This window comes from Aotus nancymaae, unplaced genomic scaffold (assembly GCF_030222135.1).
Source record: "Aotus nancymaae isolate 86718 unplaced genomic scaffold, 86718_ANA_hifiasm-v0.15.2.pri h1tg000057l, whole genome shotgun sequence".
Taxonomy (NCBI): Eukaryota; Metazoa; Chordata; class Mammalia; order Primates; family Aotidae; genus Aotus; species Aotus nancymaae.
The window spans coordinates 15,247,754-15,319,842 of NW_026988471.1; the positions used below are offsets into that span (position 1 = coordinate 15,247,754).

At 41.6% G+C, this 72,089-nt stretch overlaps 2 pseudogenes; one reads left to right on the plus strand and one right to left on the minus strand.

Annotated features, from left to right (window-relative positions):
* Positions 1–4,532: 4,532 nt before the first annotated feature.
* Positions 4,533–5,821, minus strand: LOC105707746 (keratin, type I cytoskeletal 18-like; annotated as a pseudogene).
* Positions 5,822–28,875: 23,054 nt separating this feature from the next.
* On the plus strand, positions 28,876–47,488 carry LOC135269629 (histone-lysine N-methyltransferase SETMAR-like; annotated as a pseudogene).
* Positions 47,489–72,089: the final 24,601 nt, after the last annotated feature.

The window sequence follows — 72,089 nt, forward strand, 5'->3', positions numbered from 1 at the left end:
GAATGAATACTTTGAGTGCGGGGATTCTGACTTACTCATCTCTTTGCTACCAACATCCAGCATGTTTAGTATCTGTGGAATGAATGACTGGCTCAATCGTTATGTGACTTTTCACATACCTACCTGAAACTCTCCCACTGGCATGGCGCCCTCTAGGAATGTGACTTTTCACACCTATGCCTATGACTCTCCCACTGCCCACTAGCATAGTGCCCTCTTAGGGGGCAGGTACCCACTTCATTATTCTGTGTCCATACACAGTACCTGAAGGCTCATCTCACCTAGAAGATCCCTAGCACCTGTGATGTGTTAGCAGGTTGGCTAACAGTCAGGGAGAGGTCCTGGGGTGGGCTCTTCCTCCAGGGTGGGGATGCTCCACATGCCCAAAGAGCTGCTGATTATAAACAAGCCGTTGAAATAAGTGGCGGCTTCATCTGAAAGTCGGTTTTGGTTGCAGAAATGTGCTGACCGTCCTTTAATACTGAGACAGGAAGGAGGCACTGCAATCAAACATAATTGGAAGATTACAGGAGCTCAAAATTACCCTATAGCAGAAAATTATTTTTCATGCTAGGCAGAGAAACCCAGGCATTGATTTCCCCCCACCTTTTTATGCGAAGAAGCCTCTTGAAGATAATCAGATTTCACTGAGAAGATACAATGGTAGATTTTCCCATTAAACTAATACCTCAATGGATGTTCAGAAAGCTCCTCTGCCATGGTGTCAGAAATAACATAGAAACCCATCATTTGGGTAATTTAGATTTGTATAAAGCTGAGTTGGCAAGACTGCCATGCTGAACTCCATTTACTCTTGGAATTTTTTCCCTGCTGTTCAGGTACAAGGCTTCCAGGTGTGTAGTCACGACTGGGCCATAATATCCCATAATAGGCCATTAGTCTTTCTAAAGGCACGGACAACTGAGAAATATGCATTCCTCCGTTTATCCAAGTGATTATATATTCTTTAAAATATTATATCCTCAGTATTCTCATATGCTACTAGGGGAACTATAAATTGCTGCAGGCTTTATAGCAATGGAAAGCAATTTGACAATACATTTTAAATGCCTTGGAAACACTCATACCCAGTAATTTTATTTCTGGGTGCATATTGTTTATTTTTTAAAAATCCTGTCATTATGGGAAATTTCAAACCAATACAAGAATAGAAGAGAATAATAAACTTCCATGTACCCAACCTCTAGCATCTATAATTCTTAATTTATGTCTAACCTTATTTTAATGTACCTAGCCATCTCTCCCCAACTGGATTATTTTGAAGCAAATCCAAGACATCATATCATTCATATCATTTCTTCTCTAAATATTTCAGCACATATCCTTAAAAGACATGGAATTTTCTGCAAGCTGGAGACCCTGAAAAAGAATATAAAAAGACATGGAATTAAAAAAAACCACCATCTTATTATTTTTCATCTAAGAAAAATCACAACTCCTTGATATCATCAGGTATCCTGTCACTGTTCAAAATTCTCTGATTATTTCTTTTTTTTTTTTTTTTTGAGATGGAGTTTCGCTCTTGTTACCCAGGCTGGAGTGCAATGGCGCGATCTCGGCTCACTGCAACCTCCGCCTCCTGGGTTCAGACAATTCTCCTGCCTCAGCCTCCTGAGTAGCTGGGATTACAGGCACGCGCCACCGTGCCCAGCTATTTTTTTGTATTTTTAGTAGAGACGGGGTTTCACCATGTTGACCAGGATGGTCTCGATCTCTTGACCTTGTGATCCACCCACCTCGGCCTCCCAAAGTGAATTCTCTGATTATTTCTAAATACTTTTAATGCCAGGTTTGTTCAGCAAAGATTCAAACAAGTTCCATGCATTGGATTAGGTTGATATGCCTCTTAAATGTCTTAATTTTTTGTTCCTTTTCCTCATTTCTTCTTGCAATCTATTTGTTGGAGGAACTGGGTTGTTTGTACTGTAGTTTTCCCACATTGTATATTTTGCTGCTTTCCTGTGTTTGTTACAGACTGGTGGTTAGCACTAGGGGCCGTTTCATACCCAGGTTTGAGTTTTTGGTAAGAAAACCTCAGAAGTACTGTTGTATACTTCCATAGGAGGTGTATGATACCTGGTTGCCTCTCCTTTTGTGGTGTTAAAATTGGTTAGTGCAGCTAGTGAGCCAATTAATATAAAGTTTACCGAGAGCTTTCCATCAGATGCTTTCAGCAGTCATTGATGACCATTATTAGATGTATTACTTCATTAGTGTTGCATAATGGTGATATTCTGATCTTCCCTCTGCTCACAACTTATTAGCTAGGCTATTTGTTTAAAAAGAAACTTTCTTTGATTTGACAACTCTGAGGTACAGTTTGTCGAGAAAAAGGCAGGATAAGTACTTCATTCTTTTATTTACTAATTTTCAGAAAGATGAGTTGATTCCCTAGCGGCCTAGAATGATGATCATGGTTGCCAGAATAATAGACCCCGATGTGCACAACTTAATCCCCAGAAATGATGTTACCTTACATGGCAAAGGGACTTCGCAGAAATGATCAAGTCAAGGGTCTGGAGATGAGGAGATGATTTGGATTCTCCTGCTGGTCCAGTGTTATCACAAGGAGCAGCTGAAGAGGGAGGCAAATGGGTTGAAGTCATAAAGGATGTGAGGACAGAGCAGAAGTCTCGGTGATGCGAGCCATGAGCCAAGGAATGTGGGCAGCCTCTAGAAGCTGGAAAAGGCAAAGACACGAATTGTCCCCTAGATCCTCTGGAAGGAACAACGCTAGGCACACCCATTTTGGAGTTCTGACCTCCAGAACTGTACAAAAACAAATTAGTGGTTTGTTAAACCACCAAGTTTGTGATAATTTGTGATAATAGCAATAAGAAGCTAACACAATGACCCCATGTTTTTGAATATCGATGTTTCTATCCATATTATTTTAGAAGCTCAAATTACTTGATTGACTCCTGTGTCTTCTAGCCAGAATTGTAGGGATAATTGCTTGCACTTTATGTATAACATGATATTCCAGGTTTATCTTGTACTTTTGTAGGATGAGGCATTTTTTCAAAGAATCCTGGTCTCTCTCATTGAGAAATGCTATTCAGAGACCACAGTTTGAGTGAGAGGATGTTCATTGCTACTGGGCTGGTCATTTTTCTCCAGACCTTTTTAGTGTACAGAGCTAGGAAATATAACGTGAATTCATACTAGTATTTCAAATTCAAATGTAGAATTACTGGATTGTTAATTTTTAGATATTATATTTCTTATGCTGAAAACCTTGGCTCTCAACAATTTTACATAATTTCTTATTTAAATTCTATATGTATATATATGTGAGTTATTTATATATAGCTCTAAACACCCTTTTATCTTTTGCTGGGTCAAAGGGTATATGTACACATAATTTTATTTTTTAATTTCATTTTTATTTTCATTTTTTGAGACAGAGTCTCACTGTGTCACCTGAACTGGAGTGCAGTGGCACAATCTTGGCTCACTGCAGTCTCTACCTCCTGCGTTTAAGCAATTCTCCTGCCTCAGCCTCCTGAGTAGTTAGGATTACAGGTGCCCACCACCATGCCCAGCTATTTTTTTTGTATTTCTTGGTAGAGATGGGATTTCATCATGTTAGCCAGGCTGGTCTTGAACTCCGACCTCAAGTGATCTGCCTGCCTTAGCCTCCCAAAGTGCTGGGATTACAGGCTTGCGCCATACCACCTGGCCTATACACACAATTTTGAAAGTCTGCCATTTTGTTTTCCAAAGGGATTCTTTACCATCAGCAATTCATGGCACTGTCTCTTCCCTGTAGATTTAATAATAGATTATGTGATCAAATTTTAGAATTTGGGGGTTGGTGTCTCAATGCATTTTTTATTTACATTTTTCTACTTCTCAGCCAGGCTGAACATCTTAAGAGCAATATGCATTCTGCTCTTTGGGAACTCTTTTTTCATATTTCTAGTGAATTTTTCCATATGGCTGATGACCTTTTTCTTCTCTATTTTTACAGAATTTTATATGTTAGGAATATGATCCTTTTACCTGTGGTATAAGTTTCAAATAATCTTTTATAGTTTGACATGTGTTTTTTTCTCTGATGTTGTTGTTTTTGCTATACAGTAAGTTTTTTTACATTGTAAAAGTGTTTATGAAGTCAAATGTATCTAGCTTTTTTCTCTTATTACTTCCAGATTTGAGGATATAGTTAGGAATTCCTTTTCCACTTTGAAGTTATAGAGAAATTATCCATGATTCCTTCTGATGTTTGTGTCATTTCATTTTTATTTATTTATTTAAATTTTATTTAGTTTTTTACATTTCAATACATTGGTGTACAGTATGAAGAGTGGATCTTATTTTATCTATTTTCATATGACTATTCACATATTCCAACAACACTTATGTCTATCTTTCCCCACAGATTTGAAATGTTGCCTTTATCATATTTAAGTTTTTATATGCAGTGGTCTATTTCTGGATTTCTTTTTTTTACTTCTGAACTTTTTATTGGCCTCCTGTTCCCCAAAGGGTGCCCTGCTTCTGTTGGCTTAATGTCTCAGAACGTTGGTGTCATTGGTCTCAGATAACACTTTGCCATCCACTACCCGGCAGGTGGTAGTCTTTTGGGTGGTTTGCATGGAGTTGCTGCTCTCCAGGGCATCACCAAGATTGAAGTCCTCGCCATCTTCCAGCAGGCAGTGGTAGGTAGTGATCTCAGCCTCCAGCTTGACCTTGATGTTCAGCAGGACCTCCTACTCTTGGGCCTGGCACTGCCCCGCTGCCCGGCTCTGACTCCAGGTGCAGCAGGACCCTGTTGAGCTGCTCCATCTGCAGAGCGTACTGGGCCTCCACCTCCCTCAGGCTGTTCTCCAAACTGATCTTCATATTTCTCCTGGATTCCAGGTTTAATCTCCAAGAACTTGACTGTAGTCTCAGTTCTGTGAGAGTCATCTCAGCAGCTCCAACCTCAGAGGATTGTGTGGTGACTACTGTGGTGCTCTCCTCAGTCTGCTGAGACCAGTACTTGTCCAGTTCCTCTCGGTTCTTCCGAGCCAGCTCATGATATTGGGCCCAGATGTCTGCCATGATCTTGGCGAAGTCCTGAGATTTGGGGGCATCTACCTCCACGCTCAATCCAGAGCTGGAATTCTGAGCTTATAGGCCTTTTACTTCCTCTTCGTGGTTCTTCTTCATGAAGAGCAGCTCCTCCTTGACAGCATCGATCTCTGTCTCCAGCTACAGCCAAGTGACATTGGTGTCATCGATGACCTTGCAGAGCCCATGGATGTTGCTCTCCACAGACTGACACATGGCCAGCTCTGTCTCATACTTAACTCTAAAGTCATCAGCAGCAAGACTGGCATTGTCTATCTGCAGAATGGTGCAGGCATTGTCCAAAGTATTTGTGAAGATCTGAGCCCTCAGGTCCTCGATGGTCTTGAAGTAATGGGTCCAGTCTCTGACCTGGCGTCCCTTCTTCTCCAGGTGCTCCCGGTTTGTTCTCCAGCTTCCAGTTGTCGGTCTCCAGGCTCCTCACTGTCTAGGTAGAAGGCCAGGTGGTTGTTCAGGCTTTGCATGGTCTCCTTCTCATTCTGGATGCCTCCCATTCCTGCCAGACCCCCAGCCATCCCCGCGGCCAGGACCCCAGGCCCCATGCCACCTGGGAAGCTGGCAGGGCACTGGGCACCTGGACAGAGCCCGGGGATCGGTAGTTGGTGGAGAAGGTGGAGTGAGTGGTGAAGCTCATGCTGCCTGCAGAGGAAAGTGATAGGACAGGGGAGCAAGAGGACAGGCTTTGCCGACGACCTATTATTTCTGGATTTCTGCTCCGTTCCATTGATCTGCCTGTCCTGGCATGTTCCATACCACACTGGTTTTGTTATAGCCAGTCTAGTGGTGCATTTAATATATTGCTCTTCCTTTGTAGGATTTCTTGCTGTTATTGTTTATTTGTCCTTTCAAATAAACTTTATGATCAACTTAGTTATGTCCAGGAAAAAAAATGCAAATTGGACATATTTTGTTTAATCATATTGAATTTCAAAATTGATTTGTTCATGTCTAAGAATATGTCATTTCATTTGTTCAAGTCTACTTCTATATCTCTCAAAAGAAGCTTGTGCCTATGTAACATATTTCTCTTTTACTGTGTCTTTTAACTGTCTTTGTATTTAATATATAAAGCCTATTAATTTGCATATATTGAGTTGTCAATTATTAAATTCTTATAGTTCACAGTAGTTTTGAATTGACTCTTTTGGTTCTCAATGTAATTGATAAAGTCTTGTTTTTATTATTCAATTCTTAAACTCTAGTTTCATTACTATTGTCTATTTACATTGGTTAATTACTGAAACAATGATAAAAACTAGTAGAGATGGTAGATATCATGTGTTGTTTCTAAGTTTAGGGATAAAGCTTCTAGTATATCTTATTTCATCATTAAGTAGGATGCTGGCTTTAGAGTTGACATTTATGTATGTGTGTGTGTAATGATAATGTAATCATGCAGAATTAACTGTCAGCTTTTATTTTGTGGAATAATTTTTACATAGACGGCTGGTGAATTTGAGATATAGTTAGTACATTTTTACATAGATGACTGGTGAATTTGAGATGTAGTTAGCACATTTTTTCTGCTTCTTAGCTGTATGATGGGTTCTATTAAGAGATTTCCTAGTGTTGTACCATCTTTGCATTCCTAGATGCAACATGCCAGGGAAACCACTGTTGCTCATTGTTTTTTAATTGTTTATTTGTTTATGTTGACAGATTTTGTTTGCTAATGCTTTATTTTATATATAGATATATTTATTTAAAGATATGAGGTCTCATTATGTTTTCCAGACTGGAGGGCAGTGCCTACTTCCAGGTACGTTTACAGCACACTACTCCTGGGCTCAAGTGATCCTCTCACATCAGCCTCCTGAGCAGATGGGACTACAGGTAGCAGCCACTGAACCTGGCACTCTTTGGTATTCTTTAGTGAAATATATCTGTTTCCTTTTTAAAATGTAGTTAATGTTTGGCTCTAATGCCGCATTATTTACAGAAAAGAACTGGAGAATTTTCTTTGCTTTTCCGTGCTGTGAAATAGTTTCAGGAACAGTTGGGAGTCTTGATTTTTGCAAATGCGATAGAATTCCTGTGTAAAAATATTCAGAGTTGGTGCTTTTATTGTTGGGGAGTTCTTCAGCATTCATTATTTTCTCTAAAAAAAATAGCTAATCTCTTTTATTTCTTTTTGACAACCTTTTTTTGTGAGCATCTATTCTAAAGAATAATTTAAAAAAATCAGAAGGAGAATTGGCTAATAATAATTCACATGGCAATGAAGATTATGATAACAAAACAACCAGAAAAAGCATGAGTGGCAGGAGAAACATAAATATCTAACAGTAGGGGTATAGCTAATAGATTACGGTATGTACACATGAAACAATATTCTGTATAAAAAGAGTATACAGAATGTATAATGTCATAGGAAAAATATTTTGAGCCAATGTTAAATTTAAAAGGATATAAAATTATCCATGGAACACAATCTTAATAAGAAAATAAAATGTCTACAAAAGAGATTGGGAGAAATACATCAGATCATTAAAAATAGACATGCATATATAATACCTTCAGCATCCAAAGGTCATTATGGCGACACAAAGCATCATTATGCCATGGGCTGGGTCTTTGGAATAAGGAGGGTTGTATGCAGTCTACCTTCCTGCCTACGATCTCCCTCATTCATACTGACTGGGAAAGCAGAAGAGAATATGATATACCTTTGAATGCTGAAGCAGAGGCACAATGATACCCCTAGGCACTACCAAAAAGTCTTGTTTTGTGAAATGAGCTCCTTCCCTTGTTTTCTTCTCTTTCTTCCTTTCTCTTTTCCTTTGTATCTTCCTTCCTGGAGCATTTCCCCTACAATCAGGAGAAATTAGAAAGTCCTCAAAGGTCAAAAAGTCAAAATAATTAATGGATTTTGTTAATTCATTCAACAAATACTTAGGAAGTCTCCAGCATTGTCCCAGTGTGGAAACAACAGAGCTGAAGTTCCTGCCCTCAGGGAGAGTACGGGCTTGCAGGGAACACAGGCTCCAGGGAGATGAGTTGTCTATTCATGTGATGAGTGCTTCTTGAGCAGTGTGGTCCCTGGATCAGAGCAGCATCCTTTGGGGAGTTTGCAAATTCTTGGCCCACTTCAGAGCTGCTGGGTTAGAAATTCTGAGGGTGGATCCAACAAACTGGGTTTTAATCAGTTTCCAGGTGATTCTGAGAACCACTGCCAAGAGAAGAGGTTAACAAACTTCCAAAAAAGGGTCAGATTGTAAACACATTTCAGGTTTTTCAGATGGTATGGCTTCTGTCACAAGTACTCAACTCTGAATTGTAATGCAAAGCTGCCATAAACGACATGTAAGCAAACGGGTGTAGATGTATTTTCAGAAAACATTACTTATGGACACTGAAATTTGAATTCCATGTACTTTTTATGTGCCGTAAAATATTCTTTCTTTGCTTTTTCCCAACCATTACAAAATATTAAAACCATTTCTAGCTCTCTAGACCAAAAAAAAAAAAGGTGGCAGGGCAGACTGGCTGGCTGACTGTAGTTTTCAGCCCCTGCGTTGGGCAGCTCTGATCATTAAGACAAGTCCTCCTATATTAAGCTGATATCTTCACCATGTAATTTACTCCCATCAACCTTCTGGGGCTACACAGGGTGCCTGCCTTGTTTTTCACATGATTGGTTTTCTTTAAAAGTCCTTAAGCTTTTTGAGGGAACCAATTATGTTTTCTAAGTGGTCTTTTCTCTGGGATAAACACTCTCACTTCTTCATTTTCTCTGTGGTGCATGTCCTCACAGGACAGTTTCCTTCCAGTCCTAGTCAGCCCTCTCAACAACCCCGGGTGGTTATTGTTCCTCTCCAGGCTCAGGGAAACAGAATGTGACAGAGCAAGCAGGACAGAGCATCACCTCCCCTGTTCGAGACGCTATGCCTCCACTGATGCTGCCTGGCAAGTACCAGCTGCCTTAAGGGAGCACATCACGCTTCATGTAGAAATTCCAAAACTTTTCCACATGTATCACTGCGTGTAAATTACCCTGCACATGCACACCAACTCTTTCCACGCGGCTACCTCTGCGTGATGGACACAGGAAACTGCTTGCTTGCAGCGCCTGGGGAATCTTGTGTGTTTCCAACTGGCGAGGCCAGGCACGTTTTGTCCCTCACAGGTGACTTCTCCCCCTTTCTGAACCCCTCTTCCCTCCTGGCTTCCCCGTCAGCTCCTCCAGTTTGGGCTTTCTTCCATCTCATTTGCTTTCGTTGTCAGCTCCTTGCTGGGCTCTTCGTCTTTCCTCTGTAACTTTTTTCTGCCTCAGGGTTGCAGCTGGGCCCTGTTCTCTCCTCTGCTCCACTGGCTTATTTGTCCTCTATCATTACAGCCAGGACAGGCTATCCACGTTCTGGTGATTCCTGATCCAATGTGATTCTTCAGCTCAGGCTTCACTGTGCTCCAGCCTCATCCATCTGACTGCATGCTTTTATCTTTCCTTGGTTGTCTCACTGCCATCTCAAATTAGCACGTCAGTGGGATGATTGATTCAACATCCCCCAAACCACTGCAGAAATGGAACCCTGACGCCTACATCTGCATGTTGGCCATTCCAGGATTATGAAAGTCATCTTCGAATCTTCTCACCACCCCTTCTGCACACCATATCCAATCCAGCAAGAAACCTGCAAGTTTAGGCTCCAAAATGTATCTTAGATCTTCACATTTCTAGTCCAAGTCTATATCATCTAGTCCAAGCCTATGTCATCTCTCACCAAAACGTTTCCTGTAGCATCCTAGCGGTGTCCCCTGCAGCCTTCTAATCTATTCACCGTGAGGCAATAGTAGTGATTAGGCCACCAGCCTGCCTAACACCTTTCATAGACCCCTCTCGGCCCCTAGAATGATTACAGGTGCCCTACTGTGGCCCACGGGAGGCAGCATGAGCTGTTCCCTTTTCTCGTTACCCTCCATACATCTTGACCTTTTGTTTCCTTTTCAATTCCTAGGACATGCTGAGCCATTTTTCGAATGAGGGACGTTGCTGATTTTGCTATTCCCTCTACAGAGCCTGCTCTTCTCTTTTTATGCATATTTAGCAACTACTCATCCTTTAAGACTCAGCCTAAACGTACAGACCTTCTCAAGGAGGCCTTCCCTAAGCATCCAGTCTAAAGCAACCCCTCCTCCATTATTCTCTGGCTGCTTTTGGTTTTCATGACACAGATCACAACTAGTATTTATTACTTTTTTGTTTGCTTTTTAAAATCTCTCTCCCTTACTAAAGTGTTGGTTCCATGAGGTCAGATAACAGGTTTATCATAATTGGCATTGTATTCCAGAGACTAGGGTCCTAATAGAAACATAATTGGTTCCCAATAATTATTTTATACAAAAATAAATTAGCATTTGCCATTTTAGTGTGATAGGAACTCTTTCAGGTCAGAAATTTTGGCTTGTTCGTCTTTGTATCTACAATACCTGGAAAACATTAGGGGCTTAGTAAATGTTAAGTAGACAGGTGGACCAATGGTTGCATGAGTATGAGAATAAACGTAGCTTATACAGATGAATGAATGAATAAGGAAGTGAGTGAATGAAGGTAAGCAGCATATTCTGTTTTTTTTTTTCACTTAATTTATTTAAATTGGTCTCAACCTAGCTCTGAAAGCTTGGCAGAATTTCATGGCAGAACTGCTGAAACCTTCTCTGTTTCATAGAACAACAGCAGAAAGAGGGAGCGAGCTTGGAATGTTTGATCCCCAAGGATGTAAAACCCAGACATTGCTTTTCTCTGAGCCTTGGTCGTGTTTCGAATCTTGCTGTCTTGGAGTCAGGGTTTCTGGGAGCAGTGCACATGAGTTGGGGTATGGATTAGGGAACTTGACAAGCAATGGCATCAGCTCTCTTTAAACTCAAAATAATAAGCCTTTGTGGAAGCTTTACTCCAGACCCTTTATAGGGTTGTTGAGTGGTTGGGTTTCTGAACGCAGTAAACCAGGTAAATGTTTTGTTGAAATCAAAGTTCAAATACTCACCTGCTATCTCAGCGCCTTTCCTGCTCTGCCACACCCTCCCCTGTTATCTTTGTGGAGGTGCATGCTCCCTAGTTTTCATAGGGTGACACTGATGATCACAGCAAGTTCTTTGACCACCTGTGTTGTGCCAGGTACTTTACATATGCTACATATTAGAAACAAAGAAACAAACAAAACAATATAAAGCAACCCCTCCTGATCCTGTATCTTGCAGAGTGTTGGAGACTCTTCCTCCCTCTTCTCAGTGCTCTCCTGCCTGACGTTTCTCTAGGCTCCTCCTATCCTTTGCAATAGCTTCTCAAGGTCTCCACTTGGGTCAACAAAAGGCTTCAAGTTATAAGCAGCAAAGAGGCCGAAAGTGGAGGCAGAAATCATGGTATTCTGCATAAAGATGTGATTTGGGGGAGTGGAGAGGAGAAGAAAAGAGCAAACCCATTAAGCACGAATTTTGCTGTAGTTAGAATGAAGTCTCCCTGTTGATTTCCTGAATTTTGATGATTATATTTTTATTTTCAGGGTATATAATATTGCCTCCATTTTCAGAGGGAAAACTAAGGGTAAGGCAGGTTATGGCCTTGTCCAGTGACTAAGTAGGAGAGCAGGGACTCTAGTTCAGGCCACAAATTCTAAACGTGGAATTATTTTATTTTTCCATGCCACTTCCTTACCCCAAATAGGAAACAGAATCATATTTGATTTTGATAATGTTAGAATCCTTCTGGAACCCCAGTCCTAGTGGTAGGGGTTGAAGAACAGAGGGAGTGGATTTCAGCCATTTCTATGAGCAGGAAAGGAATTGTCACCAAGATAGATAGCAGAGTTAATGTTAAAAACATGGTGGTTATTCAGAGGAGGCCAGGAAGAATTTAGAGATATCTGCGTCCCTAATGATCTGATTTTGACTTTTTGAGTTCTTAAAAAATCCTCTCACCCTTCTCCCTCTTATCCTTCTGATGAACACCAATAGCATTGGAATTGAAGGCCAAAGGAAGAAAAATCAACGGCAGTTTCAACACAATAAAACTTCCAGAGCAGATAGTCCGCCAAAACCAGATGTGAGGTGTGTCTCTGATAATGAGCTTATACAGATTCCATGAAGACAGAAGCTGGAAGTCCAGACCATTACTACAGGTAGTCATGTACCCATCCATCCATTTATCTATCTATTTACTCATAACTTATTTATTCTTCCTTTCAAAGGAAGATTTAATGAATGTCTACTGTGGTCTAGACATGGTGCAATGTAAAAATATCAAATATAAAAATGCGTAAGACTCTTGGAGTCTATGGTCAGTGAAAAAGGAAAGAATCAGATGGTTTATCACAAAACAATGAAAGAGGAGTTGTAATCGAAGCTGTATAAAGGATTGTGAGAACACATTGGAAGAAAAAAATTTTCTTGTGGATAGATTTGACAGTTTTCACAAAGGAGGGAGCATTTGATTTTGGTCTCTGAGGATAAGTAGGTGTTTGCTAGGCAGATACAATTGCAAAGGGTATGTATGCTTGGCAATGAATAAAGAACAGTAGGCACAAAAAACACAGAAATAATAATGGACTTCAGTGGCTGGTGGCCAGATCAAAAATTGTGTGTGTGTGTCTTTGTGTGTGTTAGGGGAGTGGGTGAAGAGTTGGGTCTTGGGTCTTGGGTGGGGAGGGAAGAAAACTAGATTAGATTGTTGGAACCATGCTATGAATGATCATAAATGATAAATGCCAGGCCAAAAAATTTACCTGGGATCCTGTAGACAATGGAGAGACACTGAAGTTCTGCTCAGATGCCAGTTTGTACATCAGCATCGTTTAATAAGCTCACCAGTTCTGATTATGATTTCTCTGGAGCTTGTTCTTTAAATCTGCCAGCTTCCAAATCTGCCATATACATTAGTGAATATCAGTGAAAAGAGAGCAGAGATTATATTTTGAAAGTATGAACCTTTTATAAATTATATAGACAACATCTTGCCAATAAATATAGGCAATTTATCAGAATTGATCATCCCACCCCAATTCCATCAAAACACCCTGACTGGTCTGAGGGACAATTGAACTTATTATCTCCTGTGATACAAATCAGAGGCCAGTTTCACTCTTGGGACACACTGACTGAAATTAGTCATTTGGGCTCCAAAGACTAGTACAGGAAAGACTTATAAATATACCTTTGTATATGTTATTATAATGTAATCCTGATATCATCCTACGATAGATATCAGCTGTTTTTATCTTCATTATTCATGGGAAGAAAAATTGAGGCTAAGGGCCATACAGTGCCTTGTTTGAAGTCACACAGGTCAAAAGTGGTAAGTCTGAGGTTTAAGTTCATGTCTGTCTGCTTTCAGAACTGGTGTGGTGACGAGATAGAGAATTCTCTTACTCCATTCTTATGAAAGAGGTTCACATTGAATTGATTTTTGTCATTTTCTGGATTCAAGACTCTACTTGGTGCATTTTATTGAGCATCTCATAATGGAGCACATATTCTGATGTGTCTGACAGATAACAGATGAATGAACCAATATAAATGAAGAAAATAAATTAGGGTCAAGGTAATGGAGATTGCCTGGGGGAAGGAGAGTATAGGACGGAGTGGAACATAAATATTGGGTCAAGAGACAAAAATTCTTTCAAAATTTTTTCATAGTGGTAAAATATACACAACATAAAATATACCATCATTACCAACATTACATTCACATTGTCTTGCAACCAATCTCTAGAACTCTTTTCATCTTGCAAAGCTGAAACTCTGTACTCATTAAACAACAATTCCCCATTTTTCCTCTTCCCCTGGCCCCTGGCAATCACCATTCTGCTTTCTGTGTTTATGGATTTGACTATTCTAGGTACCTCATATAACTAGAATAATATAGCATTTGGCCCTTTGACTGTCACTTAGTATGATGTTTTAAAGGTTGATCTAAGTTGTAGCATATATCAGAACTTACTTCTTTTTAAAGGCTAAATAATATTTCATTGTGTGTCTATTTCACATTTTGTTATTCATTCACCATCTATAGACATTTGGGTTATTTGTATCTTTTGGTTATTGTGAATAACGCTGCTATGACCATAGGCGTACGAATATCACTTTGAGATCCTACTGTCAGTTATTTTGAGTGTGTTGCTGCAAGTAGAATTGCTGGATCATATGCTAATTCTATTTTTAATATTTTGAGGAACTGACATACTGTTTTTCATAGTGGTTGCACCATTGCACATTTACACTAGTGGTGCACAAGAGTTTAATTTGTTTTTCCATCCTTACCAACACTTGTTAATTTCTTTTCTTTCTTTTTTTTTTTAAAGCAGCCATCCTAATTGGTTTTAGATGGTACAAAAAAGTATCTTTTTTTTTGTTTTTGAGACAGAGTCTTGCTCTATTGCCCAGGTTGGAGTGTCGTGATTCGGCTCACTGCAACTTCTGCCTCCTGGGTTCAAGCAATTCTCTATCCTCAACCTCCTGAGTAGCTGAGATTATAGGCGCCCTCCACCACGCTTGGCTAATTTTTGTATTTTTAGTAGAGACAGGGTTTCGCCATGTTGGCCAGGCTGGTCTCGAACTCCTGACCTCAAGTGGTCCACCTGCCTTGGCCTCCCAAAGTGCTGGGATTATAGGCATAAGCCACCGCACCCAGCCTGATTTTATCAACATTTTAAAAAAACATAATATTTTCTTCAAAGGACACAGTTAAATTAAAACATGAACCACGGAGAAAATATTTGCAAGTCCACTTTTGACAAAAGACTTGAATGAAGAATATACAAAAAACTAATAGAACTTCAAAACAAGACAATTTAAAAAGAGACAACAGGCTTGAAAAGACACTTCACAAAAGAGAAGACACTTAATGAAAAAGCACATGGCAAAATGTTCAACCTCATTAGCTACCAGAAAATGACAAATTTTAAAATATGAGATATAGTCATAAACTGTCTAGATTGGCTAAAGTGAAAAAGACTGACAATAACAAGCGTTGGCAAGGATGGATCTGAAGTTATCTGGAATTCTCATCTACTGCTAAGTCATATTCTTGTTTTGGAAAACAGCAGTTTTTATAAAAGGTAAACAAACACCATAATATCTACTACAAGTTGTCTACCCAAAATATATAAAAGCATATGTCTACAAAAAGAGGGAGTCAAATATTCAAAACAGCTTTGTTTGCAATAGTGGAAAATGAGAAACAGTGCAAATGTTGACCAGTGAGTGAATGAGGAGCTCCATACAGTGGAACACTTACGGCAATAACAAAAAGAAATAATCTATTGATAAACATGACAACCTGGATGACTCTCAAAACAATTCCACAGAGTAAAAAAAGTCAAGCAAATACTGACAGCATATGGTCTATGATGCTATTTATATAAAATGATAAAATAGTACATTAATGTATAGTGAAAAAAAAGCCAGCCAGTGGTTTTCTGGGGCCAGGGGTGAAGGGAGAGATGGATTGCCAAGGGGCAAGAGGAGATTTTGGGGGAGTGGCTCATGTCCTGTTTCTTGATTGTAGGAGGTGTAAGGCCAAAGTCATTGAACACTCAAAGTAATTAAACTATACACGTTGCAAAGTGCAATTGTATTGCATCTAAATTATTCTCAGTAAAGTAGATTGAAATGAAGTAGAGAGGTAGGCATGGAGGTCGGGGAGATGGATGGGTGGACAGGGAGGTGATCCCACTCCACCACGGTGAGGGGCTAAAAGATCAGAGGAGGGTCATATTCACCACCCAGGTTCTGCCTGGGTGCCTGGTCAACCTGGGGTCAAAAGACTTAGGCATCTTTTAGAAGCGTCACTGTGTCCTAGATCTGACAGTTATCAACAGCAGAAAACAGAGACTATCACTAAAGGGAAGAAATCTTGGACTAGGAGAAAACAGACAGGGGCTCTTTTAGAGCTTTTTGTGACACTGAGTAATGATCCTCCCCTCTCTGTGCCTTGCAGTTCAAATCTCCAGAATGAGGAAGTTGACTTAGAGCCCAAGATGATCAGAAAAGCGCTTTATAACCCTAATATTTGAAAAGAAAAGTTAAGCTTCCTTTAAAAAAAATAAAGTTACTTTTTCTTTCCTCGGTTTAGGCATGTGTTTTTCCAAGGTGAGAGTCAAACGTCTTTACTTGGAGCCTAACATGCTTCAGAACTGGGTCCAAGCTCCCTCCTGCTTATCTCTGGTTTCCTTTGTACATATTGTACCCTGTGCTCCAGGGACCTAGGACGTTGTCTCATTTCCCAGACACTCCAGGCTCTTTTTACCTTCCTCACTGTCTCTGAAAAACTCCAATTAATCTTTGACTCTTGCCTCAGACACACACGTACTCTCTCTCTCTCTGCAGCATCTCCTGACTCACTTGGGCAGTTAGTTGCTTCCTTCTCTGAGACTCCTTCAGTGCCCTTTTTGGAATATCACTACAGATCCAGCTCACTGTACTATAATGATTTTTGTTTGGTGGTTCCCTCTTTTTTTTTTTTTTTGAGATGGAGTTTTGCTCTTTCGCCCAGGCTGGAGCGTAATGGCACGATCTCGGTTCACTGAAACCTCTGCCTTCCGGTTTCAAGTGATTCTCCTGCCTCAGCCTCCCGAGTAGCTGGGATTACAGATGCCCGCCACTGCGCCCAGCTGATTTTTATATTTTTAGTAGAGATGGGGTTTTACCATGTTGGCCAGGCTGGTCTTGAACTCCTGACCTCATGATCCACCCTCCTCAGCCTCCCAAAGTGCTGGGATTACAGGCATGAGCCACCGTGCCCAGCCTGGGTGGCTTCCTCTTTACTGCAGATTATGAATTTGGTTGTTTTGTTTGTTGAACTATTTATCCAGACTCCATCTACATGCAGGGATTATATCCAATAAAATGGTAAAATACAAATAAGAAGTAAAACATTGGGAGTAGAAAATGTGTAAATTATCACCGTAGAGATGAAGCAAGGGAAAGTGAGTCATGGGTGTTCATGCTTTTTTTTTTTTTTTTTTTGAGATGGAGTTTCGCTCTTGTTACCCAGGCTGGAGTGCAATGGTGCGATCTTGGCTCACTGCAACCTCTGCCTCCTGAGTTCAAGCAATTCTCCTACCTCAGCCTCCCGAGTAGCTGGGACTACAGGCATGTGCCACCATGCCCAGCTAATTTTTGTATTTTTAGTAGAGACGGGGTTTCACATTGTTGACCAGGATGGTCTCCATCTCTTGACCTCATGATCCACCCGCCTCAGCCTCCCAAAGTGCTGGGATTATAGGCGTGAGCCACTGCATCCGGCCTGGGTGTTCATTCATAAGGACCTCCTCGGTTGCTAAAAGTTGGGCATCTTGGAGGCTAAACAAAAACTGTGAATTACATGGTTCTCCCTATGCCCAAAGAAAAAACACAGAGGCTCACCAGCAAAGCCAAGCTTTTGCTAGTTCTCTGATTTAAAATAAGTGTTTTGTTGTGTGATGTCACAGTGGGGACACAAAAAGAAGGGGTGACTCAAGACCTGGGTGGCGTCTGGAGAGCAAGGGCAAGAGCTGATCTCACAAGGCTTTTGGGCCCCTCTGTGAAAGCTGAAGGCAGGACACCAAAGAGACCCTGTCCAGCCATTCTGGGAATTACGGTGTGATGTTGGGAAACCCCATTGCACTTGCGGTTACTCTTGTCCCTGTTCTATCAGTCGCTGAGGCTGGAGAGGTTGACCGATGTGTACGTGATCTTGCAGATGGCAAGAGACATCCATTCAGCAGACATATTTTAAGTGCCTAGTATGTGCCAGGCGCTTTCTTGCACTGGGAAGACAACAGCAAAGAAAGCAAATTTCTTATCCTTATAGTTCTTTCATTCTGTTGGGAAGAGACATAAACAAGCAGACTAACAATGACTACATTTTATATTAACTGGTGATGCACACCATGGTGGATATGGCACGTGAGGAAGGGGTGTCTTATTGACACCAGGCTATGGGGGAGGCCTCTGCTTTTCTACAGAGACAGAGGGAAGCAAGGGAGTGAGCCATGGGTATCCCAGAAAAGCTCTTGTGGATAGAGAGAATGAATTGCAAAGTCTCGTAGGTGGGGACTGGGGTTGTCAAGATGCATCAGTGAGGACAGTGTTGCTGGGGCAGACGTATGAGAGGGAGCGAGGAGGGAGATACAGCCATAGGGAGAGTGTGCGGCAGCGCACGCAAGGCCCTGTGGGCCATGACATGGAATTCAGATTTTACTGAAAATGACATGAAATAACACTAGAGGATTAAGAACAGAAAATGAATGTGATCTGACTTATGAAGTCTATGTGTTAGTTTCCTTGGGCTGCCAAATCTTGGTGGCTTAAAGCAACAGAAAGTAATTTTTTCACAGTTCTGGAGGCCAGAAGTCTGAAATTCACGTGTTGGCAGGGCTGGGCTCCCTCCAGATGCTGTAGGGGTGAATCCTTCCTTGTCTCTTGCAATTGATTGAGGCTCTAGGAATCTTTTGGCTTCTGGCTGCATAACTCCAGTCTCTTCCTCCAGCTTTACATCAGCTTCTCTTCTGTGTGTTTGTCTTCTTTTCTGTCTGTTCTAAAAACATTTGTCCTTGGATCTAGGGCCCACCCAGAAAATCTGGGATAATCTCATCTCAGAGTATTTTATTTAATTACATCGACAAAGACCTTTTTTTTAAAGAAGGTCACCTTCACCAGGTCCAGGTATTTGGATGTGGCCATATTATCTTCAGACAACCATTTAACCTGCTATACAAAGTGAAGGAATCACACTTTTTGGTTTAAATCACTGTCTGTGAGGATCTGTTGGAGGTTTAGGGCAGAGGAGGAAGACCAGTTAAGAGGCTCATACAATCATCCAGGGAGAGATGCTGTGGCTTGGGCCAGGGTGGGGAAGTGGAGAAGCACAGATTCCAAACATAAAGCTAAATTGGAATAAAACTTGTGAGAAGAGAGGTGACAAAGATTCCTCCAAATATGGAAGGAAATTAACACTAACAGACATGAAGATGACTGTGGGAGGAGCGTGGTTGAGGCAGTGGGAGGCGATCTAGGTACATAAACCTATTGTTTTCTGTTAGACATAAAATGATGATGTTAAGTAAGTATTTGGCTATATCAGTCTGGAGTTCAGAAGAGAGGTTGGTGCTTCAGCTATAAATCACTAAGTCGTTGGTGGGACAGGGATGTTGGTGAGGTTCCCTAGGGATTGAGTGTAGGTGGAAAATAGAAGGTCAGAAGATGGGGCCCTGGATTCTCTAGCATTGAGCAACCAGGAAAAAGAACGAGCAATCAGCAAAAGAAAGAGAAGGAGCAGCCAGTGGTGGCAGAAACAAGGGTTGGGATTTGGATGGAAATCTGAACCCAATCTCCTTTTTCAACACCATATTGTGGGGAAGCACTGTAGATTATAAATCTATGTCTCTCCACAGGTTACCACAGAGCCTGGCATAAAGCAGATGCCAGCCATGTATCTGCTTTGTCAGACAGGGCACCTGGTAGACTAGAGCCTCTACATTAGGAACACCCAATGGGACCAGCTGGAGCAGGTGGACATGGGGCAGCAAACCAGGGAGGTCCTTGATTTTCCTCCAGCAGCTGAAGTGACCCTCTGCCTCTGGTTGGCATTTCGGGAAGCTCTCAGCCACCCAAAGTGTTCTAGATAGAGAGGCTTAGAAAGAAAACCAGTTAGAGTGGGAAGCTCTCTGGTGCACAGAGTGGGAATAACTGAAAGAAAAGATGGGAAGAAAGGGTTGAAGGTGTGGCCTTAGTGAAGAGAAGGCAGGACTTAGTGGAGGAGGCCTGGGGTGGACGGAGCTGCCTCAGATGACATGGGGATGCTGGGCTTTTGCTCTAGTCGAGGTTCTACATGTCTTTGGACTTTAGATTTCTCACCCATAAGTGGGATTGGACCCGCTGCCCTCATAATCTTGTGGTGAGCATCAAGTGAGAAAATGCAGGTGAAAGTACAGTGTAAATGAAGAGCACAGCGACCAGGAAGGGGGTTCGTTTTGAAGAAAGAATCCGCAGCAGCAGCTTGGAAAATGATAACCTGCAATGACAAGAATGCTAGTGCTTACTTACCACAGAGACTGGCATCAGCAGGTGCCTGTCATATGTCTGTTTTGTGGTAAAAAGGATCCCAGACGGGGCACCTGGTAGACTAGAGCCTCTACATTAGGAACACCCAATGGGACCAGCTGGAGCAGGTGGACATGGGGCAGCAAACCAGGGAAGTCCTTGACTTTCCTCCACCAGCTGAAGTGACCCAGTCTAATTTTGTACAGAAGGCATATAGGAAACTCCTGATCTGTGTCAAGCCCTGTGTCCAGCTTTGGAGGACTAAAGAAATAGACAAGATTCTGACTCTCCAGTGCTCCTGGTGGAGGGTTGGTGGTGGGTGAAACCCACTCAGCTCACCCGTTGTTAGTATCTTTCATCCTCCTGATATCATCGAGTGCTTCCCATGTCAGCCATTACATCGTGGTAGGCGCTAAGATAGAGCATTGAATAAGTGTTATCCCAGGCAGAGGGAGAATGTCTTTAGAGCTGAAGGAACTGAGGTCTGGAAGACTGGCACCTTGAGCATTACCTAGGAGTTTATAAAAGTGCAAAATCTTTGGGACCTTCCTGGGCTGACCGTATCAGAATCTGTAATTTAGCACAATCTCCAGGCGACCCATGTTAAAATTGACTGCATATTAAAATTGCAGAAGCATAGACACTATTGATATTCAGCCTCAATAATTCTTTATTTTGAGCGGATGTCCTGTGCATTGTCGAGGGTTTAGCAGTATCCCTGGCCTCTACCCACTAGATGCCAGGAGCATCCCCGCCCTGCTTATGGAAACAGACATCCCCCAGATGTCCCCTGGGAGGCAAAACCGCTCTACCATTGAGAACTTCTGGATTAGAGGAGGGCTGCTCGAAAACTGGTCCCAGCCTGACTGCCTCAGCAGCACCTGGGAACTTGTAGAGAAGGCAGATTCTAAGGCTCCACGCCAGACAGATTGAAGCAGAAACTGTGAGTGAGTGGCTGAGCAGCTGAGCTTTAATAAGCACTGCAGGTGATTCAATGGATGAAGTCTAAAGTGCACTGGAGCAGTGGTCTTGTCCCGGATGCACATTACAATCACCTGGGAAGCTTTCCAAGCTCTATCATCTCCACTCCCCACTGCAAACCAGTTGAATCAGATCCCTGGCAGTAAGTGACCCAGGCAATTCAAATGCAGAGCTTGGGCTGAGAACCAGTCAAGACAAATGCAGAGGGATTCATCTAAGCTCATTCAGGTTGCCAAGAAGAGGAGACCAGAACTCAAGTCTCCCAACTGTCTGTCCCAGGAAGCCTTTCCTCACTAGGGAGAAGACATGGTGACAAACAGCCTCTCAAATGGCGCCCGAGGAATTGCACACCCACAGGGCATGCTTAGGTACATCTTTGATCAGGAGTCTTGGTGCGTGCAAAATGCTCTCATCTCTGAGACGTTCTGTGACATAAACTGCCCAGCGGGCTTTGCAGATATGTTAGAAGGAATTCACTGTGTTTATAGTTTTCTGGACACTAACAAGGAATTCTAGGCCCAGATCTTCCTCTGCCTGTGTCCACTGTCTTCTCCCCCAGCACTCTGAGGTCAGAGCATTTGCTGACTTTTTCTCACAGGGCTCCGTAGGTGATGTGGTCCTATCAGGAAACACCAGAATTGTCAGCACTCATATAAAAGTGTTTGTCACAGGTGATAACCCACATAGTCACTCAAGCACCACAGGACAAAAATAGGCAGAAGGAGCTTTTGAAATTCTTTAGGGGCAGATAGGCGGTAAGTGGGCTTCGCACTCCTTTCTCAGCATCCTCACACTCTGTTAAGAACCAGCTCTGAACATGGCGCCTGGTGAAGCCAGACATTATCTGTTACGGGCCCTCAAGTTCCTTCCCGATCCAGATCCAAGCAGCAGACACTCACGCACATCCATTATCTTAGTATCGTTGTGATAATTCTGTGGAGGGTGATTTCTCTCTACTTTGCAGCTTGGAAACTGAGGCTCAGAAACATCTGATTCCCCCTATTCAATTGGCCAATCTACATTGACTGAGTGCTGACAGTCGAGGCTTTGAGCCAAGCATGGAGATAGGCCATGGTTTTGGACAACCTTCATAGAGCCCGTAGTGAGACACAAAGGTCAATAGATACATACCATGCGGTGTGGGCTGTGCCAGTCATTGACTTGTGTCTTTCAGCCAAGCCCGTTCCATAGTCTGAGATGACGGGGCTGGGAGTCTGAGAACCACATTTCCCATAATCCCTTGCTAGTAAGTTAAAACCCCAGGTGGGATCAAGGGGACACTCTTCCCATTCTTCCATCTCTCCAAAGAGCAGTGCAAAGTTCCAGCCCCTCAGGGTTTGTGACAACCTGGACACAGCCGTGCCCTACCCTGCACTCTTAGCAGCAGCTGTCCAGGTGTGGGGATGCCCCCTGAGGAGCCAGTACTCCCTTTGAAGGTGCCCCCCGGCCTCTCAAAGGTTCAAACACTGACTGCGCAGGACCCTCAAGGAGGCTCTGGCCACAGACACATGGCAGCTGCTTGGCGGTCAGAGCACCTGCCCCACACTCCCCTTCTCTGAATGTCTAGGTCTTGATAACCCTACCTCTTCCCTTCTTTTCCCCCAACCCTAGGGCTAGTAATGGCTTTCTTAAGTCACGAATCTCTGAGTAAACGCAGCGCTGATTTTTAAAAACCTTTCCAGCCTTTCCACACCTGTAGCACACATCTTCTGTATTAAATCCCCTCTGGCTGGAATAACCTATCATAGCTCCTGGGTCCTCTCTGAACTCCACCTGATTCAGGTGAGCTCAACCTGGGGAAGGCCTTCTTGGGAAAGTGCCGAAGCTGAGAAATAGAGAGTGAACAGGAGGCAGCCAGGCGAAGAGAGGAAGAAAGAGTGTGGCAGGAAGAAGGAAAAGGACGTGCAAAGGCCCTGAGGTTTGAACACACTTCTGCCATTACGGGAACCGTGAGAAGACCTCTGCAGCTGGAGTGAGAGGGGCATGGCACCTGATGAGGCTGGAGGGGTGTGTGAGGGGTTCTCACAGGCAGGACCTAGCCATGGCTGCATGTGGTGTACCCTGTCTTTCCTAGGGTGGTGCCATGGCATGAATGACCTCTCTGAAGGTGGGTTTCATGCAGTGCCCTTGCCTGTGAGTCACAGGAAACATTGGATCTAATCTCAAGAGTAGTGGAGAATCATCAAGGATTTTGAATGGGAGAGGGTGTGATCTGAATTTGTAAAGGGCTACTTTACCTGCTGTGTAGAGAACACATTGCAGCGAGGCTAAGTGGAACTGGAAGTGGCTGTAGCAGTTTGTGCAGGAAGAGATAGGGAGGAATAGGGGTGGAGCCGCGTAGGGCTCCCTGGCTCTCTGACCTGGAGGCAGTCACTTCCTCTTTCTGTTTAACCAGCTATAAAAGGAGGAGGCTGGGCCAGGGCAAGGATTTTTTCAGCTGGAGTCTGAGCTCCCTGAGGAGGTCTACGGATGGAGGTCAAAGGGTGGAAGAGACTCTGAGATTGTACACAAATGGTTGGACCTATGTCCACAGATGCTTTTGTCCCACAGGGAAAAGGGTTCTCAGCTCTCACCGCATTCTCTGTGAGGTTAACAGCCCCAGAGTTTTAAGCCACTTATCTGACAATCTGGAAAGGCACTTGCAGCTCAAATTGCCAATGGCTTGTGATCCTAGACCTTCCCAGTGAGTCATGCATTCCTCAAGTGTTCCTGCTGGCTGTGAAAGTATGTGAGGAAGGGGAGGGGACCCTGACACTATCTGTAGGCAGGCTGGTGTTCCCCTGGAGCTTCTCCAAGCACAGGTACAGGGATAATCCACTCACGGTGGCCTTTCTGAGCAGCAGGCTGGAGGCACCATTTCACTTGATTGTGGACACAACCCACAGAGGCAGCAGTCATTGACACCCACTTTGCTGCCTGTGCAAAGGCTCCCTGAGGCATCGCGCCACCCTGCTGTCTCACCCCAGAGCCAGGGCCACCTTTTGGAACGCCCCACGTTTGCCTTCCACCGACCCCACCTGCAGCGCTCCTCGCCCCTGACCAGTGCTGTCTCTGACACCTCTCTCCATTTCCCCACTCTTGAGAAACAACTGAATTCTCTGGAAAAACAAAATCTAAAATCAGACTCATTCTCAGTCCCATGAATTGAGGTCACTGGGTCCAATATCCAAAGGGAAATGTTAGCTTCATGCTGCAGTGAAACTAGAAATGCCATTCTTTTCTGAAAAAGTGGGTCAGGCACCAGGACATGTTATAGGGACTGGGATCTTTTCATGGCTCCCCTGAAATCCCTGAAGGCAGGGCTGCAGCTAGCTCCCGTGTGTGTGCCCACCCTATTCTGCGTGCCCACCCTACCCTGCCGGCCCAGCCTGCGGGCTCCATCCCTTAACCGGGGTCGAGGCAGAAAACCGGATGCCTTTCCTATAACTCTAGCATGCCCCATCTTGCTAGGATTTTTCAAATTTTTCTGTGGAAGTTCTTTATGGTCTGTGACCCTGGCCACTTCAGAGCCAAAAAGACAACAGATTTATGGCAGGCCTGGAGAGCAACAGTCTGCGGATGCGTTTTCCTTGCTTTCAGTCGGTAATTTATTTTTAAATGATCTTTCTGTTATTTATGGGTCTCGCCGACTCTGATGGCCAGGGCGAACTGCATCTTATCAGACTAGCAAAACTAACTGGATTAAAGGATATCCCTCACATGTCATCAAAAGGAGGACTGAGAACCCCAAAGTCTCAGAAGTGCAGCTGAACTGGTTCATCAACTTTTGTCCCTGAACAGCGATGTGAGCTCAGGCCAATGCCTTTGGGCTGTGGGGTCAAACCTTCCGAGGCTCCTCAGTGATGAAGGCACCAGACATGACCCTCAGCCAGCTTCCTGCCTTGTCAAGTGGGGCTCATGACACCCACCACAGACGCTTATGGTGACAGTGGGGGAAGTCGTAGGGAACATCTGGCACAACTACACTCAAGAAATGCTACCTGTGTGATTGTTATGAACTTCTTTACCTTGTTGTCATCTCCCCACTGGGAATACACCACTCAGAATCCAGGATGGAAAGATAATCATCTTTATCTGGGGTTTGAACACTTCCAAAATATAAATTCAAACAATAAACCCACTTGGGGCCGGGTGAGGTGGCTCACACCTATAAGCCCAGCACTTTAGGAGGCTGAGGCAGGTGGATCACTTGAGGTTAGGAGTTCGAGACCAGCCTGGCCAACATGGTGAAACTCCATCTCTACTAAAAATACAAAAAAAAAAAAAAAAAGCTGGGCACGGTGGCTCATGCCTGTAATTCCAGCACTTTGGGAGGCTGAGGCAGACGGATCACAAGGTCAGGAGATCGGGACATCCTGGCCAACATGGTGAAACCCTGTCTCTACTATAAATACAAAAATTAGCCGGGTATGGTGGCATGCGCCTATAATCCCAGCTACTCTGGAGGTTGACACAGGAGAATTGCTCAAACCTGGGAGGTGGAGGTTGCAGTGAGCAGAGATCACGTCACTGAACTCCAGCCTGGCAACAGAGCGAGACTTCGTCTCAAAAAAGAAAATAATAATAATAATAAATTAGCGGGCATGGTGGTACATGCCTGTAATCCTAGCTACTCGGGAGGCTGAGGCAGGAGAACTACTTGAACCTGGGAGGTGGAGGTTGCAGTGAGTTGAGATAGCACCATTGCAGTCCAGCCTGGGCAACAAGAGTCAAACTCCATCTCAATAAATAAATAGATATAAAAATAAGACAAAATAAACCCTCTTGGAATCCTGACCCCTGATGTTGGACCAACATACATGGGAAGATAACGAGACCAGGATGGCAGTTTTTTCCTCTCCCATAAATGAAGATCCTTCCACTCCAGCAATTACAGTTTAGCAGGGTCTTGTCTGAGGCTGAGGATTCTCGCAAGTACACAACTGTCTATTGTTCTCCTGTAGCTCGTTACCATGGTGATCTAATTAAAGCCGCATCTGATGCTGCCAGCCATAGGTAGGGGCCGTGCGTGCAGCTCCTAGTGGCCAGGGGCGCGTGGCCTGCCAGTCTTGAGGCACTTTCCCAAATTCTCAACGAGAGCTGGTTGTCTGGGATGGGACACAAAAATGCCTTTCTTTTGGGGGCAAGCTGTGAATTAATGCTACTCCCTGCATGTTCAGAAAGGTGCTGTGGGTTTGCTTTGGGACTTCGGGAAGTGGCTTAATACAGCTCATTCTCAGTTTCTTCATGTATATCAGGAATGACAATGTCTGCTTTGTAGAGAAAAGAAAAGGTTTGTGGAAGGACCTTGAAGGAAAATGCAAGCCAGCCTGCTCATGGCTGTCATCCTTCTGCTGCCTCTGTGACAGTGGCAGGAACATGGTGGGAGTGAGGAAGGAAGTCTAGACAGATCCAGCTCCAAACTGAAGTCCTGAGGCAGCGGGATGCTGCCTCTCAGATCTCTCACCTGGTCTGTAAGACCAGGACAACAGTCGTCAGCTCACCAGGGTATGACGATGCAACAAGGTGTGTGAAGTCCCTGGCACATGCTGGGCATACCGCAGCCTCCCAGTAAATGCCAGGCCAATGGAAGGACAATTCAATGTCAGCTCCCCAGCACAGGAGCCAGCGGCCCTCACGATGCCATGACCAAGCATGCCACCTGATGGGCAAGAGCATGGGCTCTGAGTTCAAGCCCTAGTGGGTGTGACCCTGGGCAAGTCACTTAATTTCTTCATACCTCTAGTCTTGTTTATGAGTGTAACAGTGATGGAGCTGGAGCTACATGACGAAAGTGGATGATGCCTAGAATGTATTTGATATTGAATTGGCCTACTGTTCGGTCCAGGCCCAGGCACAATAGGCCTCCTCCCTGTCTGGATGCAGTGCTCAGCCCTTTGATTTCACAAAAATGCTCCCAATGAGGGAGCACTTTGTAGGTACTACCATCCACATGTGGTGTCTACTTTAACCCTAAGATCCAGCCATTAGGTGAGCACTATCGTAACCCCAGTTTTCAAAAGGATAGACAGAGATTTAGGCAGGTAAGGTGACTTGTCCAAGGTAATCCCACCTGTAAGCGATGGAAGTGGGATTTGAGCTGAGGCAGTCTGACTACCTCATCCGGGACTTACACTTCTTAACCACTATCCTCTGCTGCCCCTCACTGGATTGTCATTGAAAACCTATAGAGTAGGCATGAGGAGCCCCATCTAAGCAGATGAGTGAACAGGCCAGGGGAAAAGACTGGGACTTGCAGTGCCCAGCAGCTGACCAGTAGTAATGGCAGGACCTCTATGTTGGCCTCGTCCCAATTTCAAGGGCAAATACTCTCCTATCTCATTGCCCTGAACCAGCCCTCTGGATCGTCACTGAAACTGGCAAACTGTCCGGTTAGCCACCTGACAACGTCTTCCCTCCCTCGCCTCTCCTCACCGCTTCCCTTAGCATTCCTGGGGTCCTGTGTGAATTGAGTAGTGTGTCATGGACATGTGCTACTGATTATTTCCCCGGCTCATCAAAGGCCTGATCTCTTTCCTTCTGGCCAGAACAGCTCAACACCTCGTCCACCCACCACAGCCCTCATTTCCTTTTTATGAAGATTGGGGAGCAAAAACATTTCAAAGGCTACCAATTAAATGATCCCTGCCGTGCCCGTAACCACAGTGCCCCTTTAGAGAGCTGGGGAGTTATAGAGTCAGTAACTGACAGGCCAGCACATGTGGTCTTCATGATCCTGCAGTTCTTCTCCCAAGACGTTGACTGCTTTCCCTTCATTCTTAATGCCCTGAATGCTGCCCAGCCAGTCCAAGGGACAGGGCTCTACCTGGCATATTTCCTACTGGCTTGTGCTAATCATGTGTGCCCACCTACAGGCCTTGAATGCTCCATAGGCCAGGACAAGCTCCTTGACCTAATGTGGCAGCTTTATTGGGGAGAAAGACCAGGTTCTGCACACTTAACTGCACACCTAAGCCTGATTGTCCTACTGTTTCTCTCCAGCCCATCTCCACTGCCTCAATTCAGACTTCACCATCTTCCCTCTGGTATATTACAGTTGTCCCATAAATGATCTCCCCAGCTCTGACTACAATCTACCCTTTCCATGACCACCAAAGGGATCTTCCAGGGAAAGTAAGATTTTTGGTTTTTAAAATTTTTTTATTTTTTTGAGACAGGGTCTCACTTTGTTACCCAAGCTGAAGTGCAGTGGTGCAATCACGGCTCACTGCAGTCTCAGGGGATCCTTCCACCTCAGGCTTCTTAGCAGCTAGGACTACAGGCGCACCACTATGCCTGGCTAATTTTTGTATTTTTTTGTAGAAACAAAGTTTCACCATGATGCCCAGGCTGGTCTCAAACTTCTGGGCTCAAGCCATCTGCCCACCTTGACCTCCCAAAGTGCTGGGATTGCAGGTGGCACTTAAGTCTTCACTGGCATATTCAAAGTCCTGTAATGACTCTGTATTGCTTATAGCATAGACAGTCTCTGAGTCTGACTGTGTGGTGGAGAGGAGGGGGCTCTTGTGCTCATTTTCCAAGGCTGTGAATCTTCCTAAGCTGGCATATAAGACTCCATGATGGAGTTTCTGCCTATTTTTCTAAATCTACCTCTCGCTAATTTACACTCTTCACTCCAGCAACACGGGACAGTCAGAAATTCCTATGCACACTACATCCTTCCACACCCCCATCCCCTTGCTCATGCTGTCAGCACTGCCCATGATGCCCTTCTGAGTTCTCCTTCACAAAACCACTTCTATTTATTCTGATGCACAGTCCAGGCATCACTTCCAGTGGAAGATGACCCCTCGATCACTCAAGCTCACAGCCCCACCTCGGTGCTTCTGTATACTGGTGGGTCCCTTTCTATACAGCAAACATTCTTTTACACCCTAATGATCTGATGTCTTATTTTTTGGTTCTGGTACACGGATGGACTTCTGAAAGTAGGCATTTTACCTTCTTTATTTTGTCATCCAAGTGTCTCAATCAATTGCTGGCTCAGAGTAGACCCTCAATAAGAGTCTGTTGAACTGAGCCAAGATTGAGTTGGCTCAGGGAAAAAGGAACGGCTGGCAGTCTTGAGAGAAGATCTTTACCTCTTTGGGCTAAACGATGTGTTTCATTGATCTTGAATAAGAAGCCAATGAAGGAGTTTACATGTCTCTGCTCCCAAGGAGGCTGCTTGACAAAATAGCAGTGTGTGTGTGTGCATGTGTGTGTGTGTGCATCTGTGTGTGTGTGATTTTCATCATCTTAATCTCAAACTAAGAATGGGCCAAGCCTTGCAGGATTTGTATGACGTGCTTTAGTGCATGTCTTTGGGTTGGAAGCATCTTCTTCAACACTTCTGTTACTTGCCAGAGGAACACACAAGGGAAGAGGCATCATCCCCTGAGTGTGGCGTACTTGGAGCTCAACTCAATACAACCCCCATAGAATGAACATTTGCTATGGGTCCCACCTGGGGATGAGCCACACATAGAGGAGGTCCTGGGTGGCAAAAAGTGAATCGTTCCCAATCTTTGACTACAGACGATCACAGTCAGGGGCAGGATCAGAAGATGGTGTAGAAAATTGTAACACAGAGGATGATGCTGTTATCCAGGGAAACCCGAGGGCCTGGGGGACAGCCTCTGGGTCTGACTGTGTGGCCGAGAGGAGGGGGCTCCTATGCTCATTTTCCAAGGACTGCCAGAAATAAACCAGGGGAATGGGCAGAGGGAGCTGCTGCTTAGCCAGCAGATAGGCTGTGCTGCTGTGTACAATGTAACCTGCTGCTTTGAGAGACCACAGAACACTCAGTCGGTCTGTCCCCCACCCAGAGATAGGTTCCCTCTGCATCTTCCCTAATAGCCTGGCCTCCAGGCCACTTTCTGCACTAGGGTCACTGCTAATGCTAATCCAGGATTCACCCTTCCAGCCATGCCCTCTGTATCACTGCTTTTAAAGCAAAGAGCAAAATGGAAAGATTTTGCAGCTGTAGGTGGAGAAGCAAAATGATGATAATGCCATCCCTGGGTTCCCATGTGAGCTTTATCATATATGAGCTGCCTGACCTTGGTTAAGCCCCCTCACATCTGGCCTTTGAGAAGATTTGATAAGAATCTCCTTCTAGCAGGTTTGCTGCAAAAAAGCCCTGTCACTGGGCTGGGCATCAAGTCCTAGCTTGGGGTGGAGGAGAGTCTGACATTTTGGACACTGGCAGTAGGGACTGAGGCAGGGTGGCTCACCTGGGTCTCCTATGCAGATCAAGCAGGGCTGCAACGCGGTGTGGGTGTTTCAGATTGGACAGTTGCCGCAGACACAAAGCCTCAGAATTACCCTGCAATGCACACAGGTCACGAGCAATAAAACGCCTTTTAAAATGTCATCTGCTGAACTGCAGATTCCAACTAATAAATCCCCGTGACCTGGAGGTACCTGGGGTCAAACATTTGCAATATGGCCCCTGGAGCTGCCCTGCTCCCTGGAAGATGAGCCAGCTTTATGAGCTTGCTGTTTGATGGTTGCCATAGAGGCCAGCACATCCACCTGGGGTGGGGAGGGGACAGAGATTCAGTGACATCTTGTAATTACGCGACATCCCAGTGAATCACGTGTCAGCACCCACAGTTGGGGGAAAATTGGGAGATGCTGCTCTCCAAGGACCAGCTCTGTAATCTATAAAACAATGAGATCCCCACCTGGGCTAGGGCGAATAGAGACAGGGCTTGGCTCTGTTCTTACAGTAAAGGAAGGGAAGAGAGAAAAGATGATGATAGCAACAGAGAGACTGCAGCCTCTGGCATGGAAGGAAGCTGGGTGCATCCACCCATTGTGCAGCCCTTGACTTCCCGACGGCTCTTGGACGAAGGCCTCCATGCCCCTGTGCCGGATGGGGACGGTGCAGCTCCAAGAGCTCATTTCACTCTCCCAGGCTGCTCTGAAAAGAGGACTGTCTGGGTTTTTCTGGCTCCTTCCTCAGCACTGCTACTCCCTGAAGATAGTGCCTTCTAGTGCACGGGCCATTCTCCTTCCTGTGGGGAAAAGACCTTTTCCCAGAGAAGAGGGAGGTCATTTCTCCCATTTTACAGATGAAGAAGTGGAGGCTTGGAGAGTGGAGAGAGAAGGAGTTGAATTAAATTTTGGATGACTGGGTTTGGGGTAAGCTGAAAGACACAGGGGGCAGTGAGAGCAGTGCGTACAGTCTTGAGTGACTGGTCCACGAGTTGTGCTGGGGTTTGGCTGGAGGGAAGTGTATCCAGTGGTCTCTCTCAGGGAACAAGGCTCTCTGGGCTTGGTACTACACACAGGATTGTAGGCTCTCATAAAATCACTTCTGGGGGTGCTCCTAGAAGCACCCTTAGAGGCCAGGTGTCTCTTCTGTCACCTGACAGACAGGACAGGCCACTATCTGATCACCGCTTCTCTCTCCAGACGCTCCCCTTGCTGAGGACTTTGTCCAGGTCTCACTGCCCCACATGTCACCTCATTCTGTCCAGGATGTGATCCCCCTCTTCCTTCTCCCTTCCCACTGCTCATGTCCTAGAGGATCCTGCCTCACCTCCAAGGCCCAAGCCCCAATGCCTCCAGGAAGCCCATCTGGATTGCCAACTCTGAGTTCCTCCGCGCAGTGACTTAGCAAATAAAAACAGCTTCTCTTTTTTCCCCAGTAGGAACTGAGGCTTATAATAACCACAAATAACAATTTACATATAACATGTATAATTTATACACAAACCACTTTTTTCTCTTCTGACTTTACAACATCCTTATCTAGAGAATTTGTAATCTTTGTTCTATTCATGTCGCATAGGCACCAAGTCCAGCTCAGTGAATGCTGCTATAAAGCCCAAGAAAAAGAAAAGGGAGGTGACCACATCTTGATGCTTGGTGATGTGATAATATCATTGCAGTGCTTTATGCTTACTGTAGAAAATAAGGAAAGCAGCTCTTATGTTAGTGTCTGATTGTTCCAATCTAATGGGTCCCCCGAGAGGAAAGCTCTAGCTTACTGGAGCAGTCATGGCTTCATGCAATACTGAGAAACTGCTGGTGTGTGCATATCTAACACAGAAAAGCATTCACTACACTTCCTCTTCTGTTTTCTGCTTGTGTTCTGACCACTGTCACCTCAATTACACCTACAATTTCTTGGGGGTCCCAGACCTGGCCCCCCATGGACCCAGGAGTCCTGGAAATAGTACACACTCCATGCATTCTTGTTGGAGTTCTCTTTTGTTGTTGCTTCGAAGAGGAAGGAGCAAAATGATCACGATGGCCCTTCCTACTGGAAGTGACAAAGGTGTAGAGATGCATTGCAATTTGTATGTAAATGTCCTGGGTTAGAGCTGACTTTGCCACAGGGGAATATTGACTGGGGCTTTAAAAATAATGACCCAGCTAATTAATGGTGAAATATAATAGGGTTCCTGGAGATGTCCTCAGGATCTTTTCATTCAGAGCAGAAATAGGAAATCGGAGTGGCGGAGTGGGCTGGTGCCTGGCGCTCAGCTTCTGCACCAGGAAGTGGGAGCACAGGTGCTATCACTTTGTTTCCTGTCTGTGACTTTGTCTGTGAGGTCATTGGGCACAAGGTCCACGTGATGGATTCAGACAAAGCACAGCTTCTTAGTTCAGGAGTGAAATAAAGGGGTGGAAAGACTCCTCCATTTGGACCAAAGAGACCCACGTTTTAGACCGAAGCTTTGACTTTGGACAGGGGACTTAACCTTTTGTTGGTTCCGTCTCCTCATTGGAGACAAAGACGCCAACCATCCAGGACTGAATTAAAATGAAAGCATAGAACTTTTTATTTTATTTTATTTATTAATTATTTATTGAGATGGAGTCTCTCTCTGTTGCCCAGGCTGGAGTGCCATGGAGCTATCTTGGCTCACTGTAACCTCTGCTTCTAGAGTTCAAGTGATTCTCCTGCCTCAGCCTCCCGAGTAGCTGGGATTACAGGCACCCACCATCATGCCTGGCATATTTTTATATTTTTAATAGAGATGGGGTTTCACCAGGCTGGTCTCAAACTCCTGACCTCAAGTGATCCACCTGCTTCGGCCTCCCAAAGTGCTGGGGTTACAGGCGTGAGCCACTGCACCTGGCTCACAGAGTTTTTAAAAAGACTCCTAGCAAACAGCAGGTGCCTAATTAATGTTAGTCCATAAGGGAAAGCCACTTCTGTGGTTTGACACTCACACAATAATAATTTCCATGATTTGCCTGATCCCTTGCATATTTTTGAAGGCGAAATTGAACTCATGCCCCGTAACTGGCTGTTGTCCCTTAGCCCTGGATGGTAGGTGAATGAGTTTAAAGAGCCAGAGGAGCCCCGTGTGCAGAAGACTGCATGCATGGCTCACCTTCCCAGGAAGCTTTCTCTTCCTAGCCCAGCCCACCCTGAGCTCTCCTCTCTCCATTTCTACTGTCTGTTGATACTGCTTTTGTATTTTCAACAAGGTCATGAATCATTTCATGAATCTGGATTCGATGTTAGGACACTTAGGTTCTAAGGAGTTCCACTATGACTGGGACAAGTCACTGGAATGCTCTTAGCCTCAGTGTCCACTTCTAAACTATGGGAATAACAATACTTACTTTTTGGCTCTGTTTTGAGGATCAAAAGTGATCTAATGTTGATGGCAAAAGCCCAATTCTGGGGCACAGTGGACACTCCTGAAGATCCATAGCATGATGCACAGAGCTCTTCACCCAGAAGTCCCAGCCTCACTGAGGGCCTTCTCTCTTTCCCATCTCCAATGATCTAGACCAGAGGTGTCCAATTTTTGGCTTCCCTGGGCCACATTGGAAGAAGAATTGTCTTGGGCCACATATAAAATACACTAACACTAATGATAGCTGACGAACTGAAAAAGAAAAAACTCACAAAAACATCTCGTAATGTTTTAAGAAAGTCCACACATTTGTGCCGTGCTGCATTTAAAGCTGTCCTGGGTTGCATGCAGCCCTTGGGTTGTGGGTTGGACAAGCTTCAGCTTGATGTGGACACTCACACCCCCCCGCTGTCCTCTGCACATCTCTTGTGCATTTCAAGCTCGTGGTGCTGTTGCTCCCTCCCTACTTTGTGCTTCCCTCTTTTACTTGACTTCATTTGAACATCTTGGAACCAGCTCAACTGCCCTCACTGTGGAAGGTCTCTATTGTCACCCTGCTGCCCGAGGCCAGAGACCACTCTCTTTGTGGCCTGCACCAGGCCTTCTTCACCCTGCAGTGAAGTAGGGGTCAGGGGTGAGGGAAGTTAAGCTGAGAAAAGGGAAGCCTCATGAGCCGTGAATAGGACATAAATACTTGACTTTCATTAAATCCCTACTATGTACAAGATTCTCTGACAGGCACTTTATAAACGCTGTTTTCTTACTTTCAAAAGTTAATGCTAAAGCCACATTTTGCCAAGAAGGAAGCAGGAGTGTAAAGATGAAGTCACGTGCCTAAGATTTTAGACCAGGGAAGCAATGGCTTCAGTGGAGCCAGGTATTAAACCCACGTCTATCTAGCTCCAGAGACCCTGCTGATTCAGCTGCACAAAGCAAGACAAAGTGTGATCGATGCACATTGCAGGAAGGCATCTTCTGACTTCTCTTGACAAGGAGAGCTGCTCGCCACGGAATGCATAGAGTCTTTGAGGACGGTGAGATGCCGGACGCTGAAATGTGCAGACAGGAAGTGAAAACCATTGGCAGGGGCTGCTGTGCAGGAGACTCAGGTCTCTTGTAATAGTAAAGTTAAGGGAAATCAAGGAAATACTCTCTTTCTCTTCTGGCTCTGATGGCTCACAGAGTTGCATTTTCTCTCTGATTGATGCTGAAGGCCGGCTCAGTGGCTGAGAACCACTCTCGCCTTCTCGAAGCCTGTGTCTCCACAATAAACCTCTAAAGCGAATACAAGGCCACCTAATATGGTTGCTTCTCGGCACCTCACCTCCCAAATGTTAGGCTGGGGCTTTCGGGAAAAAGCTAGACCCACAGGCCTAGCTCTTCCTGCACCCAGGCCTCGAACACCCACCAGAGAGGGACCTGGGGGCCCCTCCTGCCTGCCTGCCTGAGTGCTCCGGAAGGGTCCCCGAAAGACAGGGCCCCACAAGGGGAGGCTTTGGCGAGCCTGATTGCATGACAAACACCACACATATTGAAACACTCTGGCAGTTTCCCGGTGCTCCCAGTCAGAGACCTGACCCTTTTGACCTCAAACATCTTATTAAAGCCCCTAGAGCCCCACGTCCCTGCGAGTGAGAGAACGAAGCAACTCCTGGACTCATTCTCTTCCCTAATTCATTCAAGTAAGCCCGGCTGAGTGGGGCCTGGGCCTTTGATGTTAAAGGCCCCTAATTGGAAGGAAGTGAAGTGTTAGCCTGTCAGCCTTTTAGTCTCTCATCAAATACTTTAAGAGGTATCCGCAGAGTGCAGTTCTCACACTGGTGCCGAGAAAGCCCGGAGTGGACTGCTTTTTGTTAAAATGTTTAAACTTTGCATCTGTCTAACAGAAAGTTCAATACAGATGTCACAGTTCCTGGTGGGCTCTCTCTCTATTCCCTCCCCCGGGCCCCCACCCAGCTCCTTCTGCTTTAGGGAGGACTCGTCTCAGGGCCCACAGTGCTCGCCCACCCGCCCGCCCTGAGCCCACGGGAGAGGAAGGTGGCTGCAGGAGCTAATTACCGACCCCCAGACGCAGGCCTGCAAGCTCCTGGTTGGGGCTCCTTTGATCTCCGTGTTTGGAATTGTGTCACTCCCCAGGAATGTGCTCCCCCACCCCCCATCTCCGCATCCCAGAGTGTAACCCTTTCAGAGCACCTCTCTTTTTTACAGCCTGGGCCATGGAGCCCTGAAAGGGAAAGTGACTTGCCCAATGTCCTTCTGGGAGCTAGTGGCAGTGCTGGGTCCACCAGCCAGGGCTTCTGACCCCTAGGATGGTGGGATTCTGCCTATACTTCAATGTCTGTCTTTAGGAAAAGAAGGCTGAGACTTTATCTATCTACATTTATATAGAATGGGATTGCACTGGCCCAGATTCACCGGCAACAGGCTTGATGATGCTTGGGTCTGGAAAGAGAAAGTGAGTCTGTTTCTCTGGGATGCACACAGTGGGGGCAGTGGGAGAGGCGGGCGGCCACTCAGCAAAGAGATTTCATTATCCAGGAGGCCTTGACCACCTGCCAGAGCTTGGCAGGACTCTCAGAGCAAACCCCATGCACCCGGACCTGCCACAGGGTGCAGATGCAAACGCAGGAACTGCCAGGCCACGTGTGGACCGAATGCAGGTGCTCCTGCAAATTGGCTCTAGAAATACACAAAGTTTCTAACTGATCCCTTGTAGTTGATGAAGAAGACCTCAAAATTCCTACTCTACGGGGCTCTTGAGGGTTCCTACGGGGACCATCGTGCGTTGGTAGATAGTATCAAATATGCCATAAATACCAAATATGTGTAATTTCCGAACCAGTTTTTGACTTTCTGCAGTTACACAGTAGATGCTGGGGTCTGGTAAGACCCCCTTCAGACATTTAAGTTAAAACATTAAAATTTGAAACAATACAACTTGATTCAATTCATTCCTGGTCCTAAGTTTCCCTTTGCAATTTATAAATGTAATCATGGCTTGATTATTATGCATTTAGGGAATTCATTTACTTGTTTATTTATTGGAAACATCCTGCTCCCATTATAGGCTAGCATGGCATATCTCAGGTACCATTTTCTCTCCGGTGGGTTTTCATATCATTAGTGTCTCTATCACAGAGACAGGGAAGAGCTGATGTTCTCAGTTTTAAATGTCAGAATTTGAAGTGGAAAAGCAAGTTTGCTGTTCCTACCAGGGTCCCTCTGATGGATGCTGGCCATGCCTGCCTGCCTCACCTGACTGAATGAACATGGTTTCTGTTTCAGACCGGGTTTCTGCCCTCCTGCCCCAGGACAGGCCGCTCCCTGGCCATAAGCACATGCAGCAAGCCATGCACCTGCCCATGTTCCAGGCTGGCTCATCCAGGGTAATGGAGTGGGGTTAAGGAAGAAGACTGAAACCAACTCTCACTAGGGAAGTTCGCACCTCAGCTCACTCTGTGGGAAAGCCCAGAGCCGGAAAGCAGACTTGAACTTGGTTACATTTGTCTCTGCGATCTTGACAGAACTTAGTTTGAGGGTGAGCCAGAGAAAGCCAAATATCCACTGGTGGACAGACTTAGGACACACATACACACACACACACACACACACACAAAGATACATACACACACACAGATAAATATACATGCATATACATACATAGAGAGACATACACACACACAGAAATATATATACACATACACACAGAGAGACACTATATAAATATATATACACATACACGCACAGAAACACAGAAATATATATATACACACACATACATTCACACACATAGAGGCATATACACACAGAAATATATATACACATACACACAGAGACACAGAGATATACACACACAGAGACATATGCACACACATATACGCACACAGATATACACATACAGACACAGAGAGCTATACATACACACACACATACACACAGATATGTATATATACACATATATACACACATATGTATGTTTATGTTTTCACTTTAGGTAATCTCATGACATCTCCATGAAAACATTTCCAGAGCAAAGCTCCTGTTAACGAGGTTTGCCTGAGTATGGTCAGGTTTGGGAAAGGTCAGACAAAGTGGCCAGAGCCCCGTGGGTGAGCCACAGGCCTGGGGTAGTGTCCCAACATGCCACACGTGTGTTTCTGAGTTCCTTCAATTCTTTCAACATTTCAAAAACGAAGCTATTAGAGTAGACTGGCCTTAAGTCCTGTTCTAGCGGGAACATTTCATGACATTATGAAAGTACCAGAACACACGGGATAGTTTCATTGTCATTACTAAGTATAATAGTCCCTAGTTTGCCAAATTTGAATAAAAACAGAAAGACAAGGCCCTGTTGCCTAGGTTTGGAAAGCTCCATGCCATTTTCAGATTGTGCAATTTGATCTGAATATTCCATGTCAGCGTAACCAACCCTCTGTTTCAGATCGTGGTGATGATCCTGCAAAGTCGACATAATCACCACCACCTTCCCAGGGGTGCAGAAATTGAGACTGAGAGAAAAAGGATCAGCCCTAACTTCACAGCTACAGAATGCTGGGGCTGGAGCCTAGTGTCCTGACCCCTGTACTGCAATTACAGATTTATCTGGATCTTGACTACGATCCAATGTAATCGTGTTGGGACTAAGGAGAGCTGTAGCCTCCTCCATCAGACTGAATCTTTCACTTTTCATCTGGCTGTTTGCATGTTATAAACAAAGTTACAAGTTATTCTTTTTTTCCAAGGTGGCCCTACTAACAGCGGGGAGGGTCAGATGCTTTTCTTGGGGTACTGATTCCAAGGAAATACCTTAATCTCATTGAGTCAATTCATTAGTAGCTTCTAAGACTTGATAATCAACTAAAATTTCTGTGCTAAGGCAAAACCAAACTATTTTAAAATTAAAAGAAACAAACAATTTCTAATCAACTTGACTCCCGCTTAAAGTACTTTAGCTGGGGATCTTCTCTGGCCCCTCCCTAATTGTCTGATTAATGCAATATTAAATTGACACCAAGCAAATGGGAGCTGAATTGTGTGCTAACAGTTTGGGAAAACTGAGAAGAAGTGTAATTTCTGTGCGTAAGCCAGATGGGAGGAGGGAACAGGAAGGGATATGTGCATGCTAATTTGCAGTTTGACAAATTCTTTTTGTAAAAATAAACACTTTTGCAGAAGTCTAAGGAAAGCAAATGTCATCCATTTCATATCACACAATGCCTACTCATAGATATTGAACATGTGCTCATTTCTAACTACATTTTACAATAAGAGTCACATCTAATGAAAGCAGAGAGGTTCACCTCCTTATTCCATCACTGCAATATTGGCTGTTAGGTGCAAAGAGACTTGAGCTGAACTAAGAGATGCACCCAACCTAGTGATGGGAGGAAATGCTCCAAGTTCCTTGTTCTGGAGCTGGCCAGAGGCCCAGGGGACTCAGCAGCACTCCAGGTTTCCATGCATGTAGATGCCAGATGCCCACCGGAGACACAATCTGGGGTGGCAGCATTATCTGGTCCACCTCCTCTGTCAGGTCTTAAATGCTTTGTCTGAGAGAGAGAGAAGATTTGCTGCAACCCATCCCTGGACATCCAACAGAGACTTTAATGGAACCAAGAGTTACAGATCAGGAGCAGTGACTATCATAGTGCTATAAGCTTTTTTTCACAACCCTCCCAGAGACAGATGTACAGATGTGCCACCCAGATCCTTCAAGAAATGACTTGCAGCCAGTCTTTAGGACCAAGGTCAATGGACAACCTTTAGCTACTTCAAAGTCTCCTGCAGCTGTAGAGAACAATATTTCATGTAAGGTGTCAGTACAGGTGCCTGTGCAAGGCAAGAGGGGCACAAAGGCCCAGCCATTTCACTCCAACATGGGATGCCGTGAGGGATAATACACTCTCCAGAGAGCCCTTACTGGATAGCGGAGGCTTTGCTGGGCCTGCATTACGGTTAAACTTCTCCCTCTGCCCAATCCTCCTCCCTCACAGACATTGATCCCTAATAAACATCTTGCTCTCTGAACTCCCTCTCAGTGTCTGCTTCCAGAGGACCCAGCCTGAGACACTGTATTTCTTGCTTGTTTCTTTGTCTGCTTTCTGTAGGGATAAGATCCTATAGAATAAAGAAATGCTTATATTGGCTTTCAGGGATATTATCCAGAATTGAGAATATTTTTTCCTGATTTGGCCCCTACAGTCTTGGAGATCTGGGCTAGCAACCCTAGTACTGAATGACTCAGGATTTTCTCAGCACTAAGGACTGCTGCTTTGTGAGGCTGCATCTCTGTGCAGAGCACACGGATACAGCAGAGCCAGGACCGGGCTGTCAGCAGTGTTAGGAGTTAATTCTTAAAACTCAGACATTAAGCAGATTGTTTTGAGTAGAAGGCTCTGGGGGCACAATCAGATTAATCTAGATAGCGCAGGCAATTGCTTCTGAGTGTTTTGAATTAAGCCCAAAGACCAATTCGCGAAATGGCCTGGGTGTTTGCATTGCCAAACAAACAAACAAACAGTGTGATTTCCTTGTAGGGCAGCAGATCCGCAAGATGAAACTGAGCCTGAGGAACCCACAGCAAACTGTCCCAATAGACATAGCCACAGACTGTAGGGCGGCCAGTGTTGCACAAGTGTCACTAGGAACATGGGCAGTGGGGATGGTGCTGACCCAGAGAACTACCACCACCACCAAGTGCCCAACACAGGTGACCTGGAAGGAGCATCCCCCAAAATGACCCTGAATGTCTCCACAAGACTCGCAGGGAACGCTCTTTGAGGAACCCTAGTTAGGATTCAGGATTTAACCATCCACAAGAAATTAACTTTTTTTTATATGCCCAGACATTTTACCAGGACAAGCTCAGACCTTCTCCAGAACACAAGAAGGAAATGCCACGGCTCAATATTTACATGAAGCTAATTGTTATTTTGGCTTTCTCCAGGACTTAGAAAGGTATCTCATAATTAAGGTTGAAGTGTCTCAGCTGCCACTGGCAGGACAGAGCTTCAGACCCAGGGGCAGAGGAAGTCTGTTAACTCAGAAACTGGCAAAACAGGAATTATTAGAAAACACACTGGCATCTAGTGATTAGAGGAGAGTGGACCCTAAATTGAAACCAGGAGACAAAAACCACTGTGGACTTTTTCTACAAACCACAGAGTAGGATGCAATTTCAGCTGAACTTAAATGGGCAAGACTTAAGAATGGAGGAAGATTAAAGATAACCCATTTAGGGACGTTCCAATAGTCCTGATTTGATACTTGATGGTCCATTAGAATTCTTGGAAAGCATAAAAGGAGAAATACATTGTTGCCAATTACCAAAGGGTCATCCGGCAAACACCTTCTGGCCTGCCTTCCTGGTGGCCATTCCCAGTGTACATCTCAATTTTCTCAAAGATTCTGCTTAGAAACACAGAACGCTAAAAGGAGTGGAGCCTTACAGAGGCATGTAGGCATGGGATGCCATAGATGAGGAAACTAAAATCCAAAGGGAATGGGACTTGTCATCCCTGATGCCATGTGGGGCCCAGGCTTCCGACCTTGTAACCTATACTCTTCCTGCAGAACCGTGCTGACTTGCAATACTTATTCTTGGGATGTTCAAGAAGCCAGGGAAAGACAATCTCATTATGCACCTAAAGTTTCTCTGGTGCTGCAAACACTGCTCAAAAGCTTAGGTCTTGTTGATCTCCTGAAACAGTATCTGTGGCCTCTTCCGCATTCCCCATACTTGGCAGCCACACCAAACTTCATCGGAGAAAGATCCCCAGCCAAAGAGGATATTCGTAGAGTGCAATTTCCTTGATTCTCAATATTGATAAAACAAGTTTTCTTGGTCATTTCGGGAAAGTACAGCAGAAGGGAAGAGGAGAGAGCACCTCTGCACACCCAAGCGCAAACTAGGGGGTGGGGCCTGGGGGGTGGGAGTGGGGTAAGAGGTCAGGGGCAGCTTAGTCTGCTTCACTCATCTCCTCTGGATAGCTCTGATCTCCCTTGCCACGGAGTTGTAAGTATGTTAGGAGAGCGCTCACAATGGACACAAGCATTATGGAGTCTGCTGTCCACAGGCTCAAAGGAATTAGTGGGGGCCTGTGTTAGGGGCTGACTGTGATGGGTAAAGGGCATTTTGGACAACAGTTTTCTCCACTTGCCATCTTCCAACAGTTATCATTTGCTTTACAAATTATAGTCACGCACTCATGAGAATATTTCTGTCAATGATAGACCTCTTATATAATGGTGGTCCCATAAGGTTATAATTGAGCTGAAAAATTCTTTTTTTTTTTTTTTTTTTTGAGATGGAGTCTCACTCTGTCGCCCAAGCTGGAATGCAGTGGCGTGATCTTGGCTCACTGCAACCTCTGCCTCCCAGGTTCAAGGGAATCTCCTGCCTCAGCCTCCCAAGTAGCTGGGATTACAAGCACCTGCCACTATGCCCAGCTAATTTTTTGTATTTTTAGTAGAGATGGGATTTCACCATGTTGGCCAGGCTGGTCTCAAACCCTTGACTTCAGGTGATCTGCCTGCCTTGGCCTCCCAAAGTGCTAGTATTACAGGCATGAGCCACTGCACCTGGCTGAAAAATTCTTATTTCCTCCTGATGTTGTAGCCACCATATCATTGTGCAATTGCTTTAATTTTTTCATAAATTTAGTTAGCTTAAGTGTACAATGTTTATAAAGTCTATACAGTAATATCTTAGGCCTTCACATTCACTCACCACTCACTCATTGACTCACCCAGACCAACTTTCAGTCCTGCAAACTCTATTCATGGTAAGTGCTCTATACAGGTGTACCGTTTTAAAAAATCTTGTGTAATATATCTTACTGTACCTTTCCCATGATTAGATATATTTAGGTGCACAAATAATTGCCAGTATGTCATAATTGCCTACAGTACTCGGTATAGTAACATGCTGTCCAGGTTTGTAGCCAAGGAGCAATAGGCTGTATCATATAGCCTAGATGCGTAGTAAGCTACACCACCAAAGTTTGTGTAAGTGTGATGTTTGCACAACAACAAAGTCATCTAACAATGCGTTTATCAGAACATATTTCTGTTGTTAAGCAACACATGACTGTAGGAGGTTCATCCCCAAAGACTGAAACTTGAGTATCTGAGCACACCATCCAGGGGTGTGGGGATTGCCCCATCTAGTCTACCACTGTTGACACCTGAGCACTCCTTCTACTATTTGAGGTTGGACCTCAACCTCAGTGGAAGGGTCCACCTGCCACTACCACCACAGCTGCCACTCATCTGCATGTGCCATCTGCAGACCTGGGGACTGGCCCATCCACGCAATTGTAGCCATTATCAAAAACAACAGAGATCTCTTGGGTCCCAAAGGGCATCTCATCACTGCTACTGTGATTGCCTATGCCACATCTGCTGCCCCGGGGCTCAATAACCCACTTGTCTGGCCTACCACTGTCATTCCTGGCACCTGAGCAAGCCACCTAAAAGGCCAACAATCAGTCTGCCTGGACTGGCTGACACATGACAACACATCACCCTGGTGTCCAAGGATAGGCATGCTCAGCCTGCTGCTGCCACCACTGTGGCCTAAAAACGGGTCCATATTGTGTCTCAGTGCCCACATCGTGTCTCAGTCTCCAGCAAAACTTCACCACAGCCTCCACTAACAACTGCACCCTAAGCCCCTGAGAAAAGCACAGATACCACTGATGCTGTTTTTAGCCAAAGAAATCATTCAGAGGCTATACTATTGCACAATCCCAGAATCAAAGCCAAAGTTCCATACCCAACCAACACCACAGACACACCTTCAGGAAAATGTCCTACCCTTAAAATAATCAGATTTAACAAATTAGAAGAAGAGACTGTTACACTAGACGTGCAGATGTTAACATAAGGACACAGGAAACATAAAAAAGCAAGGAACTATGATACCTCCAAAGGAAGACAATAATTCTCTAGCAACAGGTCACAATCAAAAACAAATTTATGAAATCTGAAAAACAATACAAAAACCTCATAAAAGCAGTTCAGGATATGAATGAGCAATTTACCAAAGAGACAGATATTATGAAAAATAACCAAATAGAAATTCTGTAACTGAAAAATTTATTAAATTAAATACAAAATACATGCAAGGTCGAGAGATCGAGACCATCCTGGTCAACATTGTGAAACCCCGTCTCTATTAATACAAAAAAATTAGCTGGGCACGGTGGCGCGTGCCTGTAATCCCAGCTACTCAGGAGGCTGAGGCAGGAGAATTGCCTGAACCCAGGAGGCGGAGGTTGCGGTGAGCCGAGATCGCGCCATTGCACTCCAGCCTGGGTAACAAGAGCAAGACTCCGTCTCAAAAAAAAAAAAAAAAAAAAAAAAAAAAATACATGCAAGAACTGCAACAATAGACTAGATCAACCAGAAGAAAGAATCTTAGAACTACAATATAAATATTTTGCAATAACTCAGTTAGATAAAAATGAGGACAAAAGAATGAGCAAAGCTTACATTGATATGTGGGACACCATAAAATGACTAAATATTTGAATTTTTGGCCCAGAAGGCAAAAAGAAAATAAAAGGGTAAGAAAATATATTTAATAAAACACTAGATGACAACTTTCCAAGTTTATTTAGAAATTATACACCCAGATACAGGAGACTCAAAGATTCCCAAATAAATACAATTCAAAAATGTCTCCATGGCACATTATGGTCAAATTGTCAAGTCAAAGACAAAGTAAATGTTTACAAACAGCAAGAGAAAAGCACGTGGTAACTTATAAAGGAACCCCTCTGAGACTAACAGCAGATACCTCAGCAGAAACCTTACAAGCCAGGAGAGAATGGAATGATAGATTAAAAGTGCTGATAAAAAAGAAAAAAATCTCTGGCAACCCAAGATATTATACTCAGCAAAGTTATCTTTTATAAGAGAAGGATAAATAATTTTTTTATTCTTTAAGCAAAAGCTGAGGAAAATCATTACTAGACTGACCGTACCAGAAATGCTTAATTGAGTGCTACACTTGGGAGTGAAAGAACAATAACAATAAACCACCATGAAGACATGAAAATATAAAAGCCACTGGCAGAGCAAGCACATAAACAAGAGAAAAAACTAAAATGTTACCACTACAGAACACTACCAAACCACAATGATAAAAAATATGAGAGAGAGAGGAACAAAAGATATACAAAATAACCAGAAATTACTTAATACAGTGACAGAAATAAGCCCTCACATATCAGTAATAACCTTGAATTTAAACAGATTAAACTTTGCACTTAAAAGATATAGACTGACTAAATGGATTAAAAAACATGACCCAACTACATGTTACCTACAAGAAACTCATCTCACCCATAAAGACACATGTATACTGAAACTAAAGGGATAGAAAAAGATATTGCATTCAAATGGAAACTAAAAGTGAGTAGGAGTAGCTATATTTGTACCAGAGAAAATAGACTTTAAGTCAAAAAGCAGTAAAAAGAGATAAATAAAGTCATTATATAATGATAAAAGGATGAATTCAGCAAGAAGATATAACAGTTCTAAACATTGACGCACCCAACATCAGAGGGCTCAGATATATAAAACAAATATTAGTAGATCTAAAGGGAGAGATAGACTCTAATACAATAATAGTTGAGGACTTTACCATGCCACTTTCAGCATTAGAGAGATCGTCTAGACAAAATATTCAACAAACTTCCGATTTAAACTTCACAACAGACCAAATAGATCTAAAAGACACCGAACATTTCATTCAATAGCTACAAAATACATATTCTCATCAGCACACAAAACATTCTCCAGAATAGACCATATGTTAATACACAAAACAAATTTCAACAAAATTTAAAAAACTCAAAATCATACCAAGTATCTTCCGAGACTACAAAGGAAAAAAACTGTAAATCAATACAAGAGGAACTTTAGAAACTATACAAATACGTAGAAATTAAACCACATGCTTTTGAATGACCATTGGGTTAAAAGTAAATTAATGGTTGGGCGCAGTGGCTTATGCCTGTAATCCCACCACTTTGGGAGGCCAAGACGTGTGGACCAGGAGGTCAGGAGCGTGAGACCAGTATGGCCAACATAGTGAAACCTTACCTCTACTAAAAATACAAAAAATTAGCTGGGCACAATGGTGGCGGTGGAGGGGTGGAGATTGCAGCGAGCAGAGATTGCAGCAAGCCGAGATTGTGCCATTGCACTCCAGCCCAGGTGACAGTGCAAGACTCTGTCACAAAAAAGAAAAAGAAAAAGAAGTAAATTAGGGAGGATATATTGAGTGAGTACAAAAGTAATTGCAATTTTTGCATTGTTGGAATTTGCTATTTGATACTGGAATACATTCTTAAATAAACGTGGTTTTATTATGCACCATTTTAATGGGCACTCCTTGTTTTATGCTTTTTGCTAGTGACTTATTGCTTGCTATTTACTTTATGTTTATTGTAGACTTTGGAAATGATATTAGGCAAAAAGTAAATTTGAGTGATTTTCTTATTCGAGTTCAAAACGGGTTGTAAAGCAGTGGAGACAACTCACAACATCAACAGTACATTTGGCCCAGGATCTGCTAATGAAATACAGTCCAGTGGTGGTTCAAGATGTTTTTCAAAGGAGATGAGAGACTTGAAGATGAAAAACATAGTGGTGGCCATTGGAAGTTGACAGTGACCAATTGAGAGCAATCATAGAAGATAACCGTCTTACAACTACACGAGAAGTTGCCAAAGAACTCAACGTCGACCGTGCTATGGTCATTTGGCATTTGAAGCAAATTGGAAAGGTGAGAAAATGCCATAAATGGGTGCTTCATGAACTGACTGAAGATTTAAAAAAAATCGTTATTTTGAAGTGTCATCTTCTGTTACTCTGTGCAATGACAATGAACCATTTCTTTGTCGGACTGTAATGTGCAATGACAAGTGGATTTTATACAGCAACTGGCTATGACCAGCTCAGTAATTAGACTGTGAAGAAGCTCCAAAACACTTCCCAAAGCCAAATTTGCACCAAAAAAAGGCATGGTCACTGTCTGGTGGTCTGCTGCCGGTCTGATCCACTATAGTTTTCTGAATCCTGGCAAAACCATTACATCTGAGAAGTATGCTGAGCAAATCAATGAGATGCACTGAAAATGGCAATGCCTGCAGCCGGCATTGGCCAACAGAAAGGGCCCAATTCTTCTCCACAACGCTTGACAATACATCATACAACCAATGCTTCAAAAGTTGAACAAATTGGGCTACAAAGTTTTCTCTCATCTGCCATATTCCCCTGACATCTTGCCAACCAACTACCACTTCTTCAAGCATCTCAACAACTTTTTGCAGATATAATGCTTCCATAACCAGCAGGATGCAGAAAATGCTTCCCAAGAGTTCATCGAGGCCGGGCGCGGTGGCTCACGCCTGTAATCCCAGCACTTTGGGAGGCCGAGGCGGGTGGATCACAAGGTCATTAGATCGAGACCATCCTGGTCAACATGGTGAAACCCTGCCTCTACTAAAAATATAAAAAATTAGCTGGGCACGGTGGCGCGTGCCTGTAATCCCAGCTACTCAGGAGGCTGAGGCAGGAGAACTGCCTGAACCCAGGAGGCGGAGGTTGCGGTGAGCCGAGATCGCGCCATTGCACTCCAGCCTGGGTAACAAGAGCGAAACTCCGTCTCAAAAAAAAAAAAAAAAAAAAAAGAGTTCATCGAATCCTGAAGCATGCATTTTTATGCTACAGGAATGAACAAACTTATTTCTCATTGGCAAAAATGTGTTGATTGCAATGGTTCCTATTTTATTTAATAAATATGTGTTTGAGTCTAGTTGTAATGATTTAAAATTCACTGTTCAAAACTGCAATTACTTTTGCAGCAATGTTGAAAAACATTTTTTGAAACGAAAATCACAACATAATATATCAAAATGTATGGGATAAAGCAAAAACAATCCTAAGAGAGAAGTTTATAGCAATAAATGCCAACATCAAAAAAGTAGAAATATTTCAAGTTAAACCATCAACAATGCACCTGAGGGCCTAGCAAAACAAGAAGATACCTAACTCAAAGTTAATGGAACAACAACAACAAAAATCAGGGCAGAACTAAATGAAATAAAGACTAAAAACAATCTAAAGGATCAACAAAATGAAAAGTTGTCTTCTTAAAAATATAAACAAAGCTGATAAAGCACTTGCTAGACTAACCAAAAAAAAAAAAAAAAAAAAAAAGATAGAAGACCCAAATAAACAAAATCAATAAAAATAGAACATTGCAATTGATACCACAGAAATACAAATGATAATCAGAGACTATCACAAGCAAATGTATGTGCACAAACTAGAAAATCTAAAGGAAATAGATAAAGTCCTGGACACATACAATCTACTAAGATTAGGAAGATTGTATGTGTCTTCCTAATGTTGGTAGATTGTATGTGTCCATCTGTATTAGATTGAATTAGGAAGAAATAGGAAGTCTGAACAGACCGGTAACAAATAATGAGATTGAATCTGTAATAAAAAGTCTCCCCAAAAGTAAAGCGCAGGACCAGATGACTTAGCTTCTAAATTCTACCAAACTTCCAAAGAAGAAATAACACCAACTTTCCTCAAACTGTTCTAAAAAGTGGAAGAGGAAGTAATTCTTTGTTTTATTTATTTTGTGAGGCCAGCATTACCCTAATACCCAAAGCATACAGGAGTGCAACAAGAACAACAAAAAACTGCAGACCATTATCCCTGATGAACATAGATGCAACAATTTTCAAGAACTGAGCACACTGAATCCAACAGTGTATATAAAAAAAATATGCCGTGATCAAGTGGAATTTATCCCAGGGATGCAAGGATGGTTCAACATGTGGAAATAAATAAAAAATACATCATATCAACAGAATGAAGAACAAAAGATGCAGAAAAATCATTTGATAAAATTCAACATCCCTTTATGACAAAATCTCTCAACAAATGAGGCATAGAAGGAAAATATCTCAAAATAATATAGGCCATATGTGGCAAATCCAAAGCTAACAGCACACTAAATGGCCCACTTTTGTGACTGCTAGTCAACATAGTACTGGAAGTCCTAGCCAGAGCAATCAGGCAAGAGAAAGAAATAAAAGGCAAGGTATCCAAATTGGAAAAGAAATCAAATTGTACCTCTTTGCTGATGATATGATCCTATAGCTAGAAAAAAACTAGAGACTCCACCAAACAACTCTTAGGTCTGATAAATAAATTCAGTAAACTTGCAGGATACAGATCAACATACAAAAATCAGTGGCATTTCTGTACATTCATACTGAACTAACTGAGAAAGGAATGATGAGGACGATCTCATTTACAATAGCTACAAAAATAAAATAAAATGCCTAGGAATAAATTTAACCAAGGATGTAAAAGACCGCTACATAAAAAATAACAAAACGCTAATGAAAGAAATTGGAGAGGACATAAACAAATGAAAAGAACATCCTATGCTCATGTATCAGAAGAATTAATATTGTTAAGATGGTCATACTGCCCAAAGCAATCTACAGATTCAATGTAATTCCTATCAAAATGCCAATGTCATTTTTTACGTGAAATAGAAAAATAATCCTAAAATGTGTATGGAATCAAAAAAGTGTTCAAATAGACAAAACAATTCTGAGCAAAAAAGAACAAAGCTGGAGGCATCACACTATTAAAAATATACTACAAGGCAAAACAGAACGGTATTGGTATAAAAACAGACACGCAGACTAGTTGAACAGAATAGAGAATCCAGAAATTTTCTAAGGGTCTTATTAAGAATAGGTGTTGAGGCTGGGTGCAGTGGCTTATGTCTGTAATCCCAGTACTTTGGAAGGCTGAGGCAGGCAGATCATAAGGTCAGGTGTTCGAGACCAGACTGAGCAATTTGGTGAAACTCCGTCTCTACTAAAAGTACAAAAATTAGCCAGACGTAGGGGCATGTGCCTGTAATCTCCAGCCTCAGAAGGCTGAGGCAGGAGAATTGCTTGAACCTGGGAGGTGGAGGTTGCAGTGAGCCAAGATCGCGTCACTGCACGGCACTCTAGCCTGCGTGACAGCAAGACTCTGTCTCAGAAAAAAAAAAAAAAAAAAAAAGAACGAGTATTGGATTTTACCAAATTTTGGTTTTATTTTCTACTTCTACTCTCCATGGTTTTTTGTTGTTTGTTTTGTTTTTTTGAGATGGAGTCTCACTTCATCACCCAGGCTGGAGTGCAGTGGCACAATCTCGGCTCATTGCAACCTCCGCCTCCCAGGTTCAAGTGATTCTCCTGCCCCAGCCTCCAGAGTAGCTGGGACTATAGGCACGTGCCACCACACTCTGCTAACTTTTTGTATTTTTAGTAAAGATGAGGTTTCACTGTGTTAGCCGGGATGGTCTTGATCTCCTGACCTCGTGATCCACCCACCTGGGCCTCCCAAAGAGCTGGGATTACAGGCATAAGCCACCATACCCTGCCTTCTCTCCATGGTTTTAGTCTCTCATTCTTATTTCTTAAGATGGACACTTAGCCCCTTAATTTGAAGACCTTCTGCCTTTCTAATATTATTTATTACTTATATTAAAAATGTATTACCATATCTCATACAAGTTTTGATATATTTTGTTTTCATTATTATTGGGTTTTAAATATTAAAAAATTCATTAAGATTTCTTCTGTAACACATACTTTTTAGTGTTGACATTAAAATTTTAAAATGGAAACTTAAAACATTTTTTAAACTTGTAATTTTATTATGTTGTGTTTAAATTATAACCTGTGTAATTTTTTAAAAATTTAATTTATTAAGGCTTTCTTTTGCTAATACCTGCTTAGTTCTCTCTCTTTCTCCTTTCTCTCTCTCTCTCTCTTTTTTTTTAGAGACAGGGTCTTATTCTGTCACCCAGGATGGAGTACAGTGGCATGATCATAGCTCATGGCAGCCTTGATCTCTTGGGCTCAATTAATCCTCCTGCCTCAGCCTCCTGTGTAGCTGAGACTACAAGTGCATGCCATCATGAGTGGTCAATATTATTTATTTATTTATTTATTTTTTGTAGGAATGAGGTCTCGCTCTGTTGCTCAGGCTGGTCTTGAATTCCCTCAAGAGATCCTCCCACCTTGGTCCCCTAAATTACTGAGATTACAGATATGAGCCACTGCTCCCAACTGCCTGTTAAGTTTTTCTAAGTGACCCATACTATAGTTGAAAAAAGTAGATATTCTCTAAATATTGGAAGAAGACTTTATATTTGCTCATTAGTCAGGATTCTTAATTAATTAATTAATTCCCTATAATACTGTGATATTGCAGAAATATCTGTAATAAGCTACAAAGAAGGCTAGACCCATTTTTAGAGCCAGAGCAATTACCATTTGCCTCCCAGTTTTATGGGCTCCTCATGATGAACTTGGCTTTCTTGTTCCCATGGCTGTCAAACAAGATCTTGCTGTAATGACTACACAACTGAGATATTTTTGAGTTCTTCTACATCCTTTCTAACTTTTTTTTCTGCTTGTATGATCAATAATCTTCAAATGTAACAGGAAGTTTGTTCACTTCTCTTTGTATATTTTGCTTCACTTGTATTGAGACTATTTTACTAAGTTGGAAATATTTAAAAGTTGCTGTACCTTCTAAATTAATTGAAATGACTATTCTAGTTATGCAAGGATGGCTCAATCATTAGAAATTGCCTCACTACATTCTTAATAATGCTTTATATATCAAAATCAATTTTACTTTTTTAATGTAGGTTTTTAAAAGCTTAGTTAAAGCAGCTTTCTTTTAGTTAGCATTTGTCTTATATTTACTTTACCTTTTTGAATGTAATCTTTTAAAACTTTTATTTTATTTACTTTTGGGATGGGGTCTTGCTCTGTTGCCCAGGCTGGAGTGTAGTGGTATGATCTTGGCTCACTGCAACCTCTGCCTCCCGGGTTCAAGAGATTCCCCTGCCTTAGCTTCCTGAGTAGCTGGGATTAAAGGTGTCTGCCACCATGCCCAGCTACCTTTTTGTATTTTTAGTAGAGACAGAGTTTCACCATGTTGGCCAGGCTGGTCTTGAACTCCTGACTTCAGGTGATCCACTTGCCTTCACCTCTCAAAGTGTTGGGATTACAGGAGTGAGCTACCGTGCCCAGACTAATTTTAAATCTTATGTTTTATGTATGTCTTTTTTAAACATCATGGGTTTACAAAATCAATCTAATTTTTTCTTTCCTTTGGCGAATTCAGCAGTTTGCTTTTATGTAAATTATTGACATATTTGGGCTTGTTTCTGCCATTTTTCTAGATTTATTTTAGTGTGATCCACCTTTTATAATTAAAAAAATCCTTTTTTAAGACTAAACATTGGGTGCAGTATACACTGCTCAGGTGATGGTTGCACTAAAATCTCAGAAATCACCACTAAAGAACTTATTCATATAGCCAAACATAAGCTGTTCTCCAAAAATCTATTGAAATTAAAAAAATCCTTTTTCAAATTTTTAAATATATATGTATGTGTGTATATATGTGTATATGTGTATATATGTGTATATGTGTATATGTGTATATATGTGTATATGTGTATATATGTGTATATATACACACATACATATATATGTATATCTGTGTAAAATAAGAACTGACCAGCCTCTCAAGATCCGTGGAGTTCCCTATCCACACCCACCATATTAATATTGTCTACATTTTTTTTAACTCTGGATAAACTATGGATTATTATGTTTATATTTCTCTTTTTCTTTAGTCTTAACTTATTTTTAGATAATTACAAATGTTACCAAAATATTTGATCCCTTTTCAATGTGTGCCCTTGTGAAGAAATACTTACAAAATTTTTTATGCTAGGTAATATTTTTATCATGACTTCATGTATGAATGACAGTTTGGCTAAAAATTAAATTTCTGATTCCAAACTCTTTTTCTTTAGTATTCTAAAAATACTTCATTATCTTCTTGCATCAGTATTACTGCTGAAAAAAATGTCATCTTATTCTTGTTCCTTCATAAATGATTTGTACTTTTCCTTTGAAAGTTTTATAATTTTCTCTTGATATTGTTAATTTCATTATAATATATCCTGATCTAGTTCTTACCACTCATCTCTCTTCTTTCGTTCTGAAGTCTTTCAGCTTTTTATAATTCTGGGAAATGTATCTCCATTACTTACTTAAATAATTCTTTTTGGTGGCTTTAGTCTCCGTTGGCAAAGCACACTTTTTTTAAGTGTAACCAAAAAAATAGAGGTGAGCTCACTGACAGTAATTCTGTGTGGCTCCTGTGCCAATAAGCTTATGGTCCAGATAGTTGAGGCCTTTTCTTCTCCCACTTTACAAACATCTATTGTATGAACACCTCCATCTCTTAATGGTCATACTTAAGCTTCTTAAATTCATTTCTACCTTTTTAATTTTTCTGTCTCAGTCCTCATGGTCAGAGTTTTAGCTACCAACCCTTGCTTCTAGTGTTTTCTTCTTGACTGACCTGTTTGATAAAAGTATACAGAAAGAAGATAGGCTTCATATAGAAGACAAGAATACGTCCATTTAATTATGACAATGGGTTTAAGGACATTTTTTTTGCATGCTCAGATATTCTCTTGCTTTTTCAAGGTACAATAAATAATTTGTGCAATTTAGTAATGAAAAATAAAAATTTAAATTATTTTCAATTTATGTACAGAGATCATCATCAGTGTGGGTCTTCTGAAAGTCACAGATGCTGATACAGCCTTGGACTGGCAGTCAGAAAGCAGAGGACAGAGGGGATGGGGAGTGCTGGCTCCCACAGGCTCACAGGGTTTTTCTAGTGTTGAGTCTGTATCTCTCAATTGAGACCAATTTGACTTCCAGTTCTGGCTCCTCCCTTAGCTCATTATGTGAGTTTGTACAAAAAAAATTATCGTCACTGGGTCTCTGCTTCCCCATCTATATAGGAAGTCTATTTGGAAAATGTCCACAATGTCTTCCAGCTCTGGAAAGCAAATTTTTCTAGTTGGAATGAAGTTGAGTATCTTATAGCTCTATAATACTGTGATTTTGCAGAAATATTTGTGATAGCCACAAAGAAAGCTAGACTCATTCTTAGAGCCACAGAAATGACCATCTGCCTCCCAATTTTATGGGCTGGTCGTCATCACCTTGGCTTTTCTTGTTCCAGTGACTGTCAAACAAGGTCTTGCCACAATGACTATACAATCGAGTCTTTAGAATCAGATCTAAAACCCATAATGACAGATCTGATTGCCTGCTGATTTGACACAAACTATGACAACTTCTATACATCAAACCAGTGTTTGCCAAACCAGGAAATATACTAAACTGGTGAAATATACAAAGACTTTAGTGCATATTGTAAAAAATTTTCAGGCTTATTCCAAAGTAGCAAAACTTTAAAAAAAAGATTTCATTTATTTATTTTATTCTAGAAATAAAAAACATATTGAACATGCTGAATTTTTAATTGAGTTAGTTTTTATAATACCTTTTATAGCAAACTTTTTGCAGTTATAAAAATTATTAGTGATTTGTAGATAATTACAGAAAATACTGTTCAATGCTGTCTAGTACAGTTTTCATATTTTCTAGGTAAAAACTTCCTATGGTCATACTTCAGTATAAGTAAAATTCCTTAGTCTTGTATGAAAATTCCTGGTGCATTGTGGATCTTAGCTAAATGAAAACTGGCTATACATGCAATACAACGTGTTAAAAACAACAGTAAAAATAATTCCTCCTGGTTTAATAAATAATGTAACTTTTCAATTTCAGTAAAAGAAAATAAAAATTTTAAAACCTTTCAACTTAAACATAGAGATCATCACAAATGTGGATCATTGAGAAGGAATGGGATATTGACAGAAAGAAAGATATTTCTTGAAGCTTAGAAAGAATGACTGATGTGGAAGAGGAAAAAGTATCAGGGACACTAAACTGACAAACCACAATATGTTTCTTTGTTACCAAGTAAAATTGCCAGTCACCATGGTTGGGAATGTCCAGCTTGGTGGCACATTGACAAGGACGGCCATACTCTGTAGAAAAAAGGACCAAGGCCCAGGTTGCATAGTCACTGATGTGCACTCAGCAGTGTTTGTGATTCACAAACAGGAGCATGCTTGAAAGCTTAGACAAGCTCCAGGAAGGCCAGAGTCACAATAGGGCACACATAATTGTGTGAATGGCTTTGGCATTTTGGTCTCCCCTTGTTTGACTTCATGGACTAAAGTCATGGGCTGTCTTCAGTGCTTCTCAAAGGAAACACTACTGGTAGTTTGTAAATGCAATTCTTCCTTGTGTTGGACAGTCCTGTGTATTACAGAATGTTTACCATCTTGAACTCCTTGCCCACAAAATGCTAGTAACCCAACCACAGTTATGACAACTAAACACAACCCAGCATGTTTTCAAATGCCCCTCAGAGGGTGGTACTTCCTCTGGTTGGCTACCATTGGCACGTGATGATCTCTGCAGTCTATTTCATCTGAGAAGTGTTTTCTTTTTTTCTCTGTATGTGTTATGCATTTTCACTCTATGAGAGGACACACAGGGGGGAAGCGAGCCCATTATATTTTGGGAGGCTTGTAAAAGTACCATTCATTTTTCATGACTAAGTCCACCATGATCACTGACTTCTGGAAGCTTTCTTTTGATCAAACATAGGTGATTTATCCTCGGGCTAACTTAGACCCAACTTAACCTCTATTATAGCAGTTACCATTTTGTCGTCACTGCCTAAATGTACCCCACCTGACCTCAGGCTGTGAGTTCTTTGAGAACACAGACTGTGTCTTATTCATTCTCTATCTTTAGTAAACAACATAGTTCTGGCATATATTAAGCACTCTATAAAATGTTCCCAAATGAATAAATGGATGAGGGAAGAGTAAAGTTGGATCTTTTGCTTTTTCTACATGAACATTTTCCCCTCAAAGGGATTTTCATTGTATTTCTAGCTTAATGAACAGAAATGGAGAGCTAAGAGATTAAGCCCAGTTGATAATAACACAATAAAAATAATCATAAATAATATTAAGAGTAAATCGGAATCATAATTATGAACACCATTACAGAAGGTCTTACTCTGTGCCACACATTGTTTAAGCACTTTATTTACCCCATTTGATAGAGTCCTCACAGACGAAGTAAAGCAAGTGAGACTCCTAGGATGCAAAGCTTTGAGAGGCTTCACTCTCAGCTGCCAACCCTGCCCTTGTAGGACCCTGAGAGTGAGTGCTTGGTTCTCCTTGTTCCAGACCTTCCTCTTAATCATTCTCTCAAATATTTTTCATTCTTATTTTATAGAGGAAGAAACCAAAGCTCAGAGAGTTAACCTGCTTATCCAAGCAGGTACTGAGTGATAGAGCAGGAAATCAAGCCTAAGCCTATCTGATTCTTAAGCACATGTTTCCAACCATTAGGGAAAGGACTCGTGCCAGGCTTGGGACTGTGTATTACGGGTCCATCCTAGGTGAATACAGAAACAAAGAGAAAGCCTTTAGAAACTTTATAGCAATTTGACATTGCCCCTACAAATAAGACTGTGATCAGTGTACTCATTGCTTTGAACAGAGTAGCGGTACAAAAGTATCAGCACATCATGACTGGGAAAAACAAACAAGCAAACAAGTTGGTCCTTTGACACAGTTTGAGAAGCACTGCATTAGAAAATAACAGAGAAATTGGGAAATTTATTCTGTTTTTTTTCTTTGTAGTTACAGCACAAGCTGAAAGACATGGTACTCAGAGAGTAATGTAATAATGTGAAATTTTATCAGACTATAGTTCTAATTATTTAATTTTCCTCTTTTTAAACATTTTTGGTAACTTACATACATAGATTTGAGTTATATTTTTCATAACCTATTGTTTATGATGCAGTCCCAGCATAATGCATGACCCCCTTTTGTTTTATATGCTGACATGGTATAAAACTATAATAAACACCAATGAATCACCACCCAACCCAGGAATCAGACCAATTCCATTACAACTACCTGACGCCTCCTCCATGATCCTATCTGCTTCCCCTTCACCTCTCTTAACATTATGTCACTAAGAATCACTCATATTTTAGCTATCGATGTTGTTGCTTAAACTTGTTCATTCACTTCTATGGTGATAATATTCTATGATGTGAATGTCCTTATTTTCTCCTTAATGGGCATTTGGGATGTGTGTCAGCCATTATTTCATTATCTCTGTTCCAGAGTCACCCTTCGTTGCCTGTTCTGTGACAATGGGTACAGACCCTGTAAACATTTCATCTTTGTCAATGATGGGTACTAGATGGCAACATCAGACTTCTCTTCCAGTGCCTGTGTGCTCCTCAGGAAGGCTTCTCCAGTGCCAGCTCCAGTGTGGCTATTGTAGTACACAGCAGGCAGCAGCACATGGAGCTGGCAATATGTGTCCTGTTTAGGAAGCTTCCCATGGTTCCCCTCAGGTGGCTACACAATGAGTTCTGAGCCACATTGCCTCCCTGTGAGTGATTTCTACTAGCATCCCAGAGAGTGGATTTCCACTAGACACTTCAGTGGACCTCTCTACCATCCTGAGAGCAACATCAGAGCCCTTTCCAGTGGAGTCTGCATCTTAACTTCAGGTAAAGGGTCCTCTTTTAGGTGTATTCTTTTCTTTAGTGCTCTAATTCAACTCTAAGGGTAGTGGCTGCACCTTATATATTCTATTCTTATGTCCTTTAGGGTTCTCTTAACCTCTGAATAACCAATTCCCTGTAACTTCTAATCCCCCATCATAATTAAAATTTTATTCATGTCTAAAAGTTCCTGTTCAAATTACTGTGTGATTTATGTCTCTTGACTGGACCCAGACTGATACACTTTGTTTTTACTTTTTTGTTATTACACAAAGTGCTTCTACAAACACAATTGTACATTTCTCCTGGGCATATGTGAAAAACATTCCTTTGGTATAAGAATGCAAAGTTAAACTTTATAAGATAGCCCAAAATCATGATTGTTACTAGCTGCGTATGAGAGCTGTTGTTTCAGATTTTCCCCATCATTTTTTATTGTCTATGTACTCAGTTTTTGTCAATCAGAAGGGTACAAAATAATACATCATTGTGGCTTTGGTTTTATTTTCTTGAGTAAGAATGAATTTCAATGTATCTTCATCTTTTTATTGGTTTTTCCTCTTCTTTGACATGCCTGCTCACATCTTTATTTTTCAATTGACTTTGTCTTTTTTATTATGATTTTTTTCAAAAAGTTCTTTATCTACATTTTCCCCTTTGATATGTCATGACAAGTATCTGTCCAGTTTGTTAATTTTCTAAAAAAAATTTAAAGGAAGATTTTTATGAACAGAATTTTTATGTTTTAATATAGTCAAATGAATCAAATTTAGTTTGTGGTTAACATTGTTGTATCATTTTTAAGAAATTGTGATCTATGCCAAGGTCCAATATATTTATTCTTATATTTTCTTCCAAAAATTTTATAATTTTGTTCTTAACTTTGGATCCAAAGTTTGCTATTTGTGTTTGGTGGGAGGTAGCAATCCATTTAATCTTTCCATGTAAAAAAAAAAATTTTTTTTTTCAGACCAGTGTCTCTGCCTTTTCACTCTTCTCTTCTTTGCCTCCTTTGTCATATGTGAAAATTCCGTATATAAATGGATCTGTTTCTGTGTTCTCAATTTTACTGGCTTATGGACCTTAATTTCCATATACGAAGAGAGTCAGGATGATGAAATGCTGATAATTGGTGCAAAAGGGGCATTGGCAGTTAGGTAGAATCTATCAAGCATTGTATTGTGCAATTTACATGCATTTTATCCTTTAATCCTCGCAATAACCTCTGAATCATGCATCATTATCCACACTTCACATATGAGGAAACCAAAGCTCTAGGAGATTGTGTGACTTGCTTAGTCTCATCTAGTTTGTAAGTGGTGGAGGCCAGGATATGAATCCAAATTCTGTGTTCTTTCTACTATATTATATTGTTTTTCTAAATCATCCAAATTGAATTAATTCACATCTTTAAGAATTGGAGCTGGACTAAGATCAATGTAAGAATAATTCTATAATTTAATTTCGGCATTTCTTATAGTTGGAAGACAGGCTTTGGAACACAGAGTGAAGATGAAATATGCAAGCATCTGTAGGCTTGTCCTTGGCATTCAGAGAATGGGCTTTGGGCCACAGACTCATTCTGCCACCTACCAGCTGGTGGGGTTGGGTAGTCACATACCATCAGGTCTTGTTCTCATTGGCCATGGGAGTAGGTAAGGTGGAGTCCATGGCAACCTGCTGGAGTGAAAAGAGCAGAAACCAGAAAGATTGCAATTCAAATTCTGGTTCTTCCATTTACTTGTTGTATATACTTGGAAAATCACTTTCCCTCTTTGAGCCTCAAGTTCCACATTTGTAAAATAGGAAAAATAAACTCCACCTTGTATGGCTCTTGTTATATCTATTAAATGTCTAGCACTGTGGTTGGTACACATTAGGCAATTAGTAGATAACAGCTTTTTCCCCCTCCTTGCAAGTGGCTAAGATGAGAGCAAGAGGGGACTTTGCAGTCTGCTCCTATCGTTCGTTCTCCAAAACAATTCTTCCTTGTAGGGGTGTTTATTTCTACCAGTGAGGACTTCAGCTCTCCTGGAGACCCAGATCACTAAGCACAGGCTTTATCACTCTCACTATTAATAAAAGATCAGACATTTCTAATCTTCTGAGGATGGCCTCAAATGGGAAGACATTTCTCACAGAACAGAGAGAACACTACAGGTTCTTGCCTAAACTGCATTTGTTTTCACCCTTTGGATGTTGCCTATTTGGGGGCAGATTGAGCTGTGAGATTCCAGAGTGAAGAGTGACCACTAGGGTCAACTAATTCAGACTCTTTATTTTGCTGAGGGAGAAGATTCATAAAAAGCAAGGGAGTCAACCAGGGCCTCACAGTGATTGGAGATGTAGCCCCTACCTAGCCAGCTGTCACTGCAACCATAGCCATCTCTAAATATTTTTACCTGAGATTTTGAGAGTAATCTCCCGTGAAGAATCAGCTACTCCTGCTCATTTGCTATCTGGGTACTATATTTGTTTCTAGCTTTACCTAATAACGGTTATTAAAAGATTCAGCACACTTATAACAGCAGCTAGATTCCCTAAGTACTAGTATCTGTAAAGCAGTTACTATGTATCAGGCACTATTTAAGTATTTTGTTTGTCTTGACTCATTTAATCCTCACAACAATACTTTGAAGTAGGCATTATTATTGTTTTCATTTTTGGAGATGGGGAAGTTGAGGCATTGAGATATACAACTTCATCAAAATCACTTGATTCCCAAGTTTAGATTTTTAACTACTCTGATATATTGCCTTATTTGTTCTGATGCAAAGTAACTGACACTATAATGACAAAATGAGGCCCAAGAAATTTACTCATCAGAAAGGAAAGTAAGGTTTTAGGATAGTTTGGAAGCTCTCAGAGTTATATTCAAGACATATAGCATCAGTGTATTTATGTGTTCTCCCAAGACTTATGTCTCCGGCTCAAATAACACCATGGGGCAAATGTCTTAAATAACACATGGATTGCTATTCAGAAAAGAGAATAAATTTGGCGCACACTTTCTGGTAAATTCAATAATGTGAACAGTATTGAAAATGTATTTGAAGTGATGAAATGCAAGGTCTAGGAAATGCCCAACTATAGGAATAAAATATCAGAAATACACAGTCTAAGATAATTTCATTAAGTAGAATTCACATATATACTGTCACTATGTATCATGTAAGTAGAAATTTCTCATTGTTAGACCAGAATACATCATCTGGGTGTCACAATAGCAAAGACTTGGAACCAACCCAAATACCCATCAATGATAGACTGGATAAAGAAAATGTGGCACATATACACCATGGAATACTATGCAGCCTTAAAAAAGGATGAGTTCATGTCCTTTGCAGGGACATGAATGAAGCTGGAAATCATTCTTCTCAGCAAACTGACACAAGAACAGAAAACCAAACACTGCATGTTCTCACTCATAAGTGGGTGTTGAACAATGAGAATACATAGACACAGGGAGGGGAACACCACACATGGTGGCCTGTTGGGGAGTTGCGGGGGCCAGTGGAGGGATAGCAGGGGGTGGGGGGATTGGGAAGAGATAAAAGTAGGAGAAATACCTAATGTAGATGTTGGGGGGATGAATGCAGCAAACCACCATGGCATGTGTATACCTATGTAATAGTCCTGCACGATCTGCACATGTATCCCAGAACTTAAAGTATAATTTTTTAAAAAAAGGAAAAATAAAAAAGAAATAAATAAAAAGGTCTCAGGTCATTCCAAACGAACAATAAGAGTTCTCAGTTGTGTCTTTAAAACCAATAGCTCTTAGTTAACGTGAAATTATTGACAATCGTGTCTCTGGCCTAACAGTGAGTCAAGAAGAAGTCAACAGTGTGTGAGGGAAATTTACTGTGTATATTGATCACTTCTTCAATGTCTTGTACAAAAAAGTTCCTAATTTTGAATAAAATTATAGCAAATCTTGTGCAAAAAGAAAGGAAGAGAGCTGTAGAGTGAAAGGCTGAAGGAGAAGCTAAGAGCAAGGATGCGATCAGGTCTTGATCAACCTCTCTGCCAGCTCTACACAGCTGGGTAGCTTTCCTCACCTCTTCTGAGGGTGTCTGCATGTTCATTGCCAAGCATGGTATATACAAGCTGTGGTTTTCAATGTCTGGATATGCAGAGGATAGACTTCTGCTTTGGAGGAAGAAATCTGAACTCTGCTGCCAGTCAATAAAGTGGGCTCAGGGATAACAAGACCCTGCTTCCTTCGGGATTTACCTTCTTTTCAGTCTGTGCCTCTCTTTACTTTAGGTCATCACTTTATGACATTACACTTGTGAAGCTGTACATATGGGGAAGAGAAAAGCCACAGTGCATCCATAGTCCTGTGAGAAGTCTCAAGGAAGGGAAGACCTTGTAGAAAGGTAGAGAACAAAAGACATTAAGTGAGAGAAAGGCAAAATGTGTTACTGTAACAAAAGGAAACACTGTCCAGGTCTTGCAGATGGCTTCGGAATAAATGAAGCGTGTGGATATGAGGTTGAAACAACTAGGGTGATTGGAATTATTTTAAGAGTGAAAGAATACATTATTAATGATTAATCCTGGGCTCTGAAAATACACTGTGACTGTCTTGGACAAATAAGACTTATGGTCACCCTAGCATTAGCTGACCCCACAGTGAAGGAAGTGCAGTGCCTGAGGCGTGGAGTTGTGGGAGTGTGGTTGATGCCTGCATCCTGGCTATTGTAAGGGAGGTCATTACTGAAAATATTAAGAATTTTTACTATGAAGGCAGAAACTTTGCCAGCTTTATTTAACCCCTACAGAATTAATAGTGTTTTAGGTTAACACATTGTATAACTATAATATGTAAATATATCTACCATTTACAGAAGGGTTTGAATGAGAGAACGTACCAGCCTCTTGTTTCATGAATTGAATAATTTGGGGACTTAGGTGTTTATTTTATAGTTATTTTAAAATTATTATACTAATATATCTTGTTACATATTATAAATTAAATATAGCATATATGAAATTTCGTAACATTTTTCAGGAAAGTAAACTTTGTCAGTTTCATGTTGGCTGGACATGGCCTGTGTGAAATCTATGTGAGTGTATTCAACATCTATTCCTCTGGTTATTGGATTTCCATATAACCCCAAGATTGTAATTATAGTATCCTACTCTGTCCTCTGTATGTTTCTAGTTTTGCTTTCACAATAAAGTCTTTAATCTACTTGAAATTGATTTTTGTATGTGGCATGACATAAAGATCCAAACTAAACTCTTTTTTCTTGTATGACTAACCAGTCCTCCCAGCTCTGTTTACTAAATGACTACCCTTTCCCCACCAAACAGCAAAGTGAGGATCAGAATCTATTTCTGAGCTGTTTACAACTTTCATTTATTTGTTAACCTCTGAACAACAACAACAAAAAACCTTTCTGAATTATTATAGCTTTAGTTTAAGTTTTGATATCAAGTAGGGCAATTCCTCCCTATTTGATCTTCCTTAGGCACGTCCTGGCTCATCCTTGCCCATCGCATTACATTTTAATTTTTAAATCAGTTGTGTTCAATGAAAAAAGCTGTTAGCATTTCGGTTAGAATTGTAGTAACTCTCTTATTTGATGTCTTTATGATACTGGTTCTTCCAACCTACAGCTCTGGTATATTTTTCCATTTATTTAGGTCTTATTTACTATTCTTCAGTATATTTAATGTATTTATCCATAAAAATCTTCTACATATTTGAAATTTATTCTTATATTCCATGTAAGTCTTTTGCATATTTGAAAGCTGTTTGTTGCTTTTTACAAATTAGATTTTTTAAATGATATTTTCTCACTTTTCCCACTAGCATATAGAAATAAAATCCATTTTTGGATAACGACTTCATTTTCTTGCTAAATTGTCTTATTAGTCTCATAATTTAACTACAGTTTTAACTTTTCTATATGAACAATCAAAATATTTATGAATAACGACAGTTTAGTTTGTTTATTTTAAATTTTTATATCATTTATTTTTCTTGCCTTTTGTGCTAAGACCTCCAATGCAATATTAAGTCAAAATGTTAATAGTGGGCATTTTTATCTTATTCTTGATTCTAACAATTTACCATTAAACATGATGTTCACTATAAGTGTTTGAGGAAAGTATTTTATGCAGTTAATAAAATTGCTGGCTATTCTAATTTGCTAGGAGGTTGTTGTTGCTTAATTTTTATTTTTAATTATTATAAATACATATGAATTATACATATTTATGGGGTTCATGTGATTTTTGATATAAGCATATGATGTGTAATGATAAAATCAAGGTAATTGGGGTATCCATCACCTCAAACACTGATCATTTCTTTGTGTTAGGGACACTTTAATTCCACTCCTTCAGTTATTTTGAAATACACAATAAATTATTGTTTCATATAGTCACCTTATTTTGTTACCAAATGCTAGATTTGATTCCTTCTGTCTAACTATATTTTACAACCATTAACCAACCCCTTTCTTTCTCCTCCTCCCCGCTACCCCTCCCAGCCTATGGTTGTTGTTGTTTTTAATGGTATCAAATTTAAAACATCTTTTTTCTGCAACAGTTGAGATGATGGTAAGATTACCTTTAGTTACATTAAAGGCTTTTCTATTATTAAATCAGTCCACATTACTGAAAAAAACCCCTGCTTGGCTGTGATATGTGTGTGCATGTGTATGTGTGTGTTATATATACATGTGTGAATGTATTGTTACTGTTTATTCTTCGTTTCTTTTTTCTTATAGGCCACTATTTGATTTTTTTTAATTTTATTGATATGTAAGATCAGACTATAGTTGTCTTTTCTGTGTTCTACATTTTTTAAGATAAATTTTTTTGGAGGGAAGAGTTTTGGATTTACAGAGATGTCACAAAGTTAGTAAAGAGAGTTCCTGTGTATTCCTGAGTTTCTCCTGTGGTGAATCTTACATTGCCAAGGTATGATCGCAAAATGAAGGAACCAATTCTGTTGCAGGATCCGGTTAAAGGTGCCACATTGTATTTATTTGTCAATCGACCTTAGCCTCCTCTGACCTGTAACAGTTTTTCAATCTTTCCTCATTTTTCCTGATCTTGATAATTTTGAGGAGTACTAGCCAGGCAGCCTGCAGAATGTCCCCTTGACTTGGTTTGTCTCCTGTTTTTCTTGTGATTAGAATTGGGATACAAGTTTTGGGAAGAACATCCCAGACTACTACGGAGTTACTATTTTTCCCTTTCTCTATTCTATATTCTTCCAAAGTGCATTACTAAATCTAGCCCATCCTTGGGAGGCGGGCAGGGTTAAATTCTACCTCCCAGATGGGGAGTATCTTACATATATTATGTGATATTCTTTCACAAGGAAACTTTGTCTCTTCCCCCCATTTATTAACATATTCCATGGTCTATTTGTATTGATATGATCTCATATATATTTATTTTATACTTTAGAAATAGATTATTCAATATTACATTATTTGTTTATATTTTTTACATTTCCTTTTGATTTCTTCTGTGACCCAAGATACACTATTTCTTTTGTTGCTCAAATTATTTGAGCTTTGGCCATTGGGAGCTCTTCCAGGCTGACATCTGTGCTTCTTTGACACGCTCTCATCTTTTTGTTTTTTTGAGCGCTCCCATACTTTCTGACACTACAGCATGCTCCAGATTTATATTTTATGTTGGAGTAGAAATGAATGGAATTAAAGAATCAGCCATTTCTTCAAGGAGCTCTCCTTCTTTTTTGTTGGAAAATGGTATTTAGAAACCAAGATGCGGGTATTGGCTGTGTTGATTGCTACTGTGGCGTAACTGCTTCTAGGACTTTTTAGTGGACAGAGCTAAAAAATATGAGTGTGTATACCAACCCATGTATGCACATATAATTATCTCTCTTTACATAAAAATCTGTATCTATATTAAACTAAAAGTAAGTTCATGCTGATCTGCCCAATTTTAATCTAGTGCCACAGGGTTAGTTCCATACTTCTTCCTTATGTATAACTTCTCTTTCTAACACTGAGAAACTCAGTTCTTACATTGAACATCCATTTACTTAGTTTTGCTTTACAGTTTATTGTAAAAAATGTCATTGTGTTCTATATTGTAAGGTATCTCTCTTTGTAATCATTATGTAACTAAAGTTCTTAAAGAAAAACAATGATTATCTCCGTGTAAAGACTAGAGAATTTAGTTCTTTCTTTATATTTGTTGTGACAACTGACCTATCTTTTTTTGAGACAAGATCTTGCTCTGTCACCCAGGCTGGAGTGCTGGAGTTTGTTCTTAGCTCACTGCAGCCTTGACCTCTTGGGCTCAAGTGATTCTCCTGCCTCAGCCCCTGCAGTAGCTGGGACTACAAAAGGGCACCACCATGCCCAGCTAATTTTTTTTGTCTTTCTTTTGTAGAAACGGGATTCACTATGTTGTCCAGGTTGGTCTTGAACTCCTGGGCTCAAGCAATCCGCTCCCCTCAGCCTCCCAAAGTGCTGGGATTACAGGCATGAGCCACCACACCTTACCAGTGTTTTTTTCTTCTGCCTTATTTTGTGTTTTTTAATTGCCAAATTTATTACTATTATTCTTTCTAGCACAGCTTTCTTTTTGTTAAAACAAAGTCTTGCTACAAAGAATATGAGATCTATAGCTTTCCTTAAATTTACGGCTTCTAAATCAAAGTTGCCTCATATATTCAAGTACTTTGAATTTTGCACTGTAGTGAACTGAATACAGGTCTTGATAGTCTATCCTATAAGTTCAGGGCTTATCTTATATCCCCCAAACTTCAGAAACCCTGATTTTACTTGGACAACATCTCAGTGCAAAGGCCTCTGGAGTCCAGGCATCCTTATAGCCACCAGGCACCATGGAGCATGAGCAGTTGCTTTATAAAGGCATAGACTATTGAGAACTGTGATCTTGAACATTTGTTTTCCTGGGAAGGAGCATAAATAAATTTGAAACATCAGATTATTTTGTTGACGGTGAAATTCTAATGAGAGTCCTTTTCTTCTATAAGTATTAGAGCCAATGCCCCAGTAAAGAACAGACTTCTCCCATTTGAACATTGTTCCCAAGAGGGAGATTCACATTTACTAAGGGGTCTTTCTTTTTTTCTCTGTCATCCAGATCCATATCTGGTTGTTTCATTTTTTTCTTTTCCCTCTTTCTTTACTTCCTCCCTACCTTCTTCTCTCCATCTCTTCTTCCCCACTCTCTCATGCTTCCCCCTCTCTCCCTTTTTTTCTCCTTCTCTTCAATCTTCAGTCTTCTCTCCCTCTTTCTCCTTTTCCCCTTTTTCAAATTTGGGTTCAAAGCTTGGCTCTACCACTTATTTGCTGGATGATTTTAGAGACTATGCAACCTCAATGAGCCGTGTTGCCTTTATTTTAAAATATGGCTAACAATATGTTTATTGAAGAGTTTTTGTGAGGCTTACAAATAAGCTGCAAATTTTTTGGCACAGTGCCTGGCACATAATTGGTGTTAAGAAATAGTAGGCATTATTATGATTATTTTCTCTTTCAAATCCTACTCTCTGACTCTCTTTTCTCCCCCTCTGTTCTTGATGGATAGAAAGGCAAGCCAGAGAGGAAGATGGTCTCCTGTTCTTGTAAGTCCTCTTACATCTACATTCCACTGGTGGGAGCAGGGCTGTGATTTTTGCATCTGTTCAAAGCCAACCAGGTTGAACTCAAAGGACTGTGTCAGGTTAGAGTTGTATTCTTATCCATCACCAATGTATCATTTAAGATTGAAATGGAGTATCCAAGTTAGAAGCATTTTGGGACTAACCAGCAATAATTTAAATTATTATAATTCAGTTGAGGCTCTATAAGCTGCCTCAGACTCTTAAAACTAAGAAGCAAGCATGAGAAATAGCTTACCTGGTACTAGATAGTGTTGGTGGCCAATCAATAGCTTATGCTGTATAAAACCCTTTTACGCCGTGATTTTATCTGATGTTCTCAATAACATTGATTTTGTCATTATGATACTTCTAAGAAAACTGAAATTCAGAGTGGGAAAGTGGTTATAGGACCCAAATCTTGTTCATATTTCCAGATTCTCTCAATGGCCTCCTTCATTATGTTGGTCGGTGGCTCTTACATGACTTTCCACTTCCAGGTTTGGGTGAAATGCCATAAAAACAAGCTGCATCATGGCTTTGGGTGTAGCCACCTGGAAGTCAGAGGATGCAGCCCTAGAGTATGTAGACATTTGCTCCCTCTGGAATGAATCTTGACCACTGAGATGAGAGATGGGAAGAAACAGCTTTCTCATCCTTTCTCCTCTCTTTGTACAGCTTTGGAGTGCAGATTTTCTATCAAATTGTATTAGTTTTCTAGAGCCAACCTAACAAAATACCACAGAATAGGAGGCTTAGGCAACAGAAATTTATTTCCTTTCAATTCTGGAGGCTGGAAGTTCAAAATCAGGTGTTGGCAGGGTTGGTCTCTCTGGAGGGCTCTCTCTGTGGCGTGTGGATGGCTGCCTTCTCACCGTGTCATCACATGGTTTCCCCTTGTGCACTAGCATCTCTGGAGTCTCTTTTTGCATCCAAATGTCTTGTAAGGATACTAGTCAGATTTGATTAGGCCTACCCAAAGGGCCTTGTTTTAACTGAATTGCCTCTTTAAAGGCTCCATCTCCAGATATAATCACATTCAGAGCTACTCAGGGTTAGGTATCCACTTATGAATTTTGGTGGGGCGGGGGGGGGGGGGGGGCGGGTCACAATTCAGCCCATAACACACACCTCTGGAGAAGACCTCATGGCAGGCAAGCACATCTGCTGAAAGTGAGCTGCTATGTTTACTAACAACTTAGGGTAAAGCCCTGGGTGGCAGGGTAGTAAAGCATCGCATCACATTATTCTTTACCTTACTTACTTTATTTCTATCATTTTTCTCGTTCTCACTGCCCTGACCTTGCAACTCCAAATGGAATATCAGCACTTTCAGCCTGGCCTCAGGCTCCACCTTCTAGGAGACCTGGGTGAATACAGTGGCTCAGTCAGGGTGGCAACTGGGGCTGGGACTTGAGTTTTAAATTTCAAATCTCATCTTTTCATTGCTTCAGGTTTGTAATTCATTCATCAACATTTTATGGAGCCCATTACCTGCAGGACATTTCCAGACACCAATGAAATACTGTGATGAGCAAGAAATAGCCTGAAATTGGAGGCCCATAATCCAATGATGAGATAGGATCACATACAACATAAATAACAACAACAACAAATGTGGAAGCCTGACTTCTGAGCAGAAACAACTCCTTGTCTCCTAGAAAGGTTTTATATATTTTGCAACTTTTTCCTAGATTCTAAATTCTAGGATATCCCACTGGTGAAGAGAAGATATTATATATAAGTTAAATTCAAATAATTAAAATCTAAACAAAAGCATGGCTGATACAGCACCTAAACCAGAGTCACAGGGTGCCAAAGACCAAGGCATATGACATTTGCTTATGAGCAGGCCTGAGACTTTCCGAGTTTATCTTGCTGAAGAGTCTCACGTTCAGGTTAACACACAAGGAGGGGCAGGTAGACACCCTTGTCCTCATCAATGTTCTGCTAGCTTTTTAACTCATCCAGTCAAGCTTTGCAAAATTCAATGAGGACTCCTTTCCCATTTACACAGGAAAAGCAAAAGTTGTTTCTTTTGGTGACTTCTTATAGTTCAAATGGTTATTTGAATTTCCTTGCAACTTGAAGATATCAATATCACTATCACATACAATTAAGGTTCTAATAGAGGCAATTCTACCCTTGACTGGAAATATGCCTTATTGCATCTGGACTCTTTCTAGTAGGAGTTTTCTGAATTCTTAGACGACTCTTAGAAACTCAGGTGGCAACAGTCTACCTAAAAAATAAAAGTCTACTTGTGTCATGGTCCAAAGAATCGAACCAATAATCTTATTTTTTAAATTTACTTATGGACTAAAGCTTTACATTAAATATCTCAAAATGGCACTGGAGAAAAGCAAGGGCTTTGGAAATAGACAGACTAGGATTTAAATCTAGCTGCTATTTGGATGCCATACTCTTGCAGCCTTGGTTTAGACATCTGCACAGTGTGGCCAATAATACCTAGCTAATTATCACAAAGATTGAATAAGATAATGAGAGTGAATCCAAGCTCTGCTTTTAACTTGTTGTGAGAGGTTGATCAAGTTTTTTCATGTCTCTCTGACTTATTTCTTCATCTGCAAAATAGAAATTTTGCTAACATACATACCTATATATAGCATACCTATAATAATATACGGATATGAGGATAAAATTTATTTTAATTAATGCAAGTGCTGGAACTGTGCCTAGCACTCAACAAAAAGCACTCTACAAACATTGGCTATTTTTATTTGCATTATTGCTATGAGTGATCAGATTTACATAGCAGTTGCTCATTTGGTTCCCTGAATGCATTTGACTTCCTTTGCTTCTTGAAAGTACTTTCCCTGTTTATCAAAACAATCTAATGGAACTGGTGGTGAAAAATTCTTGAGGATATTCATTTTCACACAAGTCCTTTCAACCAAATCATTCTCTTATCCAAACTGTGTGCTCCCAGAAGCTCGATGATTCTGGTTTCTCCTTCCCTGTAAGCTTGGGAAGCTCAGTACTTGCCTTTCTAACCAATTTCCATGACTTATCACAAACCAGGTAGGCCTACATTTAACATTTCTGTCTGCTTTGTTCTTTTCCATTGTCATTACCACTTGATCACTCTGCAGTGTTCAGTTTTGTAGACACTAGCCACATGTGGCTATTGAGCACTGAAATAAGATATGCTGTAAATGTAAAATATATGCGTGAGACTAAGTATGAAAAAGTAAGTCTGGGTATGGTGGCTCACTCCTATAATCCCAGCACTTTGTGAGGCCAAGGCAGGAGGATCTCTTGAACCCAGGAGTTCAAGACTAGTCTGAGCAACATAGAGAGATTTGGTCTTTAAAAAAAAATACCAAAATTAGCTGGGCATGTTGGTGCATGCCTGTAGTCCCAGCTAGTAGGAAGGCAGAGGTGGGAGGATTGGCTGAGCTCAGGAGATTGAGGCTGTAGTGAGCTGTGATCACACCACTGCATTCCACCCTAAGCAACTGAGACCATGTCTCAAAAAAAAAAAAAAGTAAAATATTTCATTGGTGACTTTTTGTATTGAGTAAATAAAATACATTAAATACATGGGTTAAATAAAACATATTACTAAAATTAACTTATCTGCTTCTTTTTATTGTAAAAAATATGGCCACTAGGAAATGTTAGTTACATATATTGCTCCCATTCTATTCTATTGGATGGTGATGCTCTTAATCCTTATCATCTGCCTTCTCTCCATCTCCAATCCATTAGGTGCTGTGGTTGTTTCCATCATGTGCTAGATATTGTTTTCAAATGGCTACTCCCCTACTCAAAAATCACCATGATCTATCACCTTGGTGTAAGTCAGGGCACAAGCCTCCAGGTGTGCTGCGTGGAAGGAGAATCTCGCTGCCTGTTTCTCCTGGTCTCCTGCTAAGGTGGATGTGTCAGGACTTCTTGAACCTGCCAAGCACTTCACACCTCTGCTCCTTTGCCTATGTGTTTCCTCCTGCTTGGGATGCTCACACATACCTTTTTTCCCCCTCTGCATGGTGGGTTTTTTCAAGCTTAGAGACTCAGCTCAGTGTTCCCTCCTCTAGTAAGGCTTCCCACACTGAGGTGCTTGATCACTCTCTCCTCTGCTCACATTACTCTTGGAGCTGCCTCCAATGATTGCCTTTTGGTCATCAGTGTAGGTGTCACCTTGCAAACAAGACTGTGGGGACCTTGATGACTGGGGTCAAGTGTTATGCCTTTTTGTATCAGTACCACCTAATTGGGTCTCAGCAACTCTGCGGAGTAAATAAATGAATCACACAGCTCCTGAAAAATGGAAATAGGCTGGGCGCAGTGGCTCACACCTGTAATCCCAGCACTTTAGGAGGCCGAGACAGGTGGATCACCTGAGGAAATGTTAAATTACATATATTGCTCACATTCTATTTCTATTGGATGGTGATGCTCTTAATCCTTAGCTGGCTTCTCTCTATCTCCAGTCCATCAGGTGCTGTGGTTGTTTACATAGTGTGCTAGATGTTGTTTTCAGATGGCCACTCTCCTGCTCAAAAATCACCATGATCTATCATCTTGATGTAAGGTAGGGCACAAACATGGCTGACATGGTGAAACCCCATCTCTACTAAAAATATAAGAAATTAGCTGGGCGTGGTGGCAGGTGCTTGTAATCCCAGCCACTCAGGAGGCTGAGGCAGGAGAATCTCCTGAACCCAGGAAGCAGAGGTTGCAGTGAGCTGAGATTGCACCATTGCACTCCAGGCTGCGTGACAAAAATTCCGTCGCAAAAAGAAAAAAAAGGAAATAGGTAAGACAATCAACATCACAATGTAGGAAATTACCGCGTACCTGGCGAAGCTGCTGTGATGGAGTCTTTGTTAACCCATCTGTTTCTCTGATCTTGGTGCCTATTGTTTTCTAAAGTCCTCTTCCCCGCTATTGCAGTGTTATTCCTACAGTCCTTTGTTTATGCAGTTCCATTTATCCAGAATTTACTTTTTCTGCCACGATTCTTCACATTTTTCTAGAACCCTTACAGAGTCATGTAGAAAGCCATATATACCTGTGCAGAAATTTAAAATCTACTTGCAAAAAATTTTGAAAAATTGGCAAAAAGATTAGTCATGCTTTTTTTTTTTTTTTTTCCTTATGGAGTCTTGTTCTGTCACCTAGGCTGGAATATAGTGGCTCGATCTTGGCCCACTGCAACCTCTTTC